Source organism: Aulostomus chinensis, chromosome 12 (assembly GCF_037954235.1).
Source record: "Aulostomus chinensis isolate RoL2024-O1b breed Wild chromosome 12, RoL_Achi_v1.0, whole genome shotgun sequence".
NCBI lineage: Eukaryota > Metazoa > Chordata > Actinopteri > Syngnathiformes > Aulostomidae > Aulostomus > Aulostomus chinensis.
Genome location: NC_141331.1, coordinates 28,821,363 through 28,893,069, shown reverse-complemented (window position 1 = coordinate 28,893,069; position 71,707 = coordinate 28,821,363). Strand labels below are relative to the sequence as shown.

General features: G+C 47.3%; 3 protein-coding genes across 7 annotated transcripts in view; 2 read left to right on the top strand and 1 right to left on the bottom strand.

Moving 5' to 3' along the window:
- LOC147252686 (transmembrane protein 237A-like) overlaps positions 1-3,695 on the bottom strand; it is a 13,871-nt gene extending 10,176 nt beyond the window's left edge. Inside the window, exons 1-7 of one of the 3 annotated variants that reach the window (XM_086221054.1) lie at positions 3,634-3,695; positions 3,137-3,269; positions 2,316-2,444; positions 2,051-2,156; positions 1,591-1,745; positions 693-813; positions 1-104 (exon numbers count right to left, since the gene is read on the bottom strand). The exon at positions 1-104 is cut by the window's left edge and continues 88 nt beyond it. In XM_086221054.1, the coding sequence (XP_086077180.1) occupies positions 1-104; positions 693-813; positions 1,591-1,745; positions 2,051-2,156; positions 2,316-2,444; positions 3,137-3,206 (685 nt within the window). In that variant the 5' untranslated portion in view covers positions 3,207-3,269; positions 3,634-3,695. Of the gene's footprint in view, positions 105-692; positions 814-1,590; positions 1,746-2,050; positions 2,157-2,315; positions 2,445-3,136; positions 3,605-3,633 lie in introns of those variants that run through there. The other 2 variants (XM_086221053.1, XM_086221055.1) reach the window with 2 other exon arrangements.
- A 33,396-nt stretch (positions 3,696-37,091) lies between these two features.
- Positions 37,092-62,998, top strand: slc10a2 (solute carrier family 10 member 2). The gene is made up of 8 exons (XM_086219427.1): positions 37,092-37,118; positions 59,450-59,635; positions 59,759-60,260; positions 60,869-60,987; positions 61,139-61,227; positions 61,315-61,490; positions 61,593-61,750; positions 61,911-62,998. Exons 3-8 carry the CDS (start codon positions 59,887-59,889, stop codon positions 62,102-62,104), a joined length of 1,110 nt encoding a protein of 369 aa, XP_086075553.1. The 5' UTR covers positions 37,092-37,118; positions 59,450-59,635; positions 59,759-59,886; the 3' UTR covers positions 62,105-62,998.
- Positions 62,999-63,863: 865 nt separating this feature from the next.
- klhdc3l (kelch domain containing 3-like) overlaps positions 63,864-71,707 on the top strand; it is a 9,669-nt gene continuing 1,825 nt past the window's right edge. The window contains exons 1-7 of one of the 3 annotated variants that reach the window (XM_086219426.1): positions 63,864-64,147; positions 67,476-67,660; positions 68,287-68,369; positions 68,473-68,551; positions 68,879-68,916; positions 69,503-69,623; positions 70,859-71,048. In XM_086219426.1, coding sequence (XP_086075552.1) covers positions 67,501-67,660; positions 68,287-68,369; positions 68,473-68,551; positions 68,879-68,916; positions 69,503-69,623; positions 70,859-71,048 — 671 coding nt within the window. In that variant the 5' untranslated portion in view covers positions 63,864-64,147; positions 67,476-67,500. Of the gene's footprint in view, positions 64,352-67,475; positions 67,661-68,286; positions 68,370-68,472; positions 68,552-68,878; positions 68,917-69,502; positions 69,624-70,858; positions 71,049-71,707 lie in introns of all 3 variants that reach the window. The other 2 variants (XM_086219425.1, XM_086219424.1) reach the window with 2 other exon arrangements.

The following is a 71,707-nucleotide window of genomic DNA, read 5'->3' as shown; positions in this document are numbered from 1 at the left end:
GGTTGGCCAGCGTGGTCATCTGTTCACCCGCCAACACGTACACAACGATGATGTTCCAGACAGCGTAACCGGCCAGGAAACCATGAGAGAACAGCCCAATCACCCTGCCAAGAGAGATGGCGGGGAAACGTGGAGTTGAGGCCTGTCTATCTGTTGTCTTCACAGCAATAATGCTTCATACAGCTGGATGTCATCCACCCGTAGGCCGGAAAGGAACATGTCATTTACTCTTATCACTGATAAGCCCCTCCACCAGGGCCCCTCTCTCCAATTCACCACCAGGTCCTGCAGATACGTCTCGATAAACGCGAATGTTTTCTGAGTGTAAACTGTCAAAGTCTGTTTCTGGTGAGGTAATAATTGGGACCGATCGTCACCACTACACCTTAATATGAGGTGACTTCTCTTGTCATGGCCACAACAATGACCACTAACACTGATGGAGTTAGTTAGAACAGCAGCAGTTCCTCTGGTTCTCTGACTCTACCTCGAATCCTCCTTCAGCCCTGTTATTATCACTACGGCCACTAGAGGGCATCTTTCAGCCAAGGGGAAATATATAAACAACCTGAACGGACATTTAATGGGCTGATTACACCTGAGCCTTCTGTTCTGTTGGGGTAAAGGTCAGAGGTCAATCATGTCGATTAGGATCCTAAAACCTACAAACAGGCCAACATATGTATGCAGACCTGAATCCTCCATGGACCTTCATAGCCACGTCTCTGGTAGTCCACATCTGCCTGGGGTCCATGTAGTCGTCCGTCAGCTCTGAGTGACGCAGCTGCTCAACTCGTTCTGCCTGGAAACGCCCTGGACACACACACACACACACACACACACACACACACACACGCACACGCACACGCACACACACACACACACACACACACACACATCCTTGTACTTATATCTTTGTGAGGACTTTCATTGATGTAACACATTCCCTAGCCCCTCCCCCTAACCATCTCAACTGACTGCCTGACCCTAACCTTGACCCTAACCCTAACCTGAACCTGATTCTAACCTTGACCCTAACCCTAACCTGAACCTGATTCTAACCTTGACCCTAACCCTAACCTGAACCTGATTCTAACCGCCACCCTAAAACCAAGTCTTGACCTTCAAACGGCGCTTTGAAGATGTGAGGACCGCCTAAAATGTCCTCACTCTGTTGGCTAAATAAGTATTCTAGTCCTCACTATGTAGCAAGTACAAGAACACACACACACACACTGAGGCCGGTGTTTACACCTGGGCTCCTCATTGACCTGTTGGGGTTAATTACAGGAATTTGGGTTAAACTGGGAAACTGGTGACATGAATCAAGTTTGTGGATTCAGTCAAACTTTGCAGGAGAAGTTCCTCGAGTACTCGGAGCAAGATGAAGTTCAGTAACCAGGATGTTTCTGCGGGTGCTTGTTTCTGTCTCTTCCTGAGGCAGCAGGTGCTGGGAGGAACATGTTGCCGTTCTACTATGTTCATTTGTGGGGTTCTGATACAGATCTCTGTGGGGGTGTGGAAGCAGGATCATCAAGCTTCTTGATCTGGACCTGGATTGTTGGACCTGGAATTATTGCTTTCACTCACTGTTTCTCTCCATGAAGACTTTCCCGCCAGGCTGGCTTTGTGTGTGGGGAGCGGAGAAAAGGGCATGCTGGGGGATGGGCGACTGGGTGTCAGGGAGGATGTCTTCACCTTCGGCTCCCGGGTCGTTGCTGCAGTGCTCCGTCACCTTCGCCTTCCTGCAACATGACAAAAGACTTCAGCTTGCATCCAACATGAACGTACAGTTTTTCCGTCTGCTGGCCATCAGTCAGGCAGTCAGACCACCAGAATGCATTCTGTCTTACAGCCCGGGGACGGGGTGTCCTGAAAGATGCTTCCAACTTGCATTATGGGCAATTTAGGATCCATAATTGCATGACGTCACTCAGGCTCAGAGATGATGATTCCTTTAAAGTGTCTTTTCAAGCATCCAGACTGTGACCTAGAGGAGGAGCACCAGTCAACCACTGAAACAGGCCAGGAAGCTTCCTGTGGTACTCACCTCTTCCTCTTTGTCCTTCTGGTTACAGCAACAATCATTTCCTCTTCGTCCATTGCTGGTTCAGCCGTGGTACCGTTGGGCACGTCAGCATGCTCTGTTTCCTGATCTGACACAACAACATAACATTACTGCTGGGAAAACGCCCTCTTGACCGCCATATGTCTGGCTCTAATGAGTCCAGATAAAAGTCGAACTGAGATGAAATCTTGGTGCTGGCGGATGTTCACCCTTCACACTAACACTGCCGTGGTGCTGTTGCAGCTACCGATAGTAGGTGTCTTCTTCTTTTTCTTCTTCTTCTGTGGTGCTGGTTCTTGCAGCTCTGGGGTTAGTTGTTCTCTGCTGTCCAAATGACTCTTATTGTTTACTTCATCCAGCTCCGCCTCCAGACCCACTGCACACACATGAAACTTGTTGTATTATCACTGTGTGTGTGTGTATCTGTGTGTTTGTGTGTGAGAGAGAGAGAGACAGAGACGGAGAGACACACAGAGAGACAGAGAGAGAGAGAGAGCGGTTTTGAAGACCTTTTCTTCTATAAACACTAACCTCATCAGGACATCTAGTCCTCCTAGGGACCAAAGACCAGGCCTACTGCAGTAACAGTAACTGTGCTCGTCTTTGTGTGTATTCAGCTGTGAGTTACTTCAGGAAGCTCCTGAGCCTCTGGAACTACATCAGTACAAATATCCCACAATGCAACAACAGCTGCCAGTGAGCAAGGCAGTTAATTGCAACTGATACCAGCAGAGACGAGGCTTCTGTGGGTTGCTATAGTTACACTGCTACTGTTCATTAGGACCGTTAAAGACTAATATAAAGACACACAGTACTCTATATTCACGCTCTAGTACACACATTAATGGAGAATATCTGTACTGTGACGTGTCAACTAAACTTTTGTATTCACTAGATCCCAAATCCCATAGATTAATAATCTCCTCTGACTGGGCCATTAAACTGAAGTTTAATGTCTGACAGGAAGCAAGTCACCATTTACTCAAGTCCTCCCGCTGCCCCCCCACATCATGTGACCTGACCAGGAGAGTAGAAGGTGTGGCATTAAGGAGTTGAAACACCTCTCACCCTCTCCCTGCTCCTCTCCATCAATGACCTCCTTCTTCAGCTTCTTCTTCTTGCTCTTGACGGTTGGCATGACGACGAGTCGTTCCAGGATCAACAATTCAACATTGCCAACAGTAAAGTCAAGGATGAGGATCTGTAGTAAAGTGACAGAATATCTCAAAGCTGTCAGTTTATTCCTGTTCAGAGCGGTGATGGTGGGATTAGCGTCCTTCATGGGGTCATATGACCTATATGGTCACACCCCCATCATCATGAGGCCTCCAGCAGCGTGCTGCCCTCTGAGGTATTTAGTATTGTATTCCAGTAGGAGAGTAGCTGTGGAAAAGACGCAGTGAAGACTGAAGACCCCCACCACCACCACCGTCTCTCTCTCTCTCTCTCTCTCTCTCTCTCTCTCTCACACACACACACACACACACACACACACACACACACACACACAGCCTCTGGTTCATCTTCAGCTGGATTCTAGAGGATTCTGCAGGGTTCATACGTACCAGAGGCGTGAAGCTGAGATGAGGCGCTCTGGGAGAAGAAGGCTCATCTGCAGATCTGAGTCTGGTCCTGGTGTTTAGAGTGGCAGGTGGATCATGTGCTGAGCCTCAGGGAGCGCTGTGGTTGGTTGGGCTGCGATCATGCAGCCAGCTGGCGGAGCTGCAAAGTAGCTATGGATGCTAATAATCCCTCGTCCTGCTTTCTTGCCAGCCATGGCCTCAACACACCCACTGACTCCTCAAGCTGCTCCATCAGCTGTCACCTGTTCACTCTTCCGTCTTTTTGTTAGCATCCAAATGCTTTGGATTTTAAAGAGGAGTCTTTATCACAGGCTAAACACATGCATGAGGCCAGCACTCCTGCGTGCTGCTAGGCTGGCACCAGTGTGGGAGTGAAAGCTGGCATGTCTCTTGGGTGCATGCATGGGTTCATGCAGGACTGCGGTGCCTCCCGCATGCTGGGACATGCTCTGAGTTCTGCAGGTCAAATCAGCGCAGGATGGAGGCTTTAATTTGGTGGGCCTGTGGAGGTGCAGGCGGTTTGGTGTCAGTCTGAATGTACATGTGCAGGTGAGCTTGTCACAGTTTTGCTACGTAGCCTGAGGAATCAGGAGAAATCAGGAGGAATCAATCAGGTCAGGCCTCTTGATCCTCACCCACCCATGAGACTCAGATCAGGAGCTGATTTAGGAAATGAGGGGAGGATCTGTCCAGCCAGTTGCTGCTTGCAGATCCTGCGTTACTCTGAATACTACAATATTCTCGTCTATGGAGATGAACCATCGGAGGTTCTGCAAGAACTCAAATTCATGGAAGACATGAATAAAAGACACATTTGAGGTTCATGTGATTTAGCAGAAAAATCAGTTTATCAACCACAGAATCTTTGGTCTATCTATGGTCAGCAGCTGCGTTCCCTTCCATCCCTCAATTTTGATTGGTAATCCCACCAGGAGCTCCGACTGTGAGTCACTGGTCCTTACGGTGAATCCAGGTCGACCTGAACTAGCTCCTCCCACTTCAGAAGCGAGCTGCAGCAAGTGTGCTGGTGCTGCTTGAAGGTTAACAGGTTAAAACACCACAGAAACCAGGTGAATCCTATTAGAGGCGCGTGTACACACACACACACACACACATACACACACACACACACACACACACACACACAATTTCATGTTGCCCTCCTAACATTTCCCTAGTGCACCTGCTGGCTATTATCATGTCTCAGAGTGTCTCTGGACATCCCAGGATGTCTTCGTAAATCATTTCAGTGAGTGATGAGAGTATCAAAATAATACCATATAAATATGGTAAATATGAAACCACAGGCATGTTTCTCTTTGATCTACATCAACAACTGAGTTGATGATCTCGTGATGTCGTCGTCTAGTGATTTACAACGGCACTAAAGCAGCTCAATAGCGAAGAGACGACCATATGTTGTTAGGGTCTCACACTGACAGTTAATCACTGCTGTTTGTCTGGACGATGACAGGCAGGCAGAGGACCATAATCCTGCTGGTAAATCTGCTGAGCTGCATCTGTCCAGTGGAGATTAACCTGAGACACACTCAGAGACACACTCAGAGACACACAGACAAAGAGACACACAGTCACACTCAGAGACACACTCAGAGACACACAGACACACTCAGAGACACACAGACAGTCAGAGACACACAGACACACACACAGACACACAGAGACACACAGACACACAACACAGACACTCAGAGACACACAGAGACACACAGACACAGAGACACACAGTCACACTGAGAGACACACTCAGAGACACAGAGCCACACAGACACACTCAGAGACACACAGGCACTCAGAGACACAGAGATACACACAGAGACACACTCAGAGATACAGAGACACACTCAGAGATACAGAGACACACTCAGAGACACACAGACACACTCAGAGACACAGAGACACACACAGACACACTCAGAGACACAGAGATACACACAGATGCACTCAGAGACACACAGACACTCAGAGACACACACAGAGACACACACAGAGACACTCAGAGACACACAGACACAAACAGACACACAGTCACACAGTCACACTCAGAGACACACTCAGAGACACAGAGCCACACAGACACACTCAGAGACACACAGGCACTCAGAGACACAGAGATACACACAGAGACACACACAGAGACACACACAGAGACACTCAGAGACACACAGACACAAACAGACACAGAGACACACAGTCACACTCAGAGACACACTCAGAGACACACAGGCACTCTCAGAGACACACAGAGACACTCAGAGACACAGACACACTCAGAGACACAGAGACACACACAGACACACTCAGAGACACACAGACGCACACAGACGCACTCAGAGACACACAGACACTCAGAGACACACACAGAGACACTCAGAGACACACAGACACAAACAGAGACACACAGAGATACTCAGAAACACACTCAGAGACACACAGACACACACAGACACACACAGACACACTCAGAGATACACGCACACATACGCAGGGACACAGAGAAAGTCAGACACAGAAACACTAAGAAAAACACACAGACAAACAGAGAGACACACACAGACATTAAGAGACATACCCTGGGACACAGAAACACACAGAGACACACACACATACACAAAGACACTCAGAGAGACACGCACAAACATTCAGAGACACACAGACACTCAGAGACACAAAGAGAAACACAGAGGTACTCAGAGACACAAACACAGAGACACAGTCACTAAGATACACACAGAAACACATAAAGATATACACTGAGAGACACTCAAAAGAGACTCTCAAAGAGACACAAACACACACAAAGGGACACACAGAGAGACACAGACACACAGACACACAGAGACATGGAGACAGGCAGTAACAAAATGGAAAGACACACAGAGACAGAGATACACAAAGAGACACATCCAGAGGCCCTCAAAGGCACTTAGAGACACATACAGACACAGGGACAATCAGATATAATTCAGTCAGGACAACTTTAGTCACAATAATCTTCATTATTGCATGAGTTGTATTTGGTGGAACCTTTCTGCTCTGGGGCCTTCCAGCCCTTCATGACAGGCAAGAATGGCAGCAAAGATCCCCAGCTGCAACTGTCCCAGGCTGAGCGTCCTTGGTCCCATGTGCTAACAGAAGCAGCTTGCACAGAATTGAGCTGAGCGACTAAAAGGAAGACTGTTGCAGCTAATCCCAGCATGGCAATATGTGCCGGGACAATCTCATCTCAGCAATGATGCTACAGGGTTATTGTTCAGCCAGCAGATCAAGAGGCCCTCGTGGCTCTCTGAGCTTCAGAGACTGCTTCAGCTTCAGGACGAAGAAACGCTCATGAGCAGATGAGGACACTCTCCCCGTGGCTGCTGGAAGGAGTGGACTGGCAGAAGGGGTCTGTTAGGGCAGGTAGAGGAGGTCCTAGAGGAGAGTGGACAGGTAGAGGAGGTCCTAGAAGAGAGTGGACAGGTAGAGGAGGTCATAGAGGAGATTTGACAGGTAGAGGAGGTCCTAGAAGAAAGTGGACAGGCAGAGGATGTCATAGAGAAGAGTGGACAGGTAGAGGAGGTCTGTGTAGGTTCTCATTCATCCAGGTCATCGTAGATCGAAGTGAAGTAAAATCTGGTCAACTGGACGTAAGTTTATCTTGAAGACGTTTCACCTCTCATCCGAGAGGCTTCTTCAGTTCTAGTGAAGAGTGTGGAAACTCCAGCTTATAAACCTATGTGGGAGTGGTCAGTGCTATTGTGGTGGAAACGACCCTCCTGAGACTCACCTGGCCTCCCCAAACGACAGTCGTTGTGCGGTGTCAGGGAGTTTCAGGGGTGGTCGTTAGGGAGTTTCACCGACCACTCAGATGCTAATGGGCTGTGCTGGCAGCAGCCGTTCCACATGGGTCTTTCAGCTGAACTCTTTGGGGAAGCTTTGAAAGGACTTGGTTGTAAATAGGTGAAAGGAAATGTCGCAGTCCACCTCCTCTGTTCAAAGATGGTTTCTCTATCCTGACGTGGATGGCTTCTTTAACTCCTCTTTCAAACCATCTGTCCTCTCTGTCGAGGATTTGGAAATGGTCGTCCTGGAAGGAGTGGCTTTCCTCCTTCAGGTGGAGGAAAACCGCTGAGTCCTGTCCTCCAGAGTTGGCTCTTCTATGGACCATGTCCAAATCCTCGACAGAGAGGACAGATGGTTTGAAAGAGGAGTTAAAGAAGCTCTAACCAGGGAAGCAATGTGAAACTCTAAGAGTAAGAGAAATTTTTATTTAAGAGCCGATTTTTGGAATATTAACATTCTTCCCTCGCTGTCATAGTGGAGCCTCGTCATGGGCAGGGTTTAACATGGTGAGCAGCAGACTGAGGAAAAGCAACGGTTTTCTCTTGGGTGTCTTCATATGGGAGCTTGTAGAGCAACCGGTGCAGGAAGCAGCAAATGTAGCCCTGCTACAGCAGTTTGGAAAGAGTGCTCTGAACAGGATTAGGAGGCGGCAGGGTGGAGCAGTGGTCCTCACTGCGGCCCCCCAGCAAGAAGGTTGTGGGTGGAGCCCCGGCTGAAGCACGGGGTCTTTCTGGGTGGAGTCTTTCTTCCGCTTATTCCTGTTAAGTGTGGTGGGGGTATAGCCTATCCCAGCAGCCTTCCCCCTGGACAGGTCACCAGTCCATGGCAGGGCCAACACATAGAGACAGACAACCATTGGCTCTCCCAGCCACGCCTACGGTCAATTTAGAGTCTGGATTAACCTGGTCCCCTCTTGATGTCTTTGGACTGTGGAGGAAGCTGGAGTACCAGAGAGAACCCAGCAGGAACAGGGAGAACATGGAGACTCACCAAGAAAGACCCTGTGCTGCAGCCGGGGCTCCACCCACAACCTTCTTGATGGGGGCCACAGTGAGGACCACTGCTCTACCGGGCTGCCCCTCTATCTAAAATCCTTGGATATCTATTCACAAACAACTACAACAACAGATGTTTTCTTTAAAAGTAATTTGGTGTTAGGATTAGGAAAGAAGGGGCTGCACGGTGGAGCAGTGGTCCTCCCTGTGGCCCCCCAGCAAGAAGGTTGTGGGTGGAGCCCCGGCTGCAGCACGGGGTCTTTCTGGGTGAGTCTCCATGTTCTCCCTGTTCCTGCTGGGTTCTCTCTGGTACTCCAGCTTCCTCCACAGTCCAAAGACATCAATTTGGGGATGAGGCTGATTGATTCTCTAAATTGACCGTAGGTATGAATGTGAGTGTGAATGGTTGTTCGTCTCTCTATGTTGGCCCTGCGATGGACTGGCGACCTGTCCAGGGTGAAACCCGCCTCTCGCCCGTAGATGCTGGGAGAGGCTCCACCCCCCCCCCCCCGCGACCCTTACTATTAAGGAATAAGCGGAAGACGACGATGGACAATGGATGGATTAGGAAAGAAGAAAGGAAGAAAAAAATGGCAGCAGCCAGATGTTTGTATCTTTCTACATCGGAATCAGGTTGCAACATTTATCCCATTTAATTCCTCATTTTCCCAGACATGAAAAAGATTTACAATTAGTAATGTTTTAAATGATCAATCAATATTCTTTTATATTATCATTGAAAAGAAGTTGAAGTTGAAAAGTCTTGTTTAAGGTGGGTGACAGCAGTTACCGGTGGGCGAATGTGCTGCCCTACTGAACTGACATATTTCTTCTCTGTACTGTAAAATTGCTTTGATTTAAAATGATTGCTACTACTGAGATGTATTCTTTTGAGGTTGATGCCAGGGTCTCTGCAACTAAAAGACGACCTAGATTATCTCTAGAAAATTTTCTTTCCTCTATATGTGTCAATTTATTGTTAGTTGGGATGGATTATTATACAGTGCTCAATGAAATGAACTTAAAAACTGTTGTCTCAAGTAGGAAAGGGTTATATCAGCAAATGAGTAGGACTAAACCACATTGGAATTCAGAATTTAAGAAACTTTGACAGGCTGACAGACAGGCCAAGAAATAATTTTTTAAATGTAAGGACTTAATGGCCAAAAGACTTGAGGAACGACACAGGTCGTCAACAGGTTGACACAGGATCAAAATTTACGCATCCATATTAGGCAATTTAGATGAGGACATGCATGACAGTTGGATCACTTCCAACTAACAACCCACAACAATTTAGGAAATAAATAAATAAACTGGGTCCTACAAATTAATGACAATCCCAATTGGTAATTATATTAGATAATGATGATATTAATTAATAAATAAGATGGTGTATTTGGAAACGGGACAAAGATTTTGCCATTCTATTTTCAGGAAACCATACTCCACCTGGAGATGAATGTTTGGGGAGGGCGCTGCAGTGGGCCACTGTGTTGTAAAAACCAGGTTCTCTTCACAGGGTTGGACAATGATATCCTTGCCTTGTTCACCGATGCATGAACAAGGCAAGGATATCATTGTCCAAGATTCTTTGTTTAATATGGACTCAACACAAACCAATGAGGCACGCGCTTCCTATCATGACTGAAGAAAACTTTTGGAGAAAGATACGAAATTTGAACTTCATGCTATCACTCTCTCTGACTACTGGAGAAAAGACATGATTCCCAGAGGGCTCCGCATCTCTGGGTTTCCCTCATTTGACAAAGATGACACAGACTTCAAACATAGATGGGAGGCCGTTCTCCATATATGTTCTAAAGACCTAATGTTCCTCCTCATTGGAGAAGCCAAGAAAGAGAGGGCAGAGCTGCACACCAAGTTTGAGGAGGTGAAACACGCTCACTTCACTTAACTCACCTGAACCCAATGCAGAAGACAGCAAACTTCGGGAAGGCATTGAGAAACTGTCCAAAGCCCTAGCATGTTCCAAAATTGAAAAATTCAAGCGAGACCAGCTGGACTACCCTAATGGGACTGTATACTCTTGGGTACCAGGGGTGGGGCTTCGGGGATGCTGGGAGGGCATCAAGCCCCCAGCCCCTCAGAGGTGGGACTTAAGGGAGCTGAGCCCCTACTATGGCTGGAGGAGGCAGGAGAAAGCGGGCCCTCCCATGACATGTCCAGAGGAACTCCAGAGAATGGGCATAGACTGATTATTACTACTCATCACATACTATAGGACAGGGTTATATAGGTTGCCTCAGTCAGGATTGAGTCATGGTTGCTAAAAACTTTGCAAGACTGACTGACTTTAGTGATGTTGTAGGTGTAAAATATTGAATAAAATGTTGTGCTGCATAGCTTTATTTTCACTCTCACCTGTAACTTTATGACACGCAAATTTACAAGTGGATCGCCAATATTGTCTCCAAGTGCACTTTGGGTACAACTCGTCACCAACTGTCCACCAACATCATCATCAGTCACTTGTCAACAGATTGCAAACGAGGAGCATTTTTACAGACTAAGTAAACATGAGTGGCACTTATAGGCATAAAAGTGGAGCGGCAAAGGGAAAGAAAAGGAAAAAACACAGCAAGGAAAAGCCAAGTTACTAAAACTGGACACATATTTTGTTCATTGTCCTGGAGATGAACCCGACTTTTTTGTTGGCAGTGATTCAGGCCCACCAAAACTGCCAGCACAGCCAGGAAGCCAGGTTGATTACAGGTAGCAACCCTAACAATCACTCTACACGATGTGTGAGTTAGTTGTAAACTGTTGGTGGTTGTAAATTAGCTTATATCCCCTTCTTTCTCTCTCAGAGCCAGACCTGGTCCCTGACCAGCAGCCCCCCCTCCTCACCTGCACTGGACACTGGAAATGAAAGCAGCAGCAGGTCTCCTCCCGCGACAGGTGACATGCAGACCACAGATGATGAAAACCCTCCTCTGGAATGTTTTCCAACTGACATGAAACATCCAGGGCGCCAATATAAAAAGATATATCCTTAAGATGGGCTCATGCAGACCCAAAGGTCTATTTCCCACTGATAACGACAAACTGTGTTTTTCGGAGAGTTACTACACATCTACCACTAAAGTCGGGATGACACTTCACCGCAGCTGGGCAAATTAGACTGCTGTTACTGTCAGCCTTGCTGGCTTTTTGCCAACCGAAATGTGCCGTATTACAACAATGCATGAGTAACTGGAATAAGAGACTGGAAACACCTTTCTGCCAAATTTGAGAAGCATGAGTACACGCAAATACTTCTTAGTGCATGCATAGTCTACGAGCAGTGGAAACTCAACAGCACAATAGACGCTGAAATGGAGAGGAGTGTGTGTAATGCAGCCTTGTTTTGGAGACAGGTCCTGGAGCGCATTGTAAATGTAAAGCTTACTCTGGCTTCATGCAACCTGGCATTCAGGGGGCACAAGGAAGTTCTAGGTCAGGGAAATGCTGGCAACTTTTTGTCAATAATTGAGTTATTAGCTCACTATGACCCTGTTTTAAAGAGCTAATCAACCAACTAGAAGGGTCAGAGAAATACCTGAGTCACCAGATTCAAGTTGAGATCATTTACATCCTGTCTCAACATGTGAATTGTTATGTTATATATACATATATATATATATATATATATATATATGTATGTATGTTATATTCATAATTATCGATTATCATTATTTTTGACCAATTCGCTCTTCAGTGAATAATTGGTGCCCCGTGTGAGGCTATTCCGAGACATTTGACCACATTTGTAAACAAATAAAACATTATTAATATTTTTTTAATTCATAGTTTTATTTGGATTTCGGCTTTCTGCACTTGTCTCCACAGACAGAGATAAGTTAATGGCCTAATCATTACAAAATTATTAATTTAATAATTTCAGAATTATTTATTTTTAATAATTTTCAAATTTTTCAAAATTCAAACTTTGAATTTTTCTTTTTTTTCCTCTCAATTTTCAGTCTGGTTTTTAATTTTGGCTTTCGTGTATAGAATTGTCAACCCTTTTCTTTTGCGATCTGCCAAACAATACCCAGCGTGCTGAGAGTTGCACCAGTGCTTCACAGTGAGAGAACCTATACAGCCACCGCTCTTAGGTACCAATCCCTAATTAGCGCCGCGTATAGGCTTGGATCAGGGAAAGACATCCTAGGGAGATACCCACTCGTAACCCACAGGCCCGCCTGTGCACCTTTTTCTTATCAAAGCAGTTTGATATTTTACCAAATAACATCAATATGGCTGAGATTAGATCAGATAAGCCCACTGCCCTCCTCGGCCGCGACCTACGCAAGGTGGTCGCCCGGCTCATCGTGCTCTCCGAAAGCAATGAGCAAACACCAGCTGACTACAGAATCAGCGACTGTGACATAAATCTGCAGCGCTTGGTGGGTGAGCTCAATGAGTCACCCAAGCTAAACACGTCAAGTGCTAAAGCAATGGGCGAGATGCTCTGCCAGAGGTCCGAGCAACAAGAGCTTGAATTCAGGGGCCGCATGTAGATGGCCACCAGGGACACACGCGCCCTGGAGGAGGATCTTCATCACCTGCAGCAAGAAAACACTGAACTACGGGCAGAGGCGAAAGCCCGACTGGAAGAGTCGGAATCACTTGCACAGTCTCTCCACAGGAAACACTTGCAAGTGAAAGAACTGCAAGAGCAAGAGCGAGAGAACCCAGTGTGGACCGCGAGGCAGAGGAATACGCCTTGCCCGACAACCGTCCCATTCTGAGGTTCACCTCCGCCAACCAGACGCCCGAGTACAACCGCTTGGTCGCTTTCGATGCTCCGCCTTCCTCCGGAGCATTGCATTTGCATTCCTTCCCTTCCCGCTGCCCCTTCTCCCTTCCAGATAGGGGGGCGGAACCATTAGGTTATGGGGGGTACCCACGCACTGGGGGCTTGGGCCAGAAGCCACGCCCCCGAGAGTGGTACAAGTCCACCCCAACATATGGATGGGGGGGCACCTTCCCCACCTTCAACCCTCACAATGACCTGTATCTTGCTAATCCGTGGGCAGAGTCGATGAGCGGACTGCACGTCCATCAGCTTGAAAGCCTCGCCAAGGACATCGACTGTTTCGATCCCAACGCATGTGGAGCGGACATCGATGCATACCTTCGGGAGGTCGACTTCTGCTTGAGGAGCGTCCTCCAGGCTTCTACCTATGAGAAGACCAGGCTTGTGTGGAGAACCACAACTCGACAGGTGAGGGACTTTATTGAAACGCTTGCCCCAGACGTACGGGCAAGCTATCCGAGGTTATGCTCTGCATTGCGGGAAGAGTACGGCCTGAACAAAGACCAGACGTCAGCCGTTCTCGACGCCTTCGCCATGAAGCAGAAAAGAGAGGAGTCACCAAGGGCATTCTTCAACCGCCTGAGGTCTGCTTACTTCTAGGGCCGCTATCAAGCAGGGCTGGAAGAAGAAGACCAGGGGTTCAAGTCCCTCTTTCTCTTCAACCTGCATGGCAGCATACGATACGATGTGTCTACACATAGCAGGACGGGCAACTTCACCACTGTGTAAGCTAAAAAGTATGCACAGATGGCATGGGAAACGCAAAACCTCGCCCATCGGAGGTTTGAAAACACTCCCCGCGTCTTGGGGATACAGGCCTCCAACCAGGATGACCTGGGCCTCAAAGGCAACGAGATACCGCAGGCTCACCAAGCCGCGAACACCAGGGCTCAAGGAAGCTGGCAACCTCGCCAGCAGAGTAGACGGTCAACCTAAGGGGCCGGGGCCCGCCCACCTCCGACAGAGTCGAGCAAGCCCAGGTGGTCAAATCGCCCACCTCTGAAGGAAAGAACCCAACCTAAGGCTAAGGGGCATGACGCTAGGTCCAAAAATGAAGCTGCGGTCAATCCAGCTCCCAGCGGGGAAGTATCAGACCTGGAGGCTTTAATTCTGAGGTGTATTTTGAAGGCAATGAAACAGTTTGGGAGTCCTTTGTGCCCACCTGACCTGCCGAGGTCGAAGGAGGAGCCGGACCCCAAAGCCTCATCGTCCAGACTAAGTCAGGAGTCTTCCCCTGCCACCGCCAAAGTTTACTTTGTAGGGCTGGGCGAGGAGCAAAGCTCCCCGCCTGAAATGAAAGCACCTGACACACCTAATCCACCATCCATGACATTCCTCGGCAGCCTTGCCCAGCAGGGCAACGCTCGAGGCATCTATACCTCAGTAGAGGTGGGGAGTTGTATCAACACCCCTGCCCTGCTAGATACAGGTTCGGAAATTAGCCTGATGAGCGCTAGCATGTTTGAAGAGCTCCTCAATGAGACACGTCACCTTGGGAAGACTCTGAAGATCCAACCCTGCGACATGAATATCACCAGCTACACGCAGGATAGTTCACGTATCACACAGCGGGTATGGATCGTCATTGCTTTCCAGGCCATGAACCTGGTACACCCCATTTATGTCTGTACGTCTGACACCGAACCGCTTCTCATCGGCCAGGATCTCATGGATCGGTTGACACCCCTCACTGACTACAGACAGGGACTCATTTGGGCACAGGTGAAAACACAGAGGCCCCTTAACTCAGGTCATGGTCCAACAGCTTGCAGCGGACGGGTCGCCACTATTGAGGAGTCTAGAAGACTCCTCCCAATGCTCATGCTGCTCCAAGGGCGTGACGCTGGCACTGACCCCACAGCGCTGCTCGCTGATCATCGACCGGCACCGACCATCAATAGCAAGCCATTGCATGCCTTAGCGACATTATCGCAGGTTGTCAAGGAGGACATCACCTATCTGCAGAAAGTCAAAGACTTAAAGCAGGGCCTCCACAGAGGAATTAGCCTGAGCGGTGGTATGATTTCATCGTCCATGGTCTCTTCAGGACTGGTAGGAAAAACTCTCCAATCCGCTACGACCACTGCGGTGCAATCCTCCCAACTCCACCTGGCATATGGTCTTGGCAGTGCAATCCCTATTTTTGTACATCCCAAGTACCTCAAAATAGGACTCAGACTTAGTCTACCAATACTCTCCTACCACGAGACGAACATAGGAAGAGTGGACAATCGACGGCTAAACACACTTATGCCCTCGATGTTAACACCTTACAACCGCCATGACACAGCCACTAGTGTGACTCTGCCCAAGCAACCAGTGTTTCTGACGGTTCCTCAGGGAGCCACCGTACACCCCGGCGATATGATCCTCCACCATCTCAATCCTGACAGAGATCACTCTAAGAATTGAGATCTTGGATGCGTTCAGAGGTCATGACGGCAATCAGGTCGTTTATCATGGAAAAATACATTAAGAAACTCCAGGCCCTACTGGACGTCTCCATCAGGTCCATTCCACACTTTGCACCGAGGTCAGGAACCCTTCTGTGGAAAGAGATAACATAGCCTCTAACCTCTGTCCTTCCTTTCTCTACCTCTTTGCTCTCACTGTCTACTCAGGTATACAATGAATGTCATATTGATTTAAATATCGATAATCCAAAGGTAGCGAAGGAATACACAATGGTTAGTGCCTCATGCAAGTGCCTTAATGTATTGTATCCATGTTTATTTTTGTTTCTGTACAAGTTAATAGTTCGCAGTTCTCTGCCCAGAGATGTCTAGCTCTGCCCAGGAATGCCTAGCATGCTAGCCTCCAGCTATGAACTGTACGAACTATATGGACTGTGCACACCCCTTTCAATCCCCAGGATGTGGATTGGACTATTAGTCTCTTTCTCTCAGAAACCCATGGACTGTCAAATCTCAAGAACAATCTCTGGACTGTTGGCTATTGGGTTGCCCAGAAGACTGCGGTCTGCCCCACATCCTCCTGTGCAATGGGGGGGAATGTTGTGCCAACTCAACCAGACCAAGAGATTAATTCAGAGATGTGACAATCAGTCCAGCTGAAGAGGCTTTTGGCCTGTGAGGCCTAACACCCCTTTTCAAAGCCTGAATTCGAGTGGCCACATGTTCTTGATCAAAGGGTCATAAAGGATCGTAAAAAGGGTGATGACTCTGGCCACTGACCCCCCCCCCCCAAGAACCTGTGAGTCAGCTTGACCGGAAGTTGCCCTGTTCGAGACTGATAACTGTTACAAGTTTGGTCGTATTTTAGTTTCCCTCATCAGGGTGGTCCCCCGAATAATTAATGTTTACTATTAATTAGTAATTTATTTAATAATTGATAATTATATTAATAATTATCGATTATCATTATTTTTGACCAATTTGCTCTTCAGCGCACAACAGAATCATGGACACAATGCAAGATGTGTCAAAGATAGACCAGCTGAGCCAGTGTACCGTTAGGTAATTGTTGTTAGGAATGACATGGATATTGCAACAGATTTACAGATCAATGAAGTGTTTTTGGGTTTTGAGGCGACCGCGGGTTCATCAGCGTCAGAGCTTGAAAACCAAATCCTGGGCTCTATAGAAAAAAATGGAATAGATCTGTCAAAATGCCGCAGACAGGGCTATGATGGGGCCACAAATATGAGTGGTGCGTATTCAGGCAAACAGGCAAGAATAACAGAGAGGGAGCCCCTTGCCTGTTATGTTCATTGCACTGCTCATAACCTCAATCAACGACTCTGTTAAAAATGTCCCTGGAGTGAAGCAGTTCTATGACACTGTAGTAGACCTGTATAACTTTTTTGTCACAGTATCAAACGATGGGCGCTCCTCAGTGAGTTAATGACACCAGAGAGCAGATGTTTCAGATTAAAATGCATCTGTCCCACTCGCTGGTCATCTCGACATGATGTGCTTTTTGCGTTAAGGCACAGATATGGAGACATTATAAAAGTCCTCGTCAAAATATCCCTGACCGGTGACAAAACAGAGGAGTGTAGTGAAGCAAGTGCGCTCAAGAATGCCATAAGCAAATTTTCATTCATATTTTTGGTCAACATGCAAACCAAGATTCTTGTGTGTATAAACGCTGCGTCACAGCTACTGCAAGCTAAGGACACGGATATTCTGAAAGCATCTACTCTTATGCACAAGCCATCAGTGTTTTGATGGAGTTTAGGTTTTCTTCAACATGGTCACCGGGGTCAGGGATCGAACCAGCGACCCTTTGGTTACTAGACGACCACTCTACCCCTGAGCCATGCCGCCCACTATGATGCAGTTGCTATCCGTGGTCCTGAACTGCTTTGAATTTGTGTTGTTTTATTATTAGTGACCATGTAGCATAATGTTTTTGTTGTTCTCTTGGTTTGTCATACTTCATGTCCATTTGAGCCCTGCTGTTGTGGGCATGTGTATGTTGTAAAATGTTATCATGAGCTTTATTATTTGGGGTTAAAGGGCCTAGTCATTTGCCCCGCCCCCCTTCCGGCTCTGACTTGTTCTGCTAGTGATGGGCACACAAAACTTCCCACACGCCACACAGAGACAGACGTGCTTGTTCTGTTTCCTGGTGTCTGCCGACCAGCAGTGCTGCATCTAGCAAGAATGAAGCAACTTCCATTTTATCTAAGTCTTTTTTAGTCAATGCCAACGCAATGGACACAGGCCATACTGTACGAAAGAAAAACAAGGAAGGGCAGAAAGAAAAAAAAAAGGTCCCAGCCCCAACCAGACCAATACCCATGCTGGACCAACAGAATGTGATCGACATTTCAGGGATACCTCTTTCCTCTGAGTGTGTGAATGTGCTGACTAAGGGCCTCTCCTACAGGTATGTCCCTTCCCACAACACAAATGCTTTCCAAACAAAAGTGGACCTTTTTTGGCTTTACTGCAATCTGCATCTGAAGGCTTGGTACAGTAACAGACGGTCAGCCTCTTCAGACACACCCAGCTCTGGCCTAGTATAAAAGCCACACATTCCATTTAGGACTAAGTCTACATCTTTCCCAATAAACAACAATGCATGCCTCAATGCCTCCACAAAAACGGTGAACCATGACATGGAACTACTCTTTTCAACCAACAGGAGGAACCCTCATTCAACCCTGATCATGGGGGTAAAATAAGCAATTGAATGGCTCAAGAACAATGGTGAGATCGTGGTGAGAAGAGTGGTGAAGAGAAAGGTTCATCCACAGTCATTGGGGGTAAGAGACAGTACATTGTTGAAGCTCTCAGACAACTCAGTGATACTCAATACTTTGTCCCTCTGTCCTCCGACCCCATTAGGTCCATTAAACAAGAGCTCAAAGCTATAGTGGAAACCGCCTTTTCCAATCAGTGGATCACAAGTCAAGAACATGATTTCCTCCTGCCCCAGAACCCCAGACTTGCTACTTTCTATCTTAATAATAATAATAATAATACATTTTATTTATAAGGCGCTTTTCAAGGCACTCAAGGTCGCCGTACAACAGTTTAAAAATAAATAAATAAATAAATAAATAAATAAAACATGCACAATTTAAAAGAACAACAACAGAAGTCTCTAGCAGAGCACAAGAGAGGGCTTTCAGCCATATGCCTGTCTAAAAAGGTGAGTTGTGAGATGACTTTTGAAGGTGTCAATGGAGTCAATGTTTCTGATGTCAGGAGGGAGGGAGTTCCAGAGGCGAGGGGCAGAGCAACTGAAGGCTCTAGCCCCCATGGAGTTTAGACGGAAGGAGGGGACGTTGAGGCTGATGGAGGAGGAAGACCTGAGAGACCGGGTGGGAATGTTGGTGTGGAGAAGGTCTGACAGGTATGAAGGGGCGAGGTTATGGATGGTTTTGAATGTATGGAGGAGGATCTTGTAGTCAATGCGGTGTTTAATGGGAAGCCAGTGGAGCTGATGTAGAACGGGGGTGATGTGACTGATGACAGGGGTTCTGGTGATGATTCGGGCAGCTGCGTTCTGGACCAATTGAAGCTGATGGAGGAGTTTGTGTGGGAGACCAAAAAGAAGTGAGTTACAATAATCCAGACGGGAGCTGACGAGTGAGTGGACCAGGATTGCAGCACTGTTGGGAGTGAGAGATGGGCGGATCTTCTTCCCAAAGTTCAAGAACAAGAACCTCAACTCACCACCAGGGTGGCCCATAATCAGCAATTGTTCAGGGGTAAATGAACCTGCAGCCAAATCCATTGATTTTCTCATGAAACCCCTGGCTAGCTCTTTACTAGTATGCCTCCAGGACACCACCCATGTGTTAAAAAACTGGGACAGATACAATACCTTGGCAATGCCTTTCTAGTCTGTATGGATGCCGAGGCCCTCAACACAAATATAGACTACACTGACAGCCTACAAGCCCTTCACCATTATATACAGCAGAGACCTACCCCCCCCCCCCCATACACACACAGAGACTTCATTGTAGAGCTTACAAAATGGACCCTGAAAAACAATATGTTTGTGTACCCGCACCAACTCTACAGACAAGTGAAGGGGACAGCCACGGGACTACATGGACTCTGGTGCATGGTGGACATGTTGTATTTCTACAGGAATAATCTGTGCCATGATGCTAACTCTATGAAAAACAAGCTTGTCTTGGTGGTTAGATGAGAGAAAATGGAATGGCTGTTTAATTTTGATGTATTTAAGTTTGCTAACTCTATTTCAAAAGCTTGGAAAAGATGGCAAAGCAAGAAGACACTTAGGCTTTTCAGTGATACATGGCCAGCTTCTGACTGTAAATTAGGATGCACTATTTAATGATGATGAAGGATTTTATTTTGACATCATGTACTTTGTACTCTGGCTTGTTGGCATTTATGGTGTCTTGTAAGCCCATGTGGGCTGGGTATAGAGTTGCATGCAATGACACAATAATAAAAATTTCATTCATTCATTCTTATATATTGTTAGTAGTTCTTAGATGTCCATGGATGGACACGTTTCTTGTGGAACAGGTCCTGTGGTCATGTGATGGTGTATATTCACATGCAGCAGCAGCAGAGCGGCTTGTCCACCACACCAAAACTTGATGGAAGGTGTGGCATCTCAGCTCACTGACAGACTGACTCTTTGGCCACCAAGCCTTCAAACTGGGGTGTTACAGCAATCCAACAGGAACATGACAGTCATGCAACAGCAAAACTAGTCAACTCTGCAAATACAACACAGTTTTCATATGTTTTTTTTTTTAAAGAGTGAAGAAATTGCAACAAAGGATGCACGGTGGTGCAGTGGTCAGCACTGTGGCTTCACAGCAAGAAGGTTCCGGGTTCGAGTCCCGGCTCGGGTGTGGGATTTTTCTGTGTGAGTCTCCATGTTCTCCCTGTTCCTGCTGGGTTCTCTCTGGTACTCCAGCTTCCTCCACAGTCCAAAGACATCAATTAGAGACGAGGCTGATTGATTCTCTAAATTGACCGTAGGTATGAATGAGAGTGTGAATGGTTGTTTGTCTCTCTATGTTGGCCCTGCGATGGACTGGCGACCTGTCCAGGGTGAACCCCGCCTCTCGCCCGTAGATGCTGGGATAGGCTCCACCCCCCCCGCGACCCTTACTATTAAGGAATAAGCGGAAGATGACGATGGAAAGTGCAACAACCGAACTGTCCACATATACTTGTAAGGGCAGTGTTTGAAGGAAAGAAATTGGTCCCACTGGTTTATGTTTTGCTGCTGATGGGCTCAGGCAGAGGCTGAGCCCCTGTTTTGGGTTTGGTTCCAGATTACTTCTGAGGCACACAGGTAGTTGTTGGAGCATCTTCAACGTTGTTCTTTTCAGTATCTGAGTCTGAAGCTGGTCTGCGAGTCTGTCAATCTCAGGTTGCCATGTAAAGGAGAAAAGTAATGTATACCTTGATTTGGTGAGAGCTCTTCATGGACCGCTTTGTTCAGCTGAGCAGGTCCCCCACATGCATCATAGACGCTGGTGTCTTGTATCCATGTGGTGAAGTTTGAGTTAAAGAACCTCAGGAACTACATCCAACCACAACACTCACTCCCAGTAACTGAAGCAGCACATTTACTACCAGTCATGACCTTCTTTCAAAGAAATTTCTAAATTTACTTAGCTTGGAAAAATTGTGCCGCATGTTGCTAATTTTCAAAACTCCTTAAAGAGCACTTTCCTCTTCTCATGATAAAGTTTGAACAACTCTCAAAACGCTGGAACCAGCTTCCACTGTCAGTAGCTGATCGAATTAATTCAGTAAAGATGTCTATACTCCTAAAATTTACATAATTGTTTTAGAACATTCCTGTTTTCAACCACAGTCTTTTTTTCGTACACTGGAATGAATCTTTTCATCATTTATTTGAAATCATAAACCTGCCATAGGTCGGAAAAGCCTTCTCACACAACCCAAATGTGTTGGTGGCATGGCTCTTCCAGATCTCCAATCCTACTCATGGGCATGTTACATCTGACCCATGTAGCAGTGGCTACATGAAGACCCTGGCACTGATGCACTTTCTTGGCAGTCTCTTGAGTCTAAGTCATGTCAACAATCCTCGCTGGCAGCTCTTGTGTACGTGCCTCTCTTAGTATCATACACAGCTCATACAACAAACGGTCTCAGATAAGGAGGAATTTTGGTGGGCACTCCTTTTCATTTAGAGCCCCTGTCTATGCTAATCACTGTGTCAAACCATCCATAATGATAAAGCTTTCCTAATATGGTGCAACGTGGGCATAAAGCAATTTCAAAATTCATGTCACAATTGAACCGTTGTCTCCTTCCAATATTTATGTGATACTTTTAATATTCCTCGAACTCCTTTCTTTCGTGTTCTTCAAATCCGTTACCTCATTAGGGAAATTTCCTCTGTATTTACAAGACAACCCACTTGCACCCCCTATGACCATATATGATATAAGCCTTTATCATTCAGGGTATTATATCAGCCTCTAACAGTGCACTGATGGCCCTTTCACTCTCATCTATTTCTGACATTAAATCTCAATGGGAGCGTGAACTGAAAATGACTCTACATTCATAAATGGTGGCTCTGACTGTTTGTTATATCTAAATGCTGCCCCCTGCTGTTCCCCTACAGAACAGACATGACCTGTAATCACACACACACACACACACACACACACACACACACACACACACACACACACACACACACACACACACAGAGTTAGACATCTTAAATCTAAAGAAATTTCTAATATTTTGTCCAAATGTTATGTTTGCCAGTATTCCTTTTATTGTTATTCTGAGTGTTCTTGTACTAATTCACAGAGAACCCTATCCCGCAGGTTAGAGTTAGTTGCACCTCCATGGAAGAGAATAAACACCAGCTGGAACACAAATGAAGGGAACCGATCAAAATCCAGCTGTGGTGGCCACCAGCGTTCCCTGTAGTGTTGTCTGGTGCTCCACCCTGACGTCAGGCTCAGGTGAGGGGGAAACCAGGGTGGGAAGGGCGTGTCCCTCCTCTGGTGTCACACTGTCCTTCAGGGATGCTGCTCAGGTAAGGCTGAGATTACACAGCTGACATCTCTGCTCTCCTTTGTAGACTTGGCTTTGCTGCTCCACAGCTGGACTCCAGAAAACCAATCATTTAGAATTACAGAAACACACTATTGTGTTCACTTCAGTGAATATGTCAGGACCCTCAGCTACTCAACTGCTGCTCATGTCCTGGTTTAACTCAGCAGCAGCTACTGTCCATCTCTTTTCTTATTATTACAAGAAGACAAGAAGTAAAGTGTTTAATATCTCCATTCATTAAATAATAATGATGCTGTGACAAAACGTGCGTCCCAAAAGTTGTGGATGTCTTTTTATATTCTTGATAGTTGGTGGATTTTTTTTTCCTCAGCCTGCTTCATATGCTGAGCATCTCAGGTTCCTTCAGGAAGCCACCAGGCTTTCAATCTACTGCCTTCCATCTGGGCCACCAGGCCTCCACCAGCAGCCATCAGGCTCCAGCAGCAGTCAGTAGCAGAAGCAGTCAGCCAAGGCCCAGGCTGCTAGCTCTCTCTCACTGACGCAAAATGCCACTGAAGCAGAAGCCTGAGTATCAGAGAGGAGTATGTTACCCAAACACAGGTGAATGAGCAAATGCAGCAAAAGTGAGAGGTGTTCTTAGCCCTCATGCAGCAACAGCAAGAGAACTTTGAAGCTTTGTCAGATTAATCTTGGATTTGTCACGGCTCGGGCGTGCCCCCGTGTGCGCTCTCCGGCGCATTCTCCGTCATCCACGGCCACACTCTAGCGCGGCTGCACTCAATCTATAATCAGCCCACTTGACGCTGATGAGAACGCCGCACTCCATAAAGGCCGGCGCGCCCCACATGCTAGTGCCACAACGTAAGCCTTCGGTGAGTAACCCTCTTCCTCTGGGTCCGACTGCATTTCCCCCTCCCCCCGCACTCTTTCTCCTCGTTCCCACAGACCCGACACGTTCTCCAGCCCCCAACCCCACTGCTCTCAAGGATTCCCTCGCCTCTAGTGCCCCTTGGGCCCTGGTCCTCCCGCCTGCCCTCGGCCCTCTCCAAGCTCCTCCCTGGACCTCACTTGCATCCAACATCCCGCTGGTACACTTCCACGTAATTACCTTCACATAGTCATTGCACCATACACTTGTTTAGATTCACACCCCATAGTTATTCTTTGTTTAACAAAGTTCTAAGTTAGGCTTTGCTCCTGTCTCCGAGCCGCCTCCTTCCCTGTACTGTGACAGGACTCAGCAAACACAAGTCTGAATGCTATTTCAAAAGAAGTGCAAGGAATTGAGGCCAACAATAACTTTACTCAGAAAGAAGTATGGGCACTACAGAATGGACTGAGCACTGTAAAGTCCTGCAATCAGAAAGTTTTTAGATATGCGCGAATCTGTTGGCTGCCACCAACAAGTTGGATTATCTGGAGGGTTAGACCAGAAGAAACAATTTGATGATAAATGGAATCCAGGAGACGCTGGGAGAAACCTGGGCAGAAAAGGTTTGAACTGAATCTCCAATGAAACTGAGGTTGAATCTTTCTTTTTGGAATTCATATCATTTCTTCTTTTTGGTGGCAGAAATGTCATAGCTGGTTTCATTTACTGTCCACCTAATGCTGAATTGAATTGTGTCAATGACATACTCACTGCTACACTTGACATTGTTAGCATTTGAGTGCGCATGCATTGATTCGCATGCAGCCTGTTGCAGTCGCTCCTGCTTCACCTTCGAAGCTTTCTATTTATTTGGTTTAATGTTATGTCTCTCCTGTTTTTCATCATATCTTTATTTTGCCTATTTATTTTCCCGCCAAAACATGTTAGTTTGGAGAATTTTTGACCTGAGGCCAGCCGGCCTTGAGGTCAAAACAATGGATATCCCAGCAGAAATCTGGAGGAAAACACACCGGGGATGCCAAGGGGGTAAAAAGCAATGAAGGAGGAAGGAAGGGATGAGACAGAGGAGACTTGAGAGAAGAGGAGATTTAAGCCGTGTCTTCCCTCTCTCATCATGAGGAACGTGAGGTCCCTGTTGAATAAGATGGACGAGCTGACAGAGCTAGCCTGTAGTCAGAGGGAGCGTCTGGAATGTCATTTAATGTGCTTCACTGAGACATGGCTGCACCAGGATGTTCCCAACGACAACATCTCCATCAAGGGCTTCCAAACGGTTCAGGCTGACTGAGATTGCACCAAGAGCCGTAAGCACAAAGGTGGGGTGTTTGCTGTTCTAGTTAACAGCAGATGGTGCAGTCCTGCTCACGTCACTATCAAGGAGCGTATTTGTGGCCCGAATGTTGAACCATGTGCTGCTGGGCTCCATTCGTATCATCTGCCCAGGGAGTTCTCACACGTCATAATCGTGGCAGTTTATGTTCCCCCCTCGGCCAACCCGACGTTGGCGACCGACATCATTCACTCTGCAATCGCCCAGATTCAGACTCAACACCCGAGTGCATTCATTGTCATCTCAGGTGACTTCAACCACATCACCATGGATACAGCACTCCCCACTTTTACAGTTTGTGAGCTGCCCCACCAGAGAGGAGAGGACCATTGACCTGCTGTACGCAAACATCAAGGATGCATACACCTCCTCTCCCCTCCCCCCACTTGGAAGGTCGGATCACAACTTGTTCGCCCCAGCCCCTGTTATGTGCCCTTGGTGGACCATGAGGACCCTAAGGAGATGGTCCACTGAGGCTAACGAGGCACTGCAGGGCTCCTTTGTGGTGTCGGACTGGCAGACACTCTGTGAGGCGCATGGTGAGGACACTGATGGGCTCACAGAGCGGATCACTCACTACATCAACCTCTGCGTTGACACCATCATCCCACCAGAAACCGTCCAACAGAGAGGAGGTGCAAATGATACAAGAAAACAGAGGAGGCCAAAGAGAGGTAGAGGAAGAAGCTGGAGTGGAAACTCCAGCAGAGCAACATGAGAGGTCTGGAGAGGCATGAGGACCGTCTGTTTTTAGTGTTTTAAGTGCTGCTAATGTGTTGCTCTGCCGAGCAGGCATAATAGGGTCTTCGCCTGAAGTACCTTAAGACTCAGGCCCTAAAAATAATTGAACAGAGAGGGAAAGAAAGTATAAAAAACACAAACCCCCCCCCCCCCCCCACACACACACATACAACCAAAACGAGAAGGGGGGGGGGCAAAGATCTCACTTCAGTACTGGTATCCTAGTCCTCATTTAGCGGAATCTGTAAGCTCTTATAATACTTTAGAAAGGGGGTCCAAGTCCTCTCAAACTTTTGCAAGGAGCCTTTATGGGTATAGTGTAAGAAAGTGCATTGTGGAAAGGTGGGAGGAGTGTCTTTCTTCCAAGAAAGGAGAATGAGCTGTCTTGCAATCAGGAAAGTAAATGCTATGACTGCCCCAGCCTTACCTTTAACGCCATGGATTTCAGGAGTGCATCCAAATAAAGTACATATGGGGTTGTGGATGACATCTTTTTGAAACATTTTACTGTAAGCATTAAAGATGTTGGCCCAGAAAGTGTTTAACTTTTGGCAGGACCAAAACATGTATATAATCTGCTGGTTGACCCTAACAACGGGAGCAAGAAGAGTCCACATTAGGAAAGTGTGTTGCCAGTCTTGCCTTGGTCAAGTGTACCCTCAGTACAATTTTGAGTTGTATTAGGGTATGTCGAGCGCATGGTGGACAACTTTGTCACTTGGTGCGAGCAGAACCATCTGCACTTCAACGTGGCAAAGACCAAGGCGCTGGTGGTGGACATGAGGAGAACTAGGGCTCCAGTGTGCCCCATTTCCATTGTCATGGTGGAAAAGGTGGATGAGAGGAATCAGAGAACTGAGTCTCAGGTGCCAGATGGGGGATCTCTTTATTCACAGTGACGGCCCTACGAGCAATGCAGTCAGAGACATCTTCCAAAGTTACAGAATCATGACATACCTTTTTATACTGTAGTCAGGCTGTGTGTGTGTGTGTGTGTGTGTCTCTGTGTGTGTGTGTGTGTGTGTTCATGATGGCTTGATCCAGTTTACCAGAGTCCTTGGCGAAGCTTAAATACCAAAGAGGAATGATACATTTCTCACTTTCAGTTCTGTTTGGACTACGACCAAATTGGAGTGATGTTCCCACTGCAGGTGTGTGTGGTGAACTCAGCTCCATTCCCAATGTTCCCAGATGTCTCCTTTTGTGGTGGGATGGGTTGACATGTTTAATTTCAGTTTATTACCAGTACTGGTCAGAACGACCAGACACCCACTTCTGGTCATTGTGTCCCAGCTCTCATTCTCCTACATGTCCCCCCTGAAATCACTACAGGGATTTAAACTGTATGTGCTGCACATGCGTGATGGACAATGTAACACTTAGCAACTTAAGCAGTGCAATGCTGTGACATCAGTATGACCACATGAGTACAGACTTATTATTACAATGATAACACTCATCATAAGGCAATTGGAGTACACGAGACAGGTCACCATTCAGAGGTGTATGGGAGCCAAAAACCCTTAAAAGGAAAATTCTCCCATAGCCCCTCCCCCACCTATGATCAACTTTTCAAGTCACACCTTGAACCAGGAACCATCGACACAACACATTCTCACAACGCTCACACAGATGACAGAAATTACGTGAATATGACCCCCTCTCTGACACTGTATGGTTGTTCTCTCCACGGGTGTGGTGACTGAGTGGTTTTGTTCTTTTTTTGCTTCTTTGTTGTGTTCTTGTCCCTTCCCGCCTCCTGGCCACCCTCCACCCACCCTGGGGTTGTTTGTTTTTTGGGCTGTCTGGGAGCCAGCCTTTGGGGGGGGGGGGGGTTCTGTCACGATCCCTGTCTCGTGTTTCCTGTCTTATTTTGTAGTCATGTCCTGTCTTCCTGACCTCCCTCCTGTGATTACCTCATGTGTCTCACTTGGGTGATTGCACCACCTGTGTCTTGTTTCCCTTCTTGTATTTAACCTGTGTGTCTCCTTAGTTCCTGGTTGGGTCATTGTCATCATTTGTCATCATTTGCTGTTGCCGTCGTCACAGTCACAGTTTAGTTTTGTCTCGTCTTGTCTCGTCTCGTCAAGCCTCCTGTCTCACGTCAAGCCTCCGGCCTCACGCCCCGCCTCAAGCCTCCGGCCTCACGCCCCGCCTCAAGCCTCCGGCCTCATGCCCCGCCTCAAGCCTCCAGCTCCTAATAAACCTCTTTTTGCACCATCCCTACTGTCTGCACTTGGGTCTCAATCATCATCCCACCAACACCCCGTACGCGACAGAGACAGGCTAACCCCTCACCAGCATTCTCCCCCACTTCTACGTTGACTTGTGCAGTTTTGTCATGGCCATTGTGAATGATGCATCAGGACTTGTGTTATTTGGAATGTTAGTACAACAACATTTCCAGAACATTTGACAAACTCCTCCTCACTCTGCTGTTATCCATTCTAACACTTGTATGTTAGTAAATGTAATTGTCACATGACGAGGGCGAGGAATGAGACCCAAATGCAGATGGGTCTGGTCGTGAACCAAAGTATCAAGAAAACCCAAAACCTACACAGGAGAGTGAGGAACATGAGGGGGAAACAGGAGACTGACACGGAGACGGGAGACTTGAGATGGGAGACTTGAGACTAGAGGCACACATCGACGATGACAAGAATGACAAACAATGGTCCAAAACAGGCAAAGGGAAACACAGAGGTTAAATAGACTGGAGAAATGAGGTAATCATGAGGTAATCACAAAAGGAGCACAGGAAGGAAGGACAAGTGCTACAAAATAAAACAGGAAGACAAGACATGGAACATGACGAAGGGATCCTGATAGTAACAACAGCAACATGGACTCTAATCCTCCTCACTTTGAGCCTTAAATTCATTGGGAATTCCTGTTGGTAGCCCTATCACATTCAACTTGATACCCTCGTCTGGAGTGAACTGTCGCTTTGATCTTTGAGGGTGATCTGACTCCATTTTCTGCCACATTTTTTCTGTCACTCCCTACATTGGCACCTTCAGTCGAACTAAAGCACATTCCTACTGTCCACCTTGGTGGTGGGAGAACGTTATGCAACCCATCATCCCCACATGTCCAAAAACTATCAGCTACAGCGTTTGTTTGCTCACCTAACAGGTGTAGACATGGACGAGTCATATTTACAGTCTCACAGTCTTGGTCCAGCAACCCTGGATTCTCAAACCTTTCAGTCTGCGTGATAAATTGGGGTTCCAGTTGTCTCCATACCCCTGTAGTGTGTGTATCTTGTCTAACTCGTATGTTGGTCTGCTCTTTAATACTCAGTGTTGGTGTTCTGTGAACCTGTGGTGGGAAACCTGGTGTGGGCCCCAGCTCTGCCTGGATGGGTGTGTCTGGTTTTGCATCGTACTCATCTGAGTCATTGAGAGTGGCTCCGCCCACAGCCTTCTGCTCTCCTCCTGGCATCCTACAGTCGCTTGGATCTTTTTGGGCCCGGCAGGGGCTGGTTGAAACTGGCTTCACCTGGCCTAGATTGTCATGTGACATCATCAGGAGAAAGGCTGTCAGTAGTTTGCACCTCACAGTCATTTTTCTCATAGTTCTATATCAGTTCCATACTGTCCTTCTTGTCCTCCAGAACATCGGTGCAGTGATTCAGGTTGAACCACTTTGTGCTTCCTTCCACCTGGACAGTCATTGGTATTGCTCTTACAACCGTGTAAGGTCCTTCACACCTGGCTCATGCTACTTCTGTCGGGAGACATTCACATACATCTTATCTCCTGGCACCACCGGCCGGACCAAATCTTGGTCCTGGTTGGCCTCTCAGGCTTTTTCCAGCAAATATATAGTTCTACAGAAAGTACTTAGTTGTTTCGTATATGCTTTCCACTCATCTTGCACTGCTCGAGTGACGGTCCCTTACAAGGACCTCTCAGTTGTGGTGCAGGCACAGGTCGACCAGTAAGCATTTCATGTTAGTTGTCAGATGCGTACCTCTTTGCGTTTGCATGTGATAGCTCATTAGTGCTGTTGGCAAAGCGTCAACCCAGTTCAAGTTAGTAGAAGCACACATCTTCTTCGGCTTTGCTTTTAGGATTCCATTGATTCTTCCAACCATTCCTTGACTTTGTTGATGATCGACTGCTCCTAATCTCTGTTTGATCTTTAACTGTTGCCAAATACCTCTGGTGACTTTTCCACAAATGCTTATCTAAACACCTCCCCCCTGGCACACTGTGTACCTCAGGGATCAAAATGGTTAGCAGCGTTACAGGAATCTTCAGGCACTGGTAATCTGAAAAACGCAGAGCACAGATCGGTTACTGAGAAAAACTTTGCCTCTGGTGGCACATTTGTGAGCAGTGTAAGAGGGTCTGGCACTTCTACAGGTAAGTCTTTTACTAGATCATTCACCATTCTTAAGTCATGCTTCTGGGCTACGATTCTTTGGGCAGCCCTAGTAGCCATAATTGGGCCCTACCCACGGGTTTACCAGGCCACCATCTCGACCCCCCTGGGACCAGCCGCAGCCACTCCCCACCAATTCGAGGGTGTCGGCACTGATCAGCAAAATGTCCAGGTTCCCCACAATTCCAGCGCACCCTTTGGCAACCACCACCATGTCCAGCTCTTCTGTTCATCCCTTTGGTATGACCCTTAACATGTTTCTCCCCTGCAACTCAGACAGCTGCATTTGTGCAATCTTCCTCTGCAAGGCAAGGCAGTTTTATTTGCAGCCTGTTTTCCCCACCAGTTTGTCTCCAGGCTTCATGGCATCATAACAACATCCTCTGCCCTCAGAGCCTCACATCGACTGAGGAGAAACTCCATAGAAAACCTTTAACAGGGAAAAATGGGAGAAACCTCAGGGTGAGGAGGGGAGGAGGATCCCTCACCAGGAGGGACAGACGTGCAGGAGATGTTGGTACAGACAAGAAAACAGTTTATAACAGAGAATGTAGGAAACATGGAAATGTTAGTAACAGTTGAAGAAGGAAGCTTCTGGTAGGGGAGGCAGGGAGAGCAAGCCAGCTTGATGGGGGACTGGATGGTAGACTGGTTCATGGAAGGGGAGGCAGGGAGAGCAAGCCAGCTTGATGGGGGACTGGATGGTAGACTGGTTCATGGAAGGGGAGGCAAGGAGAGCAAGCCAGCTTGATGGGGGACTGGATGGTAGACTGGTTCATGGGAGGGGAGGCAGGGAGAGCAAGCCAGCTTGATGGAGGACTGGATGGTGGACTGGTTCATGGGAGGGGAGCGCAGGCTGGTGTAACAGCAGGGAAAAAGGGGGGTAGGGGGGCCATGCAGGTGGTGGTTGGTGCAGAGAGATGGAGCTCTGGTGGATCTGTGGAAACACAGAGAGACTGAGAGACACCAAGGAGGAGAGGAGAGGAGAGGAGAGGAGAGGAGAGAAGAGAGGAGAGGTGAGGAGAGGAGAGGAGAGGAGGGGAGAGGATAGGAGAGGAGAGGAGGGGAGGGCTCCATGTAACCTGATGTGTCCCCCAGAAGTCTAAGCCTGTAGCAGCATAGCTATCAATGGTTCAGAGCTACCTGAACCAGTCCTGACTGAAGGCTCTGTCATAAAGGAAGGTCTTAAGCCTGGACTTAAAAGTAGTCAGAGTGTCTGCCTCTCTGACCCATGGAGAGATGCTGGTTCCACAGTAGAGGAACCGGTACCTGAAGGCTCTACCTCCAAGTCTGTTTTAGAGATACTGGGAGTCACTAACAGACCTGCATTCTGGGAGCGGAGTGCTCTGGTAGGACAGGAGGGACTAATGAGTTCTTTCAGAGAGGATAGAGCTTCATCATTGAGAGCCTGATGGGTCAGCAGAAGGATTTTGAAGTGGATTCTAGATCCTACAGGAAGGAGAGAAGCTAAAGTGGAGAGATGTGTTCTCTCTTCTTAACTCCTGTCAGAACCCTGGCTGCAGCGTTCTGGACCAGCTGGAGACTCTTTAGAGAGTTTTTGGGACATCCTGAGAGGAGACAGTTGCAGTGGTCCAGCCTAGAAGTGATGAATGCATGCACCAGTTTCTCAGCATCACTCTGGGAAAGGATATTCCTAATCTTAGTGATACTGCAGATGGAAGAAGGCGGTCCTGGTCACATGCTTTATGTGGGAGCTGAAGGAAAGGTCCTGGTCAAAAATGACCCCAAGGTTCCTTGCAGTTGTACTCGGAGTTAGGGTGATGCCATCTAGAGTAGTGATCCGATTCAAGAGTGTGTCCCTGTGGTGTTTAGGTCCAAAAATGATTACCTCAGTTTGATCTGAATTGAGCATTAAGAAGTTAGAGGACATCCAGGATTTCATGTCTTTCAGGCAGTCTAGCAGATTAGTAAACTGGCTTGTGTCGTCTGGCTCCATCGACAAGTAGAGTTGTGTGTCGTCCTCATAACAGTGGAAGTTGATTGAGTGCTTCTGGATTATGTCACCTAATGGGAGCATGTAAAGAGTGAAGAGAATCGGTCCTAAAACTGAACCCTGTGGTCCACCATATGTGACTCTACTGTACTCTGAATGGTCATTATTAACAACCAACTGAAACCTGTCTGCATGCTCTTGTCTTGTTCATGCAGTCGTCTCTCATCCCTCCTGTATCTGTCAACAGTGTGTATCACATGATCACAAAACTATTCATGCGGCATGGATGTTAGTCCCACGTCATCCAACCGACTTTGGACTGGAGCTATCAGCACCTCCACAACGGCGTTCTGAAACATTGTGGACAACACTAGGTTTCTGTCTATGTCCTCTTCTGTCTCTTGCTTCCACCTTCTCATTTGACATGTTATGTAAGCTGCAGCCTTCTCGGACTCCAATAGCAGTTCCCCTTTTGGCCCTTTGGGATCCACTTTTGTTGAATATTTCTCACGCAGCGCCCCCCAGATTATGGTTCGGTATGCATTGAACTCAGTTCCGTCTGCTCTAGGGCTCAATATCCACTCATTGTTACTGATTCTCAGTATGTTTTCCATAGTGGGGACCCTACAACACTGTGCCCATATGTCCTTAATGTCCCCCAGGGCCAGCAGTTTGCCCACAGTTTCTTCCTCGTGCATATCAGGCAGCGGGCTAACCAGCCCAGTGAGGTCAAGCATTCGCCACAGCACGTAATGTCCTTCAGCTCCCTCAATCAATATTGGGTATCGACCATTAGTGTATCGATCCGGTTTCCTTAGGTTTGGTCTTAGCCTGAAATCATACACTTGACCCCCATGTCATGTTGGTTTTCTGACATTCTTGCTTACAATGCTGGCAACCATTGCATCCTTTAGGTTACTTTTCTTACCTTCTAAGCTCTCTATTTCTTCTTCAAGTCTCACTCCAACCAGTATGAGGACCCCCTGCACACTCATTATTTTTGGCATAACAGTCGAGCACCCTTGGTTGTTTTGTTTCAGTGCTGCAGTATCTTGAAGGCATATCTCTGATTGGCGTTTGACCACGAGCTTGACTCGCTGTTTTCCTCTACCCTGCAGACTGACTTTTACTCGTCTGAGAGTTGTCTTGATTTTCTACATCACGATCTGGGGTCGTATTGGCATACTCATCCCCCATTTGTGAGTCTCTTTGGTTTCTTGAATTATTATTTGGGCTATCTTGTCCCGAGGCGGTCTGCAGTATCAACTCAAAATCTCTTGAGAAGTTGACCACTCCTGCCAGGGATGGATACAACCCAGCTGGTCGCAGCTCGGGGTTTGCTACTTCTGCTGATGTGTGCTGATTTTTGTAAAGTCTGTGTTGCTTTTCTTTCAGTTCTGCAAGACCTCTCCTCAGAATCTTTCAATAATTTTCTCCTACTTCTTTGAACATGTTCAAAATTTTTATCTCAAGATCTCTTTTGTCTTGCCTTTAACTAATTTTGTCTTTTACTTTATGGTCTTTGATTCGCCTTTCCTTATCCTCACACACCGCCACATCAAACGTGCCATTCTTGGGCCATGCTGGGGTCATTTGTTTAGTTCGCTTCTCCCACTTTTCAGAAATTTATAAAATTTGTCTTAAAAGCTCTGGGTACTTGGCCCCGATTAAGGTGATAGGTACGATACTCATTTTACAAATTTCACCGTTAAACTATCCTCTTCCATGTGCACTTGGATTAGCAACAATGAAAAAAAAAGAAAATGTAACTTTCTCTGTGCAGGAGTTGAGGTGAGCACAAGGGAGGGGGGACTATTTTTAACTCTGTGTCTGTGTATTTTCTGGGCCCATTGCCAACCAATGAGTCAACTGAACTACAACACCCATGCACGCCTTTATCACTCCCACTGACCATTCGCACCAATCACACTTGGAGGAGCCTGGAGGTGTCTCCCCTTCAGTCATACGCACTTCTCCTTTAACACTTCTTAATTATGACAACACAACAACAACTTTTCTATCTGTGCTAAAACCTGGCCTATTATCCACTTCAACCAGCGACAACAGTGTTAGACACAGGTATTACTGTTGGAGAATCAACAGAACCCATCAAGCTTCATATGGAGTGCAATTTAATAACTCTCACACAGCATTTCTCTCTCTCTGCTCCTTCTAAGCCACATTCCGAAATTTAGCTCAGTCACACCACAGATTTTGGCACTCATTAACACACACAGACACAACCTCAACCACCATAAAACATTTAACAAACCAAACATGGTCAGTCTGAGTCAGGTCTGGTTAGTTGTCCTCAGTCAGGGAGGGATTCTATACAAGCATTTATATTATTTTTATTTTGTGTCCTAATTCTGAGGGATTTTTCCCTCTATGTGTTCAAGACATTTCTGGAGTTTATTATTTTTCAACTGAATAGTTTACTGGAAGTTGGAGTGACTGGCTGATCAGACCAGTCACTCCAACTTTTTCTCCTTTGTGAACTTTTGTTTGTTGGAAATTGGAGACGTCTATAATTATAGCCTCCCTCTCAGTTCAGGACACAAACTCGATCACATCGGGGTCACCAATTTTGTCATGGGTTAAGGAAGGCGAACCCAGTCTTTTTAACAATTATCGGCCAATTTCTATTTTACCGTTTGGTCTTTAACCTGGCGTCCAGATCTTCTCAATACAAGTGACTCAGTGGCAACATCACTTATGTCCATTTGTAAATGTCCATCTGCATTTGGCTTTGAAACTGTCTGCGCATGACAAGGAATCTATTCCATCTGGATCACTGTCAGTCTCTTTTTTGTCTCTTTCATTTTTAGAAGGCTGCGACAGTTTCTTTGGAGGATGTGTCCTCCCTCAGTCCTAACCTCATATGATCTCGGTCCTACCTTCTGGTCTTGGATTCTAACCACGCCATCTTTAACAAGTGGTCTGAAAGGTTTGGTTGACTTGTCATATCGTTTCTGTTTCCATTTCATGTTCTCCAGTTGTGTCTGTGTCTCCAAACTTTGTTTCATGTCCATGTAACAGGGAAGGGTTGTGTGGGTGATAAACCACATTCAAGCAGGGCAGTTCTGTAACTTAGAAGAGCTAAATAAGAATACCAGAAGCTTTTATTGTCACACAAGGGACGAGCCCAAATTCAATTACACAGCTCTCACAAAAAGTCACAATTATGACTGATTGATCGTAATAATGGCACACATCAGAATCATGCAAAGCACACACACATCTGATTGTGTATGAATGCTAAATTTGAGCGGGCTGTTGTCGAAATGGAGGCAGAGAGAGTGTGAGGCATCGCAGCGTGCACCGCCGTTCCTGGGGGGTTATGCTGCAGCCAGGGCCCCGGTGCTGCCACCTGAGGAGGTGGGGAGGGCAGAGGCAGGATGGGGTGGGGGGAAGGGTGGAGAGGATGGGAGGAGGTCAGGAGCACGAGAGGGAGGAGGGAGAGTGTGTGCAGTTTGCGTCTCCAATGCGGGTGGAGTTCTCCTGGAGGATAAACAATGGGCAGATGTCCCTCAGCAGCTGATAGGATGGCCGTGTTTGGGGCAGAGGAGCACACGTTCCAATCCGTCATCTTTTACAGTCTAATCCAAATTCGTATTGTACTTTATTTTTAATTTTTCTGGTCCTCAACATCAGCCTCTCCGCAGGGCGGTCAACTCCTTGATGATATGCACACCCTTTTTCTGCTTTTCCATTTGCTTGAGCATGATGAGGACTGGAGGTGACATGGTGAAATCCATACTGTCTGGCAAACTGCTGCCACTCTCTGCAGTTGTAACAAGGACCATAGTCACTAACTGTAACCTTTGTTGTCCCCCACTGGGCATATATGGGCTTGACTGAGTAATGGCAGTGCTGGCAGTTGCACTTGTGAGCAGAGCAATTTCAGGGAAGTTGGAATAGTAATCATTTACCAGCAAACAGTCCTTTCAATTACTGATACAACATGAGTAACCCGCAACATAAAAGGAGAAGACACCGGTCAAAATGCAATAATAATGAAAAGTTATTAAACTTTGGCTAAGACAAACTGACAGAAATGAATGAGAATGAATCAAAATAATATAATGAGTCACCACAGGGCGGCTCGGCGGAGCAGTGGTCCTCACTGTGGCCCCCCAGCAAGAAGGTTGTGGCTGGAGGAAGAACATGGCATGCTCAACAACGCAGCACATAATACATGGAAGGGGAGCACAGCATCCTCCCCCCACATATCTGCCACCTAGGGGAGGGAGGAGCCCATAACACCCCCACTCCGAGTTGTTTATTATCCTTACAAGCCATTGCCATGACTTGGAGGACAATCACACCAAACTACACTGTGGCGTGGCAATGTTTCAGCCAGGACGTTACCCCTGCCACGGATATGCCTGACGTCCAGATTGAAGGCGTGCAAATACAAGCACTAGTGCATGTCTCTGGTTTGAACTGCACAGATACTGCAAAACACAAGGGGGGGGGGGGGGGAGAGAAAAACAACAACAACAACAGCAATAGCAGAAAAACAAACAAACAAACAAAAAACAGTAACAACAATAACAACAGAAAAACATTGGTTGCAGGATTTCCAATGCAAATTTACCATCTGGTTGAATATAATTTTAAAATAAATGTATGAGTGTGTGATTATGGATCAGTTGTGCACCGTGTGTGTGTGTGTGTGTGTGTGTGTGTGTGTGTGTGTGTGTGTGTGTGTGTGTGTGTGTGTGTTTCGCTCAACATGAGCAAAGTGCCTAAAATAACTAATTTAATTTGTTTCTGGAAGAATTTTGTGTTTATAAACCACTGAAAGTAAAGAACAAAATGAAGTGAAACTAAATCTCAAAATCAGCCTATCTTGATCTCTACTTTTATGTTCAGGCAAAGAGTTGCCATCTCTCTCTCTCTCTCTCTGTCTCTCTCTGTCTCAATTGAGACAGTCCTTCCTTTAAAAGCCGGTAGAGCTGAACTGACAGCATTCGAACGGAATCCTCAACGATACACAGGCCACCGGTGAGACCATGTTTCTTTGCCTAAATGTTCTGATTTGTGTCACCGTTTTACGTCACACCTTGTGGGACTACTGATGGACTCTTACCTGGCAAAGCCTGTTGCTTGCGGTGGTGGTGGCGTTACAATCCGGCAACGTAGTGTGGAGCGTTTGCTTGGTGAATTGAAAACGATGACGTTTGAATCAACTTGCTGTCGTCCATAGTGCACTGATGCAGCGGTCATGTTCTCAGTGTGTATCAAAGTGCATCTGTTGCTGTAGGCTGTTTAGTTGTAAAGGGTGTTTTGAAAACAGCGCACAAATTTGTTTCCTGATGTTGCAGAGAATTGTGGGTGATGTAGTCTGACAGTGCGTGCTAGTCTGCAGTCATTCAGTGAAGTGTCATCTAATTCAAAGGACTATGATGTATTGTTTTATAGTGTGTGCCTAATTTGGCTAATGCTTGACTAAATGATAATAATAATAAAATAGCTTAGGCCAAGCCTTATGTAGTGATCCTGTAATCATTGTTTCATGGATTTCTGATTATCATTCTGTCCACATTGCATGATAGCCTACTTATACATAGTCTAGAAAACTTGAATGCTATGGTGCGAATGTGTAAATTATAATAGTATTGTTTACAAGTAAATTGTGCTATGCATAATTAGTATAATTTTGCTAAAATTAAAGTGAAATGTAAATTTTTGTTTGAACTAAAATATACCCTTTTTATTTCCTATTCCATACAAGGATTATTACCTGCTACAAATTGGAACCAAAAAATAAATGGTCAAACCAAGAGTGATACCACTTGTGTATTCTTGAGCCCTTTCAAATAGGGAAGATTCAGCGGAAAACTTGACAATGTGTGTGCTACGGTTTGTCTTGGATGCTGTGGGTAGCTGACTGTAGCTGATGTGGGGGACCAGAACAACATGCCCCTGGCTCAGGATAGCAGGCAGGTCAGGACCAGGCCACCAGGGCACCCAGAAAGAGGCAGCCCACAGAGAGACAGGGCAGACAGAGGACCCCAGGCCCGCCAGGCACCCTCCCACAGCATGAGCTAAGCCCAGGGGCATGGAGCCCCTCCAGCCCGAAATGTGGCCAGAGGGCCAACAGGGGGCCCGGCACCGGCAAGGCCGACACCCGCCCACACCCCACACTGGACGGGGTGAACCAAAGCCCACCACAACCACCACAGTACGCCAGTCGGGCCCCCAGGCCCAGTCCAAGGCCCCACCCCCACCAGGCCACAGACCCCCAGCCCAGCCTTGGTGCAGTCAGCAACAGGGGCAGCAACAAATCCCCCCCTCCCAACCCAACAGGGGTGCAGGGTGCATGTTGTACGTGGGAATGTAGATGGTGTGTATGTATATGGTGTGGATGACCAGGATGTAGTTAAAATTGGGGGAGGCACCCAGGACATGGGAGCCTCGCCGATTGGAGACAGCAGAGTCTCCCAGTACGTCCCCATGCACTTCCCCAAGCCCTCAATGTCTATTATGTGATTAAAATTGGGGGGTCCAGCCCCTCAAGGGTTAGGGTCACATGAGATGTGGTGTGATGGGACAGAGAGGTGATAAGAGGGGGTGAAACATTCGGAGATCCAGACAGGGGTTCCACCACCCCGTCGTGTGAAGGCTAGGAGGACCCAGGCCGTGCATGGTGGGCCCCTCAGCCAGCAGCTCATGGTCAGGGCACCCAGTCTGATCCGCACTGAGGAGGCCAGCCCCCACCCCTCCTATGTACCCCCACATCCTCCGATTGTCCGGGAGTGGTGACAGTTCAAGACGGCACGCCAGGGCTCAGCCCGCCCAAGGACAGGGGAGAGGCAAGCACACCCCAAATGCCGGCGAGACCCCCCGGGTTTGCGGGCAGGGTCCCAGGCCAGCAGGTCCCAGTCCCAAGCCATCCACTTCCCTCTCTGCCACCCGATCCCCCCCCTCTCCATCCCCCTCACCCTCCCCTCCCTCTTCACCTCCCTCCCCTCCCCGCCTCCTCCCAGTATCCGGGGGCAACCATGCCCCAAGTCGCCAAAGCGGGCCCCACACAGCGCCGCACCCACCAGCACCGCACCCACCGGCACGGACCCCAGCCACTGGGGCCCAGGCCCTGGTCCGCCCGCATCGTGCGGAAGCCCCGACCCAGACCAAGGACCCACAAACCCCCAATCCCACAGGGTGCCACCATGCCAGGGGAAGCAGCCCTCATGCCCCCCACAAAGGCGAGGCCCAAAGCAGCCCCCGGAGGCAGTAATCCCTGGCCCACCGGCCCAGCAAGCCGCTGGACACCCAAGGAAGCCTGAGTCCATAGCCACCCGCCCCAGGGCCAGGGCCGTAAGGCCCAGCCCCACCATCGAAACTATGTGATGGATTTAATTGTCAGGGACCAGATTCATTCAAACTCTGCCAATTGATTTCCTCCCAAGCAGACATTCTCTCCATGGAAATGTGGTCTAATAAAAGGTTTCTATATTGAGTAATGCTTAGGTTGTTCTTGGATTTCCAATTAATCAAGATGGCTTTTTTTTGCGATGCTTAGAAAGTGAGGAGCCTGCAGGATTTGTTTACTTCCATAATAACAATAGTGAGGTCACCTAGCAGACAAAGTGAGCGGGAGGTAGGGACGGGGGAACCTAACCACCGTGGCGTGCAGCTGCGAGTGGCTCTATGAATATAGCAAAAAGGGAAGGGGAAAGTGGACAACCCTGCCTGGTTCCCCTTTGGAGAGAGAAGCTTGGAGAGATTTGATCATTTGTTCTGACACAAGCACTGGGAGAGCAGTCAAAATGTTTTGATCCAGTTCACAAAGTTATCTCCGAACTCAAATTTTTGTAATGTGGTGATGAGAAAATTCCATTTTACCCTGTCGAATGCTTTTTCTGCATCTAGGGAGACAATTGTGGCATCCTTGCTCTGACTGTTACAGTTGTCTATCAGGTTGATAAGTCTACGTGTGTTGTTAGTAGAGTGCCGTCCTTTAAGAAACCCGGTCTGGTCAGGATGTATTATGTGAGGTGTTACTTTTTCAAGCCTTCTAGCTAGCGCCTTGCTGATGACTTTAATATCTGCATTTATAAGTGATATTGGACGATGGCTTGATGGAAGTGCTGGGTCTTTGTCCGGTTTAAGGAGAAGGCTAATAATCGCGCGGTTCATGTCGGGTGGCAGGGTCGAGGTTTCCTGTATTTCAGTGAATATTTTGTAGAATATTGGTGCAAGCTCAGGCCAGAACTCTTTGTAGAATTCTGCAGGAAAGCCGTCCGGTCCCGGGGCTTTCTTGTTTGGCATATGTTTAAGGGCTTCTTGAAGTTCCTCGATAGAAATAGGAGACTCCAGAGCCATTATTTGGTCTTGATTTAATTTTGGCAAGTCAATTGTTCTTAGAAAGGTTTCAATGCAAGATTTGGAGGGGTTAATCTCAGGTGAGTAAAGTAAAGTTAGAGTAAAGTTTTTTTTTATAGAATTCCCTAAAAATTTAATTGTTTCCCCATTGGAGTCCTTAATGGAGGATATTGTTGCTCTTTCTTTGTTCTGTTTTAGTTGGTTCTCTAAAAATCTGCTGGATTTATTGTTATGTTCAAAGTTCTCTAAGCGTCGTCTCTGCAGCTGAAATTGTGTTTTGATGTTGAGTAAATCATTTAGATTTAGTTTTAATTCCCTTAATTCTCTCAGTAGGTGTTCCTCTTGGGAGGCGGCATAAGTTGTCTCCAAGGCTTTAATTTTTTCATTTAATTCTGTTTCGAGAGCTTTCTCCTGTTTTTTCTGATATGAAGAGTAAGATATTATTTTGCCCCGCATGACTGCTTTTGCCGCCTGCCACAGCACACAAGCTGAGACATCAGGCTGGTCATTTAGCTCACAGAATATTGTCCATTCCTCCTCAAAGAATTTAATAAAATTGGGGTCCTTGAGCAATGCTGTATTAAATCTCCATTGTTTAGAAAGCGGTGTTCTAGTTTTTTTGTGAGTGTCAGAGTGACTGGTGCGTGGTCGCTAATGACAATAGGGTGAATCTTGGTGTCAAAGACGTCCTTCACAATTGAGTTACTAATTAAAAAGTGATCCAAACGAGAGGAGGAGTGGTGCACTGGTGAGTAGTAGGTGTATTCCTTTAGCGTGGGGTGGCGTGAGCGCCAAGCATCGCAAAGACCGAAATCACTCATTTACTGCTTTATTATGTCGGATGATTGGCAGTTGCGTTGACGAGCTGCTCTACTGATTCTGTCCACTGGTGGGTTCAATACCAGGTTGAAGTCCCCCCCTACTATGAGTGCTGTGTCTGAGTGGGCTGAAAGTGCAGTGAAGAAGCTGTGGAAGAAGGAGGGATCATCAACATTTGGACCATATATACTGGCCATGCATACCTCTGTGTTGTGTGTGGCTATGGTGACTATTACAAACCTACCTTCCGGGTCTACAATGCCAAAGTCAAAAAAGTCAGAGTCAGCTTTATTGTCAATTTCTTCATGTGCACCAGACATCCAGAGGAATCGAAATTGCATTCCTCTCTATCCTACAGTGAAGACAAGACATCTACTGACACTAGACTAGACACTACAGTGCACAAGCACAACAAATAAGGACAGACAAATAGACGGCTAAAAACAGAGAGTGCACAGTGGTTGAAGACACTTACTGATCATATAAAAAGATATAAACAATGACAGTGTAGAAAGGAGTCAGTAGGAGCAGCAGAAGTTATTTGTTGGCATTAAGTGTGTAAAAATGTGCAGGTGGCATGGTAGTGCAAAAAAAGCCCTTCATCCTGTGGGGGTGTGTGACGGGGGGGGGGATTCTAGTACAAAAGACAGCTCCTTCTGGGGGGTATTATAGTGCAAGAAACAGTCTTTCGTTCCGTGGGGGGGGGGGGGTGTGGGGGTGTGATGGGGGGGGGGGGTTAGTGCAAAAAGACAGTCCTTCATTCTGTGGGGGGTGTGATGGGGGGGTAGCTTCCTGACAGCCTGGTGGATGTAGCAGAGGGTGGGAGGTGAGAGAGTTTAGCAGCCTAACAGCCTGGTGGATGAAGCTGTTGGTGAGTCTGGAGGTGTGAGAATGGAGGCTCCTATTCCTCCTCCCAGAGGGCAAGAGGCTGAACAGGTTGTGTGCAGGGTGGCTTGAATCGTTCGCGATGGTGATCGCTTTGCGGGTGAGGCGGGTGGTGTATATGTGTTGCAGGGAGGGGAGTGGGGCACCAATGATCCTTCCAGCCGTGTTCACTCTGCGTTGCAGGGCTTCCCTGTTGTAGTCAGTGCAGCTGCCGCCCCATACAGTGATGCAACGGGAAAGGATGCTTTCAGTGGTACCTCGGTAGAATGTGCTCATGATGGCTGGTGGAGCACTTGCCCGTTTGAGTTTGCGCAGGAAGTAGAGGTGCCGCTGGGCTTTCTTCGCCAGTGATGTGGTGTTGGTTGTCCAGGAGACGTCCTCACTGATGTGCACCCACAGGAATTTGGTGCTGCTCACTCTCTCCACAGCAGCACCGTCGATGGTCAGTGGCGGGTGTTGGGTGTGGCCTCTCCAGAAGTTGACAACAATCTCCTTGGTCTTGCTGACATTCAGCAGGAGATTGTTGTTTTTGCACCTCGTGGTCAGAAGATTGACCTCCTCCTGTAGTGAGTCTTGTCACCCTTGGTGATTAGACCCACCAGAAGAGCTTAAAGATGTCTATGAAGACATCTTTAAGCTCTTCTGCGCAGTCCTTCAGCACACGACCTGGGATGTTGTCTGGACCTGTTGCCTTGTGGGTGTTAATAGTGGAGAGTGTCCTCTTCACGCTGGCGGCTGACAGGCACAGAGCCTGGTCGTTGGGATGGAGAAGGGGTCTTCTGTGGGCGTGTGTTTTGTGCTTCAAAGCGTGCAAAAAAGCTATTTAGGTTGTTGAGCAGAGAGGTGTTGCTCTCGCAGCTCTGTGGCGAGGGCTTGTAGTCCGTGATGGCCTGAATGCCCTGCCATAGACTCTGTGCGTCTCTGCTGTCCCTGAAGTGGGAGGTTATCTTGTGTGTGTAGTCCTGTTTTGCTTTCCTGATGCCGCGGGACAGGTTGGCTCTCGCTGTTCTCAAGCCATCTTCATCCCTGGTTCTGAGGCTTTGTCTCTGGCCCTTAGCAGCCTGTGGACGTCCCCTGTCAGCCATGGCTTCTGGTTAGCCTGGGTGATAATGCTTTTTTGTGGGTCACATCATCGAGGCCCTTTGTGACGTAAGAGGACACAGTGTCTGTGTACTCCTCAATGTCTGTGATTGTTGTAAGTGGCTGCCTGCTTAGACATCTCCCAGGCTGTTGTGTCAAAGCAGTCTTGGAGAACAGAGGAGGCCCCCTCTGGCCACACTCTTACCTGCTTCCGAACCGGTTTGGTGACTTTCACTCTCTGTCCGTATGCTGGCATTAGCATAACAGTGATGTGGTCAGAGAGTCCGATGTGGGGGAGGGGGGTGGCTTTGTATGCTCCTTCGTGAGTGGTGTAGACCAGGTCCAAAGTGTTATCCCCCCTTGTTGGGAAATCAACATGCTGGTGAAATATTGGGAGGAGTCTTGAGGTCAGCATGGCTAAAGTCTCCAGCGAGGACGGTGAAACCGTCTGGATGTGCTGTCTGTTGGTCACTGATGGCCTGGTGCAGTTCATTTAGTGCTGCATTTCTGTCACTGCTGCTGTTGGTGGGAGGGATGTAAACTGCGACTAGCAAAATCGCAGTAAACTCCTGGGCAGATAGAAAGGACGGCACCTCATGATCATAAACTCCGCCAGTGGAGAACAGTGTTTACACACCACCACAGCGTCCCGGCACCACGCATCACGGATGTAAACACAGACTCCACCACCTCGAGTCTTCTCTCTGTTTACGAGGGCCCTGTCCGCTCGGTAGCATGTTAGCTGCTTCACTTGTACAGCTGAGTCAGGGATGTTGTCATTTAACCATGTTTCAGTGAAAACAAGCACACAACAGTTACTCACTGTCCAATTCGCTGACCTCAGCAGTCGTATATGATCCATTTTATTGTCCAGTGATCGTACATTAGCCAGGAGGATGGATGGTATGGCTGGGCGAGTTGGACTAGCCACTAGCTTAGCCCGGATGCCTCCGCGCTTGCCCCTCTTCTGCCTCCTCGCTCACCGCTTCTGACATCTCTCTTTCTGGGGAGGAGTAGCAGGCACCCTTAGCGTCTCTGTTTCAGAGTCCAAAACTTTGCAAATCTTGCTTTTGCAGATGTCTAGCAGAGCCTATCAACTATACTTGTATTCCGACGTAGGCAGACGAGACGAACACGAGGACAAACACTTAATTAACGAACAAAACACCATATGGTCGGAAGAGAGAGGGGTCACTACACACACGCTGCCATCTTTTTGGGAACTTATGGTGTTTTTACAATTGAACCTGACGTTTTTATGAATCAGAATGGCTACGCCTCTTTGTTTGGTGTTATAACTCGCTGTGTATGTGTGCGGGAACTGTGGACTTAACATCATTACCTGTTTTAGGTAGATGGGTTTCCTGTAATAGGACAATGTCTGCTTGTAAATTGTGTAGGTGTGTTAAAATTTTTAGCCGTTTTTCACGTGAGCCGATTCCACGTACATTCCAAGTGACAAACCGTGGTTTGTTAGTATCTAAACTAATCTACTGAGTGTAAATTGTAACAAGTAGGTGAGTGAGCAAGTGAAAGTGTACCTGTATCTCTGTGCGCGCGTGTGAGTGTGTGTGGTGGTGCCAGAGAGGATGAGAATGCATGTGTGTGGCAAATGTAACAATATTATATAACTGCACTACAAACCATATAAACATCACATTTAAAAATAACATGTCACACAAAACAACGACAGGAAAGACAATGGGGTGACATAAATACACACTCATGAGTGAGCTTGGTATGTAGCAGTCTACCACGTGCGTTTGTATGTTTAACACAGTATTGAAAGAGAAAAAAAACTATGAATGAGAGAAATTGGTGTTACCTTCATCATAACCTTAATCATGCTAATACCATCCTCGGCTGAATCTGGTGAGTTCCGGGTGGAGAGAGGAGACGCGCTTCAGTAGAGCCAAGGGGTGATCTCTGGATCACGGAATAGCTGGCCGTTAACATCCAGTTTATCCACCGCGATGACAGCACGGGATCCACCGTCGATGAACCTGACAGGGAACAGGCGTTTGCGGCGCTCCTGCACCTCCTGAGGGAATTGATCGTTCACGCTGAAGTCCGTTCCTCTCAGCTCCCTGCCCCGTCTCTTCACCAGCTCCTTCTGCTTGAAGTGTTCGAACTTCACAACGATGGGTCTGGGCCGTTTCTGGTCTCTTCCCTCCAAGGCGATGCACCCATTGGAAGGTGATGTTCTTCACAGTCTCCATCGGAAGTTTCAGTTGTTTGTGGAGGAAGTCTTTGATGGACAGCTCGGGGTCTTCCTCCATCTTCTCAGAATACCAGGTTGTCCTGCGTGCTCTGAGCTTGGATGTCAATTATAGCCTCTTTCATCTGTTTGTTCTCAACAGTAATCTCCGTCGCCCCCTTGTGAGTGTTTGAATGGAGGTTTTAAGGGCTTGATTTTCAGCGGCCAGTGAAGCCACCTGTTGCTGGCTAAACTCCAGCGACTCATGGAGAGCCTGGAACTCTCTGTGGAGGATTTCCTCCAGAGAGAGTCTTGTGTCGAAACTTGTAAGGTTATTGTCTACTGATTCCAGGATGTCCCCGAAGTCCTTATCGGTTGAAGAGGGTGCGCTGGATGGTCGACTTCTTTTCGGAAGTTGGGTCACCGCGTTGGCTGTCTTCCTCATGACGAGTCAGTGGTAGCACTTGGCGATGTACTCATGCAAACTTTCCACAGTTTCTTCTTCCAGATTTATTGATGAGGCTTGTTGGTGGATGAGAGAGTTGAAAATCTCTTACCGTAATTTGACTTTTCCATGATTCAAACTGTGTAAATTGGCGTTAAAGAGTTAGCTTGTTTCGAACGTTCAGATATGTGCCGCCATGTTGAATCACACACAAGTGTGGCGTTCACCCTGACATGCTCCTCACCCGGACATGCTACCATGAAACTTTTCAATGACACATTTATACGTCTCTTTGTCACCAGCCTCCACAAACTCGAAGGTGTTGAAGACTTCAATGGCTTGACATATATATGTATATATACATACATACATACATATATATGTATATATATGTATGTATATATACATATATATGTATGTATATATACATATATATGTATATATATGTATGTATATATACATATATATGTATATATATATACATATATGTATATATATATGTATGTATATATACATATATATGTATATATATGTATGTATATATACATATATATGTATATATATGTATGTGTATATATACATATATATGTATATATATGTATGTATATATACATATATATGTATATATATGTATGTGTATATATACATATATATATGTATATATATGTATGTATATATACATATATATGTATATATGTATATGTATATATATGTATATGTATATATATGTATATGTATATATATGTATATGTGTATATATATGTATATGTATATATATGTATATATATGTGTATGTATATATATATGTATATATATGTGTATATATATATATATGTATATATATACATGTGCGTGTGCCTGTGTGTACCTGGATGGTTATGTATATGTGCATAGTGGCAGGAGTAATCATAATATTAATTGTTCTTAATTGTTATTATAATAATAATTATAATAATAATTATTATTAAATCAATAATAATGATGATGATATAATATAATAATGATGATGATGATATAATATAATAAAAAATACAACAATAGTTATAATAATAATAATAATAATAATAATATACAGTGTCTTATATTGCACGAGTGTCCGTTTGTTATCGTGGCAGGTTATTGGTGCTCAACCCTCTCCTCCAGTCCTTCTGTTGGCCCTCCCCCCCTCCAGTGAGGAGTTTAACAGTTTGATGGCTCGGGGGATGAAGGACTTCTTCAGTCTGTTGGTCCTGCACTTGGGGAAGAGCAGCCTCTGGCTGAACAGGCTTCTCTGGCTGGTGGTGACAGTGTGCAGAGGGTGGCTGACATTGTCCAGGATGTCCAGCAGTTTGTCTAGAGTTCTCCTCTCTGCTACTGTTGCCAGAGGGTCCAGCTTCATCCCAACCACTGAGCTGCCCGCCTGATCAGCTTCTCCACCCTGGAGAGGTCTGCCTTCGTTACACTCCCCCCCCCCCCCCCCAGCACACCACAGCGTAGGACAGGACGCTGAAGACCACAGACTGATAGAACATCCACAGGAGCTTCCTGCAGATGTTGAAGGCTCTCAGCCTCCTCAGGAAGAACATCCTGCTTTGAGCCTTCTTGTACAGCTGCCTCATGTTGCTTGTCTAGTCCAGCCTGTTGTTCAGCCACAGCCCAAGATATTTATAGGTCTGTACGACCTGGACCTCCTCCGTTCCTATCAGAACTGGGCTAGGTCTGGGTCTGTCCCTCCCAAAGTCAATGACAAGCTCCTTAGTTTTGGAGGTGTTGAGGTGCAGGCTGTTGTTGTGGCACCAGGCAACAAAGTTCCTCACCAGGCACCTGTACTCCTCCTCTTCATTGTCCCTGATACACCCCACGATGGCTGTGTCATCTGCGAACTTCTGGATGTGACACAGTTCAGAGTTGTAGCAGAAGTCCGTGGTGTACAGGGTGAAGAGGATAGGGGACAGTCCAGTCCCCTGCGGAGCACCGATGCTGCTGACCACAGCGTCAGACGTGATGTCCTTCAGCCTGACGAACTGTGGCCTGTCGGTGAGGTAACTGGAGATCCAAGCAATCAGGCCAGGGTCTACTCACATTTGTAGGAGCTTGTCCTGTAGTGCAGGGGTCTGGATCGTATTAAAGGCACTTGAGAAATCCAGGAAGAGGATCCTCACTGTGCCTTTCCCCTTGTCCAGATGTGAGTGGGCTCGGTGTAGTAGGTAGAGGACGGCGTCCTCCACACCGACCTTCCCCCGGTAGGCAAACTGTAGAGGGTCCTCAGCATGCTGCACCTGAGGCCTGAGGAGGTTGAGGAAGAGCCGCTCCAGAGTCTTCATCAGGTGTGAAGTTAGTGCCACCGGTCGGAAGTCGTTCAGCTCGCTGGGCCGGTTCTTTTTAGGAACTGGAACGATACATGACGTCTTCCATAGGGTGGGCACTTTCCCGAGGTGCAGACTCAGGTTGAGGACCCGTTGTAGCGGCTCCCCCAGTTCAGCAGCACAGGTCTTGAGGAGCCAGGGACACACTCTGTCTGGTCCCGCTGCCTTTCGGGGCCGAAGCTTCCTCAGTTCTCCTCTCACCTGGTCAGCTGTGAAGCAAGGAGGGGGTTGTGGAGATTGTGAGAAGGGGGGGTGGTGGAGGGAGGGGTGGAGGGGGGCTGCTCTGTTGCTGTGGAGGGGGGGGGCAGTCGGCCATGGAGTAGGGAGGAGGCTGCTCAGCTGTTGCAGAGGGGGAGGGGGGCGTTGGAGGGTGGTGTGAGGTGGACTGGCTGAACCTGTTGAAGAACTTGTTCAGGTCATTCGCTCTCTCCACCCCTCCCCCCTCCGTGCTGGTCCTGGCTTTGTGGCCGGTGGTGGTTTTGACGCCCTCCCAGACCTCCCTCATGTTGTTCTCCTTCAGCTTTTGCTCCACCTTCCTCCTGTAGGAGTCCTTTGCCTCCTTCAGGCAGCGTTTCACCTCCCTCTGTGCTGCTCTCATCTCCTCCTTGTCCTTTGTCCTGAAGGCCTTCTTCTTCCTGTTGAGGACATCCTTGACTTCCTTTGTTATCCATGGTTTGTTATTTGGATAACACCGAACAGTCTTGGTGGGGGCAACCACGTCTGCACAGAAGTTGAGGTAGTCTGTGAGACAGTGAGTCATCCCATCTATGTCCTCATCATGTGCACCCAGCGGTACATCCCAGTCTGTGGTGTTGTAGCAGTCTCTCAGGGCCTCCTCTGCTGCAGGAGTCCATCTCCTGATGGTGCGGGTAGAGACTGCCTGTCTTTTGACCAGGGGGGTGTACTGGGGCTGTGCGTGCACCAGGTTGTTGTCCGACTTGCCCAGTGGGGGGAGGGCAGTGACTCTGTATGCCTCCTTAACATTGGTATACAGTAGGTCAATCGTCCTGTTCTTCCTTGTGGGACAGTCAACAACGTGATGGAAAGCAGCCACGGTCGAGTCCAGGGTGACATGATTGAAGTCTCCAGAAATTATCATGTCCCTCGCCTCAGGTATCATAAAGCCATCGTCTTCCGCAGTCGGTGCAGGTTTCATCTTTGTCTCTAAGAGGGAAGGTGGCCTGAGGCCTTGTATAGATTGCTGCCAGCTTAACGCTATCACAGTTAAGAATAAGTATCCCCTCCCCCTCCTAAGTTCCATGTTTGAGCCCCTAACCCACGCCACAGTGTTCACCAAGCTAGACCTCCACAACGTGTACCACTTGGTACGCATACGAGAAGGAGATGAGTGGAAGATGGCTTTTAACACCCACCTCGGCCACTTCGAGTATCGAGTCATGCCCTTCGGACTCACAGATGCCCCAGCCGTCTTCCAGGCTTTAGTCAACGACGTCCTCCGGGATATGTTGAACACGTTTGTGGTGGTCTACTTGGACAATATATTAGTGTTCTCGAGGACATTGGAGGAGCACCAACAACATGTCCGCCTGGTCCTCCAGAGGCTGCTGGAGAACAGGCTGTTCGTGAAAGCGGAGAAGTGTGTGTTCCACGCCACGTCTGTGGATTTTCTGGGCCATGTCGTGGAGAGGAGACATGTTCGAGCCGACCCCAAGAAGATTCAGGCGGTGGAGAATTGGCCGCCACCTACGGATAGGACCCAGCTCCGATGCTTCTTGGGGTTCGCTAATTTCTATCGGCGGTTTGTTCAGGGGTTCAGTCGGGTCGCTGCCCCTCTCACCGCACTCAACTCCACCCTCCGCACCTTCTCCTGGTCTCCAGAGGCGGAGGCAGCATTCACAGCATTGAAGGCCCTGTTCACCAAGTCACCAGTGCTCTCTCATCCAGATCCGTCTCGACAGTTCATTGTGGAGGTGGATGCGTCGGACACAGGGATCGGAGCCGTGCTGTCCCAGCGATCTGAGGAGGATCAGAAGATCCATCCCTGCGCTTACCTCTCCCGACAGTTCTCACCAGTGGAACGGAACTACGATGTCGGCAATCAAGAGCTACTAGCCGTCCACGCGGCAGTGGAGGAATGGAGGCATTGGTTGGAGGGGGCGAAGGAACCATTTGTGGTTTGGTCAGACCATAAGAACTTGACCTATGTGAGGACTGCCAAGAGACTCAATCCCCGGGAGGCACTTTGGGCCCTCTTTTTCAGTCATTTTGATTTTGTCCTCACCTTCCGCCCAGGCGCCAAGAACGTGAGGGCGGACGCTCTCTCTCGCCTAGACCCTGAGGGGTCCTCCAAGGCCCCTGAAACCCCAGACACTATCCTTCTGCCGGCCCGGGTGGTTGGAGTGGTTACCTGGGGTATAGAAACGCTGGTAAGAACGGCTCAGCGTACTCAGCCTGACTCAGGTAACGGGCCCTGCAACCGCTTGTTTGTACCATCCGCTGTCTGATCCCAGGTGCTGCAGTGGGGCCATTCTAGCCATTTCGTCTGTCACCCTGGTGCTCGCCGTACGGCAGCCTTCATCCGCAGGCGTTTCTGGTGGCCCTCTCTGGAAGCGGACACTAGGGAGTTTGTGGCGGCCTGTGACATCTGCTCCCGCAGTAAGGCTTCCCACCAACCTCCAGCAGGGCTCCTGCGTTCCCCCCCAGTCCCCAGTCGGCCTTGGTCTCATGTGGGAATGGACTTTGTTACTGGATTCCCGCCGTCCCAAGCTAATGATACCACCCTCACTGTCGTTGATCGCTTCAGTAAAGCGGTTCACCTCATTGCCCTTCCCAAGCTCCCGACCGCGGCAGATACCGCTGATCTGCTAGTTACCAACGTTGTTCGACTCCATGGGATCCCGTAGGACATAGTTTCTGACCGTGGCCCCCAATTCACTGCAAGGGTGTGGCAGGTCTTCTGCAGAGGTATTGGGGCCACGGCCAGCCTCTCTTCTGGATACCATCCACAAACTAATGGGCAGACGGAGCAGGCTAACCAAGTCTTGGAAGCGGCTCTTCGTTGCGCCACCACCAGCAACTCCGCCTTCTGGAGCAAGTTGCTAGCGTGGGTTGAGTATGCCATCAACACCCTAGAAAGCTCAGCCACTGGTCTGTCACCCTTCGAATGTTCCCTTGGCTACCAGCCCCCACTGTTCCCTAGTCAGGAGTTGGAGGTGGCAGTCCCTAGCACACAAGCCCATCTTCGTCAATGCCGGCAGATCTGGAAGGCTGCTCGGAGTGCCATGTTGCGGGCCAACGAGCGGTCCCAACGTTCGGCTGACCGCCATCAACGACCAGCTCCTTCTTACAGGCCCGGTCAGAAGGTATACCTATTGGCTCGCCACCTGCCCCTTCCTGCTACGTCCCGAAAGATGGGCCCCCGCTACGTTGGTCTCTACACGATTGACCGCGTCGTAAACCCCATGGCGGTACGTCTTCACCTTCCTGCCTCCCTGAAAGTTCACCCAGTGTTTCATGTTTCCCATGTCAAGCCCGCAGTGTCCAGTGCCCTGTCTCCCCCAACCTCTACTCCTCCACCTCCTAGGGTCCTGGATGGGGGTGACATGGTCTGGGAGGTGAACAAACTCCTTACTGTCCGGCGTCGTGGACAGGGCTACCAATACCTAGTGGACTGGGTGGGGTTTGGACCCGAGGATCGCAGCTGGGTTCCACGCACTTACCTGGCGGACCCTGCCCTCCTGGAAGAGTTCTACCGGACCCACCCTCGCGCCATCGGACGGTCGCCCGGTGTCTCCCATAGGAGGGGGGGTCCTGTTAGGGATCCTCCCTCCCATGCTCTCCATGGCCCTCCTCAGGCTGATTCCAGCACAGGTGCTGTCGATCAGCAATCAGCCATGCCTGCAGGCAATCGCTGGGCCAGCTATAAAAGGAATCCAGGACCTTCAACCCTGGCTTGATCATACTGACCCCACGTGGTAACTTTGCCGACAAGCTCCTTTGCTTTCCTCGCAGTTTACTATTTCATTGTTCGCTTGCTTCTAGCCATTCGTTTGTCACTCATCCTGTTTGACTTTGTTTTTTTCCCAAGATTCCCCCTGGCTCCCAGCTGCCTCTGAGAACCCCTCCGTGATTTCCTCCGCGTCTCTCGTCTGCCTCCTCGACTCCTCGACCCTCCACGACTCCACGCAATACTCCTGGACCATTCCGTATCCTCGACCCTCGCCTTCACCCCTATCTCTGTCTCCTGAACAAATCCCAACTCCCTGCCTTTGCCTTCCCTCCTCTGGACCCTCGTGCCCTCTGTCCCTAGTGGTAGGGTTCCCTCCCCCACGGACTGGCTAGTACACGCACACGCAACATTTCACAAGGCACACCCACGCATACACATAGTTAAATTACACATCTCATTCTTACACAGCTACGCACCACATTCTTCCCATTTTTTAGGTCCCTAAGTTAGTGTAGATTTTGTTCCTTCCCCTTTTCCTCCATCCAATAAACAGCCTTCGGGTGGTTTAATCTGGCTCCCTGTGTTCTGTCTGTCTGTGGTTGTGCTACCTGGGTCCAGACCCATTTTGGGTCGCCTTATTCTGAGCGTAACAAACATCCATCGCATGTCTAGCTGCATGTGCCTTCTTATTCTACTGCCTGGTTACTAACCTCATTGACCGTTATTACAATGACTAGGTCCATCTAGTGGTTTTGTTAGGTACAAAACAGCATATCAACACAAGGTGAACTGGAATTGAATTTGACTGACACCAGCTGTAAGGGGGTGTATCACCACCTCGTGGAAGACATAGTAAATCTTCTGCTCGTGTAAACTGAGACAACGGCAGCAGTCCAGGTTAACCGCCTAAGGGAGCTGCAACCAACTCACAGAGCCATCACCCCAGAGAGTAGCAAGACAGGTGTCTTTCTCTCTCTCCAATGATGCTCATGAGTGAGAAGAATGCAGCTCACAAGTATTTGAGTGTGTAGACACACCTCCACCATTACTCTGTGATGGGGATCTTTCTCCACAGAGCGTTGGAGGTTGATGGTGATAAAATGAACCACAGGTCATAAAGCTTTTATAGTTTGTGGTCAAGGGCACATTCAGGAAATCTGGCTGTATCCTTTTAAATTTTACTGCCAGTCCTCTTGTTTCATAAAAGATGAACTCATCACAGTGAGTTTTCTGAAAGTCTCTTATCTTAGTTTCAATGTTTTACAGTGGAGCAGGTACACCGTGTCAACCAGGCTCCTATCAGATCAGATCTTTATCAAGAGTCAGATCAGCTCCGATAAAAGCCGTGACACAACACACACCTTGACACACACCTTCCCCTTCACACACACCTTCATACCCAGGAGCACAAAGATACTTTAGATTTACTGCATTACTACAGACTTAATGAAGGTCAAGTCTGATGGAGAGAGAGAGATAAAAGCTGATGGAGCAGATAGAGACTGATAAGAGTGGCCATCGCGTGCGCACGCACACACACGCACACACACACACGCACGCACACACACACACACACACACACACACACACACACCATTTAATGCATATATATTGGACAATCTTTTCAACTGTTGCACAACGGTGAATGACAAGCATGTCTATGTTGCTTTGGATTTTGGGGAATCGTTCTAAATATTTTGAGATATTAGAATGTCGGTTTTAGAAAAGTTACCCAACTTTACACAACATTAAAAACCAGTATGCACATGTACAGTATCAAATGAAGTTGTTGAATGGCCGTGAGGCTTTAGCCCTTTGTGGAGTCCATGTCATTCGGTAATAAATGAAGAGGAAGAACAGGCATGCTTTTGGTCTGCTCATGGGTGGAGGAGCAGCTGCTCAGGTCACTCTCATCCGTCACACCAGCCGAGTGTTGGAACATTGATCCACTTTGACAGTGTCACCTGTAGCTCATTTTAGGTAAGTTAGCATTTCCTTGTTTCCTACAACAGCAGTGGAGGTCCCAACCTTCTAAAAGCAGTGTGAAGCATGAGGTGCCAGCTTGTTTAGATTTGTACTGAAATCTCTGTAAATCTCATTGTACCACACGAAGCAGCCTGATCTCATAGAATAGAATGCCTTTATTGTCATTATACCAGGTAGAATGAGATGCAACGCTGCTCCTTGGGATGTGCACATATAGAAAATATACATTGATAATAATATACATACAAATAGAAAAATATACGTCGACACATATTTACACTACTAACCCTACTGTAGGACTAATACTGACACAACTGTACATAGACACTGCAAAGACATGAGGACATGTACTTATACATATAAGACATTTACATAGACTGTACAACTGTAAACAGGCTTGTGCAAGTCCCACTGTGGGTACATGTGGGAGTGGAGAGCAGCTTTAGGTGGTGCTGTGGTGCATCCAGGTGCACAGGCACATTCCAGTACCAGATCAAGGTGGCTGTGTCATCAACAGATGGAGGTGACGTAGCATTTGCAGTGCATACATGGCAGAACAGTCCTGGTGACAGTGCAAAACACATAGAGGGACTTTTACAGTTCAGTCCTCATCCTGAGCTGGTTTGTGAAGGAGGCTGGCAGATTTTGTGCTGGAAAAGAAAAGAGAGTGCCGGTGATTGTGCGGAAGCACTTCAGTTCCTTAGTGCAGGCTAGCGTTGAGCATGGTGACAGCTTTGGGGAAGAAGCTGTCCCTGAGTCTGTTTGTCTTTGCTGGGATGGACCTGTAGCGCCTGCCAGAGGGCAACAGGTTGAATAGGTGGAATGCGGGATGAGTACTGTCCTTGATGATGTTCTTGGCTTTGTTAAGGCTGCGTGAGGTGTAGATGGTGGTTTGGTCAGGCAGGGGGCATCCCAGGATCTTTTGTGCTGTGTTGGTCACTCTCTGCAGACTCTTCCTGTCAGCTTCAGTGCAGCTGGAGTGCCTCACTGACACAGCGTACGTCAGCAGGCTCTCAGTGGTTGAGCGGTAGAAGGTCACCTGCAGGTTGGTGTCAAGCTGTTCTTTCCTGAGCACCCTCAGGAAGTGGAGTCGCTGCTGGGCCTTCTTAACCAGTGCTGACGTGACGGTCGGCAGAGATGTGGACCCCGAGGAATTTGAAGGTCTCTACTCACTCCACGCTTTCCCCATTGATGTAAAGGGTTGCAGGGGGGGGGGTTCTGTTCCATCAGAAGTCCAGGATGAGTTCCTTAGTCTTTGAGATGTTCAGCGCCAGGTTGTTGCCTGCACACCACTGGCTGAGTCTAAGGACCTCATCTCTGCAGGCTGCCTCGCTCCCCCTTGTGATGCCCACCACCGTCGTGTCGTCCGCAAATTTGACGATGATGTTCCCAGGGTGAGTGGGTCTGCAGTCATGCGTGTAGAGTGAGTAGAGCAGTGGACTCAGCACACATCCCTGGGGTGAGCCAGTGCTGAGAGAGCGGGCTGATGATAGGTGGGGGCCCAGCTTCACATGCTGGGGTCTGTTGACCAGGAAGTTTTTGATCCAGGAACAGGTGGATGGTGGGAGCCCCAGGTCAGCTCGTTTGAGGACAAGAATGTCCGGTAATATTGTATTGAAGGCTGAGCTGTAGTCTACAAAGAGCATCCTGACGTAGCTTCCTCGTTTCTCCAGGTGGCTCAGTGCAGAGTGGAGGGCTGTGGCTATCGCGTCTTCAGTGGATCTGTTTGACCGGCATGCAAACTGATGCGGGTCCAGGGTGGAGGGGAGACAGGCTTTGATGTGTCTCAGCACCAGTTTCTCAAAGCATTTTGTGACGATTGGTGTGAGCGCGACTGGGCGATAGTCATTGAAAGTGGTTGTGGGTGACTTTTTAGGAACTGGGATGATGTGTATCCACCATGAAAAAGCATCCCAACTGACTTACACTGATATTGCCATGAAAGGCACCAACCGGCTAAATAAAAGCTAATAAATGTTCAGTGTCTCCCTCCTGAGCCATGCCACCATTGCCGCCTGCTCCCACCACCACCCTTCCTCCTCTCTTACTCTCATCCTCCTCACTGTGCCTGCAATCAGACTGGAGAGTAACCAACATGTTCCAGGTGATGGAACCTTGGTGCCGTCATCAGTCTCATAAAACCTGCAGGTAAACCAGGATGAACAGAAATCCTTGTAGAACTTCAGCATTCTTGCACACTCTCAGGACATGTTTAACAGTGCCGAGGAGGCCAAATAGCTTCAGCAGGAATTCTGGCAGGTAGGAATTCTGCTGGTTGGACTTAGGGGATTCGTTACACAGTAACACCAAAGAAATGTCAAGGATATTTAGGAACTTTACAGAGCTCAAGGCTTTGTCATTGTAAATGTCTTAAATTGTGTCCAGTTGACCAAACCTTCCGTTCGGCACAACTACGAGCTGTTCTAAGAACAGAAGAATGCGACAAACCACTGCTGCGGTATGACATCGTGATTCATGGCGATGATAAGCAGTGACCACATCGTGACTCATGGCGATAATTAGCAGTGACCACATCGTGATTCATGGCGATAATAAGCAGTGACCACATCGTGACTCATGGCATTAATTAGTAGTGACCACATCGTGATTCATGGCGATGATAAGCAGTGACCACATCGTGACTCATGGCAATAATTATCAGTGACCACATCGTGACTCATGGCGATGATAAGCAGTGACCACATCGTGACTCATGGCGATAATTAGCAGTGACCACATCGTGACTCATGGCGATATTTAGCAGTGACCACATCGTGACTCATGGCGATAATTAGCAGTGACCACATCGTGACTCATGGCGATATTTAGCAGTGACCACATCGTGATTCATGGCATTAATTAGCAGTGACCACATCGTGACTCATGGCGATAATTAGCAGTGACCACATCGTGACTCATGGCGATATTTAGCAGTGACCACATCGTGACTCATGGCGATAATTAGCAGTGACCACATCGTGACTCATGGCGATAATAAGCAGTGACCACATCGTGATTCATGGCGATAATAAGCAGTGACCACATCGTGACTCATGGCAATAATTAGCAGTGACCACATCGTGACTCATGGCGATAATAAGCAGTGACCACATCGTGATTCATGGCGATAATAAGCAGTGACCACATCGTGACTCATGGCGATATTTAGTAGTGACCACATCGTGACCCATGGCGATAATTAGTAGTGACCACATCGTGATTCATGGCGATAATAAGCAGTGACCACATCGTGACTCATGGCATTAATTAGTAGTGACCACATCGTGATTCATGGCGATAATTAGCAGTGACCACATCGTGATTCATGGCGATGATAAGCAGTGACCACATCGTGACTCATGGCGATAATTAGCAGTGACCACATCGTGATTCATGGCGATGATAAGCAGTGACCACATCGTGACTCATGGCGATAATAAGCAGTGACCACATCGTGACTCATGGCATTAATTAGTAGTGACCACATCGTGATTCATGGCGATAATTAGCAGTGACCACATCGTGATTCATGGCAATAATTAGCAGTGACCACATCGTGACTCATGGCGATGACAAGCAGTGACCACATCGTGACTCATGGCGATAATTAGTAGTGACCACATCGTGACTCATGGCGATAATTAGTAGTGACCACATCGTGACTCATGGCGATAATAAGCAGTGACCACATCGTGACTCATGGCGATAATTAGCAGTGACCACATCGTGATTCATGGCGATGATAAGCAGTGACCACATCGTGATTCATGGCGATAATTAGCAGTGACCACATCGTGATTCATGGCGATGATAAGCAGTGACCACATCGTGATTCATGGCGATGATTAGCAGTGACCACATCGTGACCCATGGCGATGATAAGCAGTGACCACATCGTGACTCATGGCGATGATTAGCAGTGACCACATCGTGACCCATGGCGATAATTAGCAGTGACCACATCGTGACCCATGGCGATAATTAGCAGTGACCACATCGTGACCCATGGCGATGATAAGCAGTGACCACATCGTGATTCATGGCGATAATTAGCAGTGACCACATCGTGACTCATGGCGATGATAAGCAGTGACCACATCGTGACTCATGGCGATGATTAGCAGTGACCACATCGTGACCCATGGCGATAATTAGCAGTGACCACATCGTGACTCATGGCGATAATTAGCAGTGACCACATCGTGACCCATGGCGATAATTAGCAGTGACCACATCGTGACTCATGGCGATAATTAGCAGTGACCACATCGTGACTCATGGCGATAATTAGCAGTGACCACATCGTGACCCATGGCGATAATTAGCAGTGACCACATCGTGACTCATGGCGATAATTAGCAGTGACCACATCGTGACTCATGGCGATAATTAGCAGTGACCACATCGTGATTCATCACAACATCATTACAGCACGAGTGAGCTGAGCTCAGCTGACCCAGACTCACCACCATCTTTATGCAATATCACTGTACATAAACATACATTAATGACATACATTAAGACTCTACATACTCCTCTGCTGTACATACTTCTTCCTCTTTTACTTTGTGTATTACTTTTATATATTAGTTATTTTTGTACATTTGCACTATACCTTATATTTATCTTCTTATATTCATCCTCTTCTCATACTATTTACACAGTAAATTCAAGTTCCTCAAGCTTCCTGGCTACAAACACACTTGTCCTCCATTACAAGACTGAGCGAAGCAATCATTAAAGTCCACAACATGAACATTACTGAAAGTTCCATTAATTTTTGCGCTGGCAAGATAACCGAAGCCCCGCCCACTGTAATGTTTCAATTGTACTGACAGAAACATTATCAGAAACCACTCCGGCTCCTGGTTCATCAAAGGTTTAAGGTCATATAAACAAAGACGTGGAACTTGTGCGTAACTGTACATACTTTTAATTTTGCATTACATGAACTGAGATTACTTACTGTTGTTTTATAAGACTCATTCAACACAAATGCCATTGAGGGTGAACACCGTTACCCCCCCCCCATGCTGATGGAAGCTCAGGTGGTGAAGTTTGTATTAATCCAGACAACACTGCTGAACTCGGACACATAAAGGTGCTGCAGCAAGTGGACAACAAATTTCAAATATACAAAAAGTCATGATGAAACCATGAATGCCTCCATACTGCTGGTCCTTAGTAACGCCAAACGCCAGCGTGCTGAAGCGTTACTGCCCCACACGCTTCAGGGAAGCATCACTGATGCTATGCTTTTAACTGACCACTCACTTTGGTTAGTTTGACCAAATTTTTTGAAAAATTGAAAAAAAAATGTGTGTTGCTTTGTGCCAAAAGGTCCTAACTATGTCCTGAGACGAAGACGGCAATATAAGAGGCCAAAGTAGGCAGCAGGAAACCCTTGAACACACAGGGTGGAGTCTGGGGAAACTACAAAGCATCTTTCCTCCTGTGCATTCCAGACGATTCATGATGCAGCACAGCACTTCAATAAAGTTTTAAGAGGCCAAGAGGTAATAAAAGGTGGGGCCATGGTGCAATCACATTTCAAAGTGATTCTCTTTATATGCACATGTTGAACACTGACCCCATAAAACAAGAATAATGGTTAATTTTTGATTTTTCCACCTGATATTCCCTCCCAAGTGTATTTGGCTGCTGTAGATTAGACAAAGAGATCTGTGGCCATCACCTTGGTTATTGAGAGAAGGACCCAGGTGAGGACGTGGGACATCCAAGAACTCCTCTGAGGAACCTTCTTGCATCATTTCGTCATGATGTCGACCACCTGCCTCTCCCACGCTGCGGTCTGCTCAGGTGCCAATTGCCTCGTTCCTCCCAGTAACTTCAACGCAGTGCTGAGTCTAGTGTTGAGCACCATGCTCACCGTCATGCTGGCCATGGTCATGTTCGCCATGGGCTGCACTGTAGATGCCAAAAAGCTTTGGGGCCACATCAGGAGACCCTGGGGCATCGTGATCGGCTTCCTCTGCCAGTTCGGCATCATGCCGTTCACAGCCTTTGCTTTGTCGCTGGCCTTCAGCGTTCTTCCTGTGCAGGCCATCGTCATCATCATCATGGGCTGCTGCCCTGGAGGCTCCAGCTCCAACATCATCTGCTACTGGCTGGATGGAGACATGGACCTGAGGTAAGTCAATGCCTGCCTGTGGGTCCACCTCCGGTGAAGGAGCGAACCCAGACTTGGTGATTGATAGAATATTGATCTCTCTTGAACTAGAGCAGGGTTATTTTTAATCCCATATTTAATTTGATACTTAGAAATACATATTTCATGTGATTCTTCAAAAGTGTTATTTTCCTAATCCACTGATATTCTTGTAGCAAATGAACTTTTCTTGATTATTTTCAGGTCTTACTGGATAATTTGCTTGTTTCTTTTTCGCTGTGTTTTGTAGGAAAACCAGATAAGAAAACAAAATGATAGATCATTTTTTCCAATCAGATCAATGAGAGATGTGTTAAAAATGTGAGGTGTTGAATTTACAAGGCAATTATATACATTTGATTACTGGAGAAGAGTGAAGGTGTGTTGAGCCGTGAGTACATCTGTGGCATGTTTGTGGCTTCCATGAGGAAGTGAGGTCCCCCCCAGGACCCACTCAAGCCTCATGCTGCATCTGTTTCTGAGGCAATGGTGACTCCTGCATCAGCGAGCCTGATGAGGAGACTGGCGCAGCACGAGCTGTCACTGGAGAAGCTCACGTGACTAACTGTCCGTCCATGTTTGGTCCTCAGCATCAGTATGACAGCCTGCTCGTCCATCCTGGCCCTGGGGATGATGCCTCTCTGTCTCCTCATCTACACGTCCGTCTGGACCTCGTCTGACACCATCCAGATCCCTTATGACAGTATTGGTAGGTAGAAAACTCAGGGAACATGTTTTAAAATCCCCGCTTGTAGGTGGTTAACCTCAGTTGCTCACACGTTTTATTTCACTGCGTAGTAGCATGAATGTCAGGGTCATTCGTGGTCCCAACATTCATGCCAGGAGTTGTGTTTCCTCAGGTATCACTCTGGTGGCCCTCCTCCTCCCCATCACTCTGGGCATGTATGTGAAACGCAGGTGGCCCCACAAAGCTAAAAGGATCCTCAAGGTAGAAATGTAAAACAATGAGATTGTAACCTTCCTGAAATCCATGTGATCAAAGTTTGGTGACATCATGACTGACTTTACCCAACAGGTGGGCTCCATTACAGGCTTTGGTCTCATTATCGTGATCGCGGTGGTTGGGGGTATTCTCTACCAGTCCTCCTGGACCATCGCCCCCTCTCTGTGGATCATTGGAACTATCTACCCCTTCATTGGATTCAGCCTGGGCTTCCTGATAGCTCGCTTCGTGGGTCAGCCATGGTACAGGTGTGTGCCGTGAATTTTGGTGTCTGATGGTTGTGTTACTGCTTCTTTTGCTTCATTGCTCTCATTTTTTGATGCTGGACTAATGACATTGACCTGCTTCAGGTGTCGGACAATCGCTTTGGAGACTGGTTTCCAGAACTCCCAGTTGTGCAGTACCATAGTCCAACTGTCCTTCAGCCCTGCTGAGTTGGAGGTCATGTTTTCTTTCCCGTTAATCTACAGCATCTTCCAGCTGGTGGTGGCTGTCATAGCGGTGGGAGGTGAGCGACTAGTGCTCATGGAACCCTTAAAACTAATTCTGCTTGTAGTTTATTTGACCTGCTGGGGGACCACACCAAAGTGGCTCCAGAGCTGTGCAAAGATTTTCCTGCTGTTTACAAAGACAGATGCATGTCAGTGACATCCTGCTCTCCTCTGCAGCTTACCAAGTCTATAAGAGGTGGTGTGGCGGTGGCTCCGTGGAGGCAGCCTGCCAGACCCTGTCGGTGGAGGACAGCAGTGCTGGACCTGCAAAGCAGAAGCACTATGATGTGGAAAATAGCACCTTTGAACTGGATGAGAACAGCAACAGTGATGGGAAGGCTAGGCACACTGACAAGAACACCAAGCTGTGAGGTCCAGGCCTGACAGAAGACAGCTGTGGATCGATACTGCCCTCTGCAGGCATGAGGGTGCACTACACATCCAGAATGACATCCCTCCTGAAACCTGATTCAGTTGACTTCTTCATTATTCATAGAGCTTGGTCAGAGTGTTTGTGTCCCTCAGGTGCCCTCTACCTGCAGGCTTTCCAACACAATGATATTTATGTGCTCACCAGACAAAAGGAAGAGCTGCAAAAACACATGTCTGCCGCCATCTTTCATTCCGATCCAACATCAGTGTCCTAACTTCTAGAACCACGAATGGCGGTCCGGTAGCCACGTGTGTCGACCCGTCCCAACTCACAGTAATGAATACTAGTAAACCCACGTACTGTGTCATCGACTAGCTTGACTGATCAAAGCTGATGAAACAAAGTCTAAATGTGTTTCTTGTGTATTTTTTGTTTGTTTAGGTTCTTCTTGTACTTTTACCTCATATCTACCACTTAATACATTTAAGGACCAAGTAAAAAAAAAAGGAGGGGTTCCTTGAGACTTTTGATTTGCTCCATTCTTCTGAGCACAGATGATTTTTAGTGTCCTGAAAGATGACTTGTGGTTTTGCCGCCTTCAAACCTGTATATTTATGATGCATTTTCACTTGAATTTATAAGGCCACTGAACTGGGACAAGCCCAGGGTCCAGCATGCAAGATTTGTTAGGAATTTTAGCAAAAATTATGGCTCATTGAAATAAATAAGTGCAGTTATAATTCATGTCATCTTCATGGGTAAACACATACTTCCTCCATCGCTGAGGTTTCTGAGAAGCACTTGCTGTAACACCTCTATTTTTATCATGCATATGACTTCTTTATTTTATTCCATCTTATGTCCTACTTGGACCTCTGTCATTAAATATGTGTTTGTAGAATATGCTTTTGTTTCATGTGTTCATCCCAATTTTCAAAAAAAAAAATCAGAACATGTTAGAATATGTTAGTTACTAAATCTGAGCATCATGACATCGCCATCATTCTGCACAGGCAGGATTTTTGAGGTAGAGTAGTGGAATGTTAACAACTACAGTCCTCTCAGTTTAAGGTCTAAAACCTGTTGCCTCCAAAGCATAAAACAAGCCCATTACATTCTGAGCACAAAGTCCAAACTGTGACAGAAGTGTGTCTGTGTCATGTGATCAGAAACACGTCAAGCTGTCAGGGGCCCTCAGATGAGAAGAGGATGTTTGAACCAACACCCTTCCTTCCACTCACTGGCCCCGCCCCCCGAGGACTGCGCCGGAGCTCCCTTCATGGCTCTGGCACACGCTGGGAATACTAACAATCGTCCAGACAGTCCACGGTCCCGGGCTTTATTCCACAGGTTTGAACTAACCTGACCACTGACAACCAAAGACACTGCTGTCACGGATTAGTTTCATCAACGAGTGTGTGTGTCTGAGTGTTTGCGTGTGTGTGCCTGAGTGTTGTGTGTATATGTGAGTGTTTGTATGGGTGTGTAGCATGTCGGCAAAAAATCAAAAGCAGGTAAACAAACCATAAATCAACAAGCACCCCCCATACACACACGCACCAGCAAGTGTGTTCACGCGGAATTTGAAAAAATTATTTATTTGAGTTCCCCCCCGCTTCTGGCCCAAGCACCACCCACCCATGGGAACCTGCATAGTGGTTTACCGACCGACAGCGAAGACAGATGGCGAGGTAGAGATGTTTCGTAGTTTCCGGGATGTCCCTGAAGGCATCATATGCCCTCTCCGGAGGAAACAACGGGTGGGGAGGCTCGGAGGACCGGAGGGGCTGCAGTGAGGCGCTCGTCCGCTTCAGCTTCCTCCTCGAATGTCGGTCAAATTATCCGGACGCTCGACAGCTACTTTGGGGGAACACGAGTCTGATTGTCAAGAAATAATATTTGTACTAACGAAGAAGAAAAGTTCAACTCGTCGTGCCGTCACGAGTCCCGTGCGCTGGCACCGTCTACGTCCGTTACACTCGGACGGGACTGCTTGTGGACGTCACGAAGGAACCTGACCACCAGAAGGGTTCGCTCTAAGGTACTGATAGAGCTGTGGGGAGGAAGAGATGCTGGCGGTCCCGCAGTCAAGTTCACCGCTAACGTGAAAGTCCAGTTCAGAAGTCGCGGTTCTTAGTTCTGCTCCAGCGTGGGAGCTGCTGGAGGAGCCTTATCCAGGTGTGGTGCTCGCGGGCATGACCCCTGCTTTCTCATGTGACTGATAAGATGGAGGGGAGCTGCCAAGGTGAGAGAGAAGTACTCTCCATGGAAAACTACTCAGTCTCTGATGTAGTATGGAAAAGTTACAATTTTTCTCAATTACAATACGTGCAGTAGTAACTGTAGTAATAGTTGGTAGAGTAGCTGCTATAGTTACATTACAATAGTTACTGTAGTAATAGTTGGTAGAGTAGCTGCTATAGTTACATTACAATAGTTACTGTAGTAATAGTTGGTAGAGTAGCTGCTATAGTTACATTACAATAGTTACTGTAGTAATAGTTGGTAGAGTAGCTGCTACAGTTACATTACAATAGTTACTGTAGTAATAGTTGGTAGAGTAGCTGCTATAGTTACATTACAATAGTTACTGCAGTAATAGTTGGTAGAGTAGCTGCTTTAGTTACATGACAATAGTTACTGTAGTAATAGTTGGTAGAGTAGCTGCTACAGTTACATTACAATAGTTACTGTAGTAATAGTTGGTAGAGTAGCTGCTATAGTTACATTACAATAGTTACTGCAGTAATAGTTGGTAGAGTAGCTGCTATAGTTACATTACAATAGTTACTGTAGTAATAGTTGGTAGAGTAGCTGCTTTAGTTACATGACAATAGTTACTGTAGTAATAGTTGGTAGAGTAGCTGCTACAGTTACATTACAATAGTTACTGTAGTAATAGTTGGTAGAGTAGCTGCTATAGTTACATTACAATAGTTACTGCAGTAATAGTTGGTAGAGTAGCTGCTACAGTTACATTACAATAGTTATTGTAGTAATAGTTGGTCGAGTAGCTGCTATAGTTACATTACAATAGTTACTGTAGTAATAGTTGGTAGAGTAGCTGCTACAGTTACATTACAATAGTTACTGCAGTAATAGTTGGTAGAGTAGCTGCTATAGTTACATTACAATAGTTACTGTAGTAATAGTTGGTAGAGTAGCTGCTTTAGTTACATGACAATAGTTACTGTAGTAATAGTTGGTAGAGTAGCTGCTACAGTTACATTACAATAGTTACTGCAGTAATAGTTGGTAGAGTAGCTGCTACAGTTACATTACAATAGTTATTGTAGTAATAGTTGGTCGAGTAGCTGCTATAGTTACATTACAATAGTTACTGTAGTAATAGTTGGTAGAGTCGCTGCTATAGTTACATGACAATAGTTACTGTAGTAATAGTTGGTAGAGTAGCTGCTACAGTTACATTACAATAGTTATTGTAGTAATAGTTGGTCGAGTAGCTGCTATAGTTACATTACAATAGTTACTGTAGTAATAGTTGGTAGAGTCGCTGCTATAGTTACATGACAATAGTTACTGTAGTAATAGTTGGTAGAGTAGCTGCTACAGTTACATTACAATAGTTACTGTAGTAATAGTTGGTCGAGTAGCTGCTATAGTTACATTACAATAGATGATATCACAGGTGATAGATTATGATAGATGATTTAGTTACATTGCCGTTGTAACTGAAGTGAAAGCAGTTTGAATAGTTGCTGTAGTTACATTACAGTAGTTACTCTAGTTACTGGTGGTAGAATAGATGTTGTAGTTACATTCCAGAAGTTACTGTAGTTATAGGTGGTCGAGTAGATGTAGTTACATTACAATAGTTACTGTCGTTACAGGTGAGAGAGTGACAGTAGAGAAGTGTTGATTTTTATTTTTTTATTTTTTTTTTCCTTATTTCATTAATATTTTCCTCTCCTTAATTCATGTTATCCTTTCTCTTTCCCTCAATAAATGCTCTTTAAATTTTCCTGTTGTGGGATTTATAAAGTGTCCTCATTCGTATATTAGTTATTGTAGTGACAGTAATTACAGTAGATAGTTAAGTTTTTTAGTTACAGTACTTCCTGTAGTTCCAGGAGATATAGTATTTGGTTTAGTTGTATTAGTGTATTACTGTAGTTTCAGTCGGTACAGTAGTTACAGGACTTACTGTCGTAACTTTAATGTAATTATAGTAGTTACAGCAGTTGATACACAGTAGTTACCATATTTACTGTAATTGGTTTAGATACATTACAGTAGATAATTTCGTAACAATAGTTGCCGTAGTTACACTGCAGTAGTTACGGTCACTCCAGGGACACCAGTGGCTGCCACCCGGGTCCCTGCTGAGTATCATCTCCAACAACGACGTCTATTTTCAGCCAGGATCCTTTGAGCCGTACCGTTTGTGCAGGAGCAGTTCGACTCCCAGGATGGCACCAGATAGCATTTTATCAACATTTCAAGTGTCAGATATCAGTGTGTAATGTGAAACAGGTGAACTGACAGCGTCCTGGATGGTGGACAGTTCCTAGTCCAGGGACACATTGGGGACATAGACCTGATCACTTAGGCCACATTTAAAATGAAGGCCAAGTTTGAAATCATGCAATCCAAGCAGGGGCAGTGGAGTGGGTTAGGATGGGGTCAGGATGTAGGGTGGGGTCAGGATGTAGGATGGGGTCAGGATGTAGGGTGGGGTCAGGATGTGGGGTGGGGGCTGACATGCAGCAGCATCAGGAGATTCTTTCAGATCTGAAGCTCAAAGACGCCTCCGTCTCTTACCTGCTGACAGGTGCGGTCAGTGCTTTGTCTGACCGTGGTAGCAGGCTGCGAGAAACTTTGATGCCTTGAATTAGATTGCATTGATGATAGTGACACCTGTTGTTGCTATGACGACCATTCGAACCGGGACAGTGCGTCCGATGGTGGAAGCCATCAGCATCCGCTATTTCACGTCTTCTTTATCTCTCACACTACTGTCCCTCCAGTGAGGCACCACCATGAACACGTGGACGACCACAGGTGAGTTGGTTCAGCTGAGGGTGCTGTTGGTCTCACTGGCTGGTCGGTTCTGGTCTCTAGTCCAGGTGTTAGTGGATTACTGGCTGGCTCATTCTGCTATCAAAACACTTGCTTGTGAGAACTTGATAAGCACTTACCATTTTGGGTGAAATACTATTCAGTGTTACTTCAGTACTTCATGTGCTGAACACAATAGTTTGTGTCACGTTTTTGAAATTTTTCCCTTCAAACCCAAATACGTGTCTGTGCTCAGTGGGAGGAGCCTGCATGTGTTGGTACTGGAGCCTGTTGTCATGTTGATAGACACTCAGTTTTCCAAGCATGTTCCTTGCTATTGCTTCTTTTAGAACATGGTTGAGTGAGAGCAGAGCTATGAACCACGGTAGTACCTGTCTGTGGACGCGGCTCCCCCAGAGCAGCCCCTCCCCGTGTGAGCGCTACAAGCATGCCTGCTGCAGCTATGATGGATATGTCTACGTCCTAGGAGGAAGAGACAACAGCTGTCTGAAGGACTTCTGGAGGTACAGTGTGGGTAAGAGACACTGAAAAATCATCCATCTATCCATCCCTCCATCCATCCATCCATCCATCCATGTTCCCCCTCTTCTCCTGTTGAGGGTGGTGGGGGTGGAGCCTATCCCAGCAGCCTTCCCCCTGGACAGGTCACCAGTCCATGGCAGGGCCAACACATAGAGACAGACAACCATTGGCTCTCCCAGCCACGCCTACGGTCAATTTAGAGTCTGGATTAACCTGGTCCCTCTTGATGTCTTTGGACTGTGGAGGAAGCTGGAGTACCAGAGAGAACCCAGCAGGAACAGGGAGAACATGGAGACTCACACAGAAAGACCCCGTGCTGCAGCCGGGGCTCCACCCACAACCTTCTTGCTCAGAACAATCATCTCAGGGAAAAATAACACAATTGTGCACATTTGTAGCACTTAACTGTGAAGCAGACAGTTGAAAATTTAAAGGAAAACACAAGATGCATTGTCTTAGCAGGGTTGAACGTTAGTGCCGGTGGGTCATTGTGCTCATCCGTCCACCCACTGTGGCACAGAGAAGAACAGAGCGCCATCCTGTAGCTTCTACCATACTACAGTGCTGGATATGAAACGTCCCGCATGATGAAATGTTTATTGGCCAATGTGTTCTCAGTGTGTAACGACTGGACCGAGTTGAGCTGTGGTGGTGACGCTGCACCTGAAGAGCTAGAGGAACACTCAATGGTCGCTCATGAGGTACAAACCTGTCAAGATACTGATGATGAGTTTGCTTCCATCTCTGCAAATGTCTGACCGCTCACTGAGTTGGGAAGATGCTGAACAGCTGTGACGTTTCCAGGGCTTCCTGTATGTGTTTGGAGGCGCGCTGGATTCAGCATACAGCAGGTGGACATGCCCCCTCTGGCTGTTTGACATTGGTGAGTGTCTGAGACAGGCTGTCGCTGTGCTGCTGATTGTAGCAGCTCATCTTCAGGCTGTTGTATGACAGACAGAACGTCTTGGTGCATGTGACTCGTCCTCTGCCGCCAGTGCCACACCTGTTTACATTTTGAGGCAAAACAGAAAATTTTACTTTCTATAAAACCTTAGATTATTGGTGGTCATGTAAAAGAGTTGCTTCATGCCTTGTGTTGATGAGCTGCAAGCTACTAGTGGGACCTGCCTCCGCCATTAAATACCACAACATGTTGGTTCACGTGTTTCTCAGGATCAGCCTGACCTCAGTTCTCACTTGTGTCTTTCAGCGAAGCAGAAATGGGTGCAATGGCAGGGAAGGACACAGGTACACACCTTCTCAACACTAACACGCTTGATGTCATCACCATGTGTTTCTGACGTTATTCTGATTGAAAAAAACGGATCCTTTTTGAAACAAGCAAATATTTTTCAGAAATATATCTTCATAATAGTTTAGTCTATTCTGGCGTCTTTTCATGTCGTTGTGGCAACAGAGGACAAATGTCTGTCTCAACCTGGTGTCGTTGCCACGAACCCCTGAAGTAACCCAGCAGACCCGCTTTAGTCTACCATCTCCTGTGTGCTGGTTGCTACTTGCTAGCTACGAGTTCCTTCTTGATGAGGGACTTTAGCAGCACCCAATCAGCTGAAAAGTGAGACAATCACCCGGTGGTGACCTGAGGAACCAGACTAGCACCAGTCAGACGAGACAGTGGTGGCAGACACCTGCTGCTGGCTGTCAGGTGAGTCTGTGTGGCAGCACAAGTGTCCTGAGGAGGATCAGATGAAGCCAGCGGGAGAAGCCTGGACATGCTGTTACATGACTAAGCAGGAACGACTACATGAGTGTCGCTCTTGGTTGTAATTGTCTTGTTGTGTGTGTGTGTGTTTGTGTGTTTTCATGGCCGCAGAGCCAAATGCCAACCAACAGGAAGGGCCACAGTGCAGTGGTGCTGAGCTCGTCCATGCTGCTGTATGGAGGGTTTGTGGACATGAAGGGCTCCTCACAGGACTTCTGGAGTTTGGACCTCGGTGAGGGTAAACAGCGTTTCTCCTGAGACAAGGCTGGGGGGGCAGTTCCCTCATGAACTAGTTTTCAACACTAAAGCTTCCTACCATAGGAGGAGTTTCCCTCCCCTTTTACACCTGCCTCTGGAATGTTCTCACATTATTGCTGCTGCTGGATTCACACCATGATGTATTTGTGCAACAGACCAGGGCTCATTTTGGTCTCAGTGGGTTGAAATATATAACATAAATGAAATATATAAAATGTTTCATAACCTGTTAAACCAACAACCTAGCATCCCTGTTTGCTCTGCACTCACTAAAGGGTGGGCCAGGTTAGGGTTAGGAGTTGGGGACTGATGCCCTCCCCACCAAAGTGGGAAGGAAGTGCACTGTCCTGCTTCTCTCCACTTCTATCCCTTTTAGGCTATCCCATTTTGTTCTTCTCTCTTTTCCCTTTTCCTTCTTCATACTTGACCTTTACCTTCTTCACCTCTCCTATAACTATCCTTTAACTAATTTAGTCTTTATTACAATCCTAATTTGGTTTAATTTGTCATCCTTCACACTTCCCTTCCTTCCCTCTATCTTCTCCTCTGTTGCCATGTCTCTCTCTCCCTCACGTCCATTGTACTTTCCTCTCCTGTGCTCCTACACTGTCTTTACCTTTCCTCTTCTGCACTTAAACTTTCCTCTCCCGTTCCTCTTACTTAGGTTCTGTTTTTCCCTTTTATACTTTTTCTTATTCTTCGGGCTTCATTATTTAGGGTTAGAGTAGGTTTAGTGAGAGTCAGTTAGGGTCAGGGTTAGGGTTAGGGTTAGGGCCATGCTCAGATGGACGTGTTACATGAGCTCATGCTGATGCCAGGAGTAGAAACGGAAGGGTACGTGGGCCAGAACCAGGACTCTAGTCATGCTATCGCTAACATGCTTCCGTTTTCAACTCCAATCAGAAAGACTTCTTTCCTGCTTATCAACACCATCTTAGAAAAAGTGCCGTTACCTCAGAATTGAACCGCACCTCTGCTATAAACTTTGAAAATATCAAACTCAAAAGAAGAGTTGAACTTTTAGAGGAAAAAGGGTGCACTTGATCCGTAACAGGAGAAAGATCTGGATGAGTGGATGTAGACGAGGCTCCAGGGTGATGATGTCAGGGTCACCTTCATCCCTGCGTCAGGTATCCAGCCGGCTACAAACACGCCGGGTTTTCTTTCAGCTCGAGAGTGAACAGTCTTTTGTGTTTTCCTGTTTGCCAGATGCCATGACATGGTCCGCGCTGAATGACTCCAAGCAGGGGTCTTTGGGACCTGGACCCCGACACAACCACTCAGCCATGGTCTACCAGAGCTGCATGTACCTGTTCGGGGGTTTGAAAGGTTTGCGGGAGCAGAGAGACTTCTGGAAGTGGAATTCGATCAGCTGCACGTGGAGCTCACTGAGAACAAAGTTAGTATCAGTCTGAAAATGGTGGAGAACATTCTTGAGTCTGCTGCTGGATGTTGGTTCCTCCACAATTGTGTAACCATTTTACACTGAACTAGCTTCTTCCTGTGTGTCAGTTCTGATTTTGAAAACAACTCTGTGAGAGTGTGAATGGGCTCTGATGTCACTGTGGAGGCCGGACATTCTCCTCAGCGGACTCACCCTATGGTCCTAAAGACCACCTGAAAACAATGAAGTGGTTGGTCTTCTGCTGAGATCAGCCACTCAAAACTGTAAAGGGAAGTGAGGCATCAGGTGGAGAGGGGGGGCAGCCGGCTGTGGACCCTGACCTTGGGGATGAGCCAACTTGTGGGGACTAGGGTTTGATTGAACAACTCAGACCAGCTGCTCTAAAACTGAAGACTCAGGTTCAGGTCCCAGAGGTTCACTTACCCCTAGGCTTTGTCTGAGAGACCGCCCTCCTGCTGCATCAGATCAGTGTAAAGACCATCCATCCATCATCCCTCCATCCATCCATCCCTCCATCTTCCCCCTCTTCTCCTGTTGAGGGTGGTGGGGGTGGAGCCTATCCCAGCAGCCTTCCCCCTGGACAGGTCACCAGTCCATGGCAGGGCCAACACATAGAGACAGACAACCATTGGCTCTCCCAGCCACGCCTACGG

Bases quoted from the DNA above. Each gene is read 5' to 3' on its own strand.
- slc10a2 (XM_086219427.1), top strand. From the start codon at position 59,887: ATGATGTCGACCACCTGCCTCTCCCACGCTGCGGTCTGCTCAGGTGCC. The intron at 60,261-60,868 runs GTAAGTCAATGC...TTTGGTCCTCAG, and splicing joins GATGGAGACATGGACCTGAG to CATCAGTATGACAGCCTGCT. The intron at 61,228-61,314 runs GTAGAAATGTAA...TTTACCCAACAG, and splicing joins AAGCTAAAAGGATCCTCAAG to GTGGGCTCCATTACAGGCTT.